This window comes from Calliphora vicina, chromosome 5 (genome assembly GCF_958450345.1).
Source record: "Calliphora vicina chromosome 5, idCalVici1.1, whole genome shotgun sequence".
NCBI lineage: Eukaryota > Metazoa > Arthropoda > Insecta > Diptera > Calliphoridae > Calliphora > Calliphora vicina.
The window spans coordinates 15905459-15977547 of record NC_088784.1 but is presented as its reverse complement, the minus strand read 5'-3'; the positions used below and the strand labels follow the sequence as shown (position 1 = coordinate 15977547).

Here is a 72089-nt window from a genome sequence, read left to right as displayed (position 1 = left end):
TCTCGTCTCATCTGTAGTCTCGTTCATAGAATCATCTTTAGTTCGTCTCTGGTCTTGTCTTTAGTCTCGTCTCTAGTCTAGTATCTGGTCTTTTCTATAATCTCGTCTCTAGTCTCGCCTCGCCTCTAGTCTCGTCTCTAGTATCGTCTCTAGTCTCGTCTCTAGTATCGTCTCTAGTCTCGTGTCAAGTCTCGTCTCTAGCCTCGTCTCTAGTCTGGACTCTCGTATCTTGTCTCGTCTCTAGTCTTGTCTTTAGTCTCTTCTCTAGTCTAGTATCCGGTCTCTTCTACAATCTCGTCTCTAGTCTCGTCTGTAGTCTCATCTGTAGTATCGTCTTTAGTCTCGTCTCTAGGCTCGTCTCTAGTCTCGTCTCTAGTCTCGTCTCTAGTCTCGTCTCTAGTCTCGTCTCTAGTCTCGTCTCTAGTCTCGTCTCTAGTCTCGTCTCTGGTCTCGTCTCTAGTCTCGTCTCTAGTCTCGTCTCTAGTCACATTTTTGGTCACGTCTCTGGTCACGTCTCTAGTCTCGTCTCTAGTCACGTCTCTAGTCTCGTCTCTAGTCTCGTCTCTAGTCTCGTCTCTAGTCTCGTCTCCAGTCTCGTCTCTAGTCTCGTCTCTAATCTCATCTCTAGTCTCGTCATTAGTTTCGTCTCTAGTCTCGTATCTAGTCTATTATCTGGTCTATTCTATAATCTCGTCTCTGGTCTCATCTATAATCTCGTCTCTAGTCTAGTCTCTAGTCTAGTCTCGTCTCGTCTCTAGTTTCGTCTCTAGTATCGTCTCTAGTCTCTCCGCTTGTCTCGTCTCTAGTTTCGTCTGTACTCTCGTCTCTAGTCTATTATCTGGTCTCTTCTATAATCTCGTCTCTGGTCTCTTCTATAATCTCGTTTCTAGTCTCTTCTCTAGTCTCTCTCTAGTCTCTCTCTAGCCTCGTCTATAGTCTCGTCTCTAGTCTATTATCTAGTCTCTTCTATAGTCTGGTCTCTTCTACAATATCGCCTCTAGTCTAGTCTCGTCTCTAGTCTCGTCCATATTCCTGTAGCATCTAAGGTCTTCCCTTTAGTCTTGTCTATAGTCTCATTTATTCTCTAGTCTCGTCTATAGTCTCATCTATATTTAAGTCTCTTTTATAGCTTCGTATATAGTCTCATATCTATTTCGTGCACTTTAAAAGTTATTTTTCTGTTGTTGTTATTTTTCTATAATTAGGATAAAATCAAGAACAAAAGTATTTACACAATATATCATGTTTTTATACAAAATCAAGCAAGTAGAAATTTTTGTTCTATATTTTGTTATTGTTTCGAGCTTATTATAATAAAACACGCTTTTGTAGCAGCAACATGTATCACATGTTGTATGTTTTTTTGTTTCCATTATTATACCCTTCAGCTTCGTGAGAAGGGTATATATAAGTTTGTCATTCCGTTTGTAATTTCTACATTTTTCATTTCCGACCCTATAAAGTATATATATTCTGGATCCTTATAGATAGCGGAGTCGATTAAGCCATGTCCGTCTGTCTGTCTGTCTGTCTGTCTGTCTGTCTGTCTGTCTGTCTGTCTGTCTGTCTGTCTGTCTGTCTGTCTGTCTGTCTGTCTGTCTGTCTGTCTGTCTGTCTGTCTGTCTGTCTGTCTGTCTGTCTGTCTGTCTGTCTGTCTGTCTGTCTGTCTGTCTGTCTGTCTGTCTGTCTGTCTGTCTGTCTGTCTGTCTGTCTGTCTGTCTGTCTGTCTGTCTGTCTGTCTGTCTGTCTGTCTGTCTGTCTGTCTGTCTGTCTGTCTGTCTGTCTGTCTGTCTGTCTGTCTGTCTGTCTGTCTGTCTGTCTGTCTGTCTGTCTGTCTGTCTGTCTGTCTGTCTGTCTGTCTGTCTGTCTGTCTGTCTGTCTGTCTGTCTGTCTGTCTGTCTGTCTGTCTGTCTGTCTGTCTGTCTGTCTGTCTGTCTGTCTGTCCGTCTGTCTGTCTGTCTGTCTGTTGAAATCAGTTTTCTGAAGACCCCAGATATCTTCGGGATCCAAATCTTCAATAATTCGGTCAGACATGCTTTCGAGAATTTTGCTATTTAAAATCAGCAAAATCGGTCCACAAATGGCTGAGATATGAGGAAAAAACCAAGACAACCTCTATTTTTGACCTATTTTTTACCTATATCTGGATTACTAAGACATTAATATAGACAATATGGATATCTAATGATAGATATTTCAAAGACATTTGCAACGACGTATATAAGAATATAGTAAGTTGGACCTACAATGGGTCAAAATCGGGAAAAAAAATTTTGAACCCGAATTTTTTTTTTTTAAAAAAAAAAAATTAAAAAACAAAAAAAAAATTTTTAAAATTTAAAAAAAAAAAAATTTTTAAATTTAAAAAAAAAAAAATTTTAAATTTAAAAAAAAAAAAATAATTAAATTTAAAATAACAATCGAAAAATTTTTTTTTTCAAATAATTAAAAAAACAACTGGAAAAAAAAATTAAATTTTGTTTACCTAAAAATATTTAAAATTTTGAAGTATAATTTGGTGAAGGGTATATAAGATTCGGCACAGCCGAATATAGCACTCTTACTTGTTTTTATTCATCTTTCTATTTTATTTAAAGAGGCAACATGTGTTTTGAAAATGACTGTGATAATAATATGGTTGAGGGAAAGGGGATGAAATATAAAAAAATAGAGAGGGTTATTCCTGTTTTTACATTCATGATATTTGTATACCACAAATTTTAATAATAATGTAATTTTCTTTTGAGACAATGCTGTTGATTTATGTTTTTATTGAGACTATTAATATTTGTTTTATTTTTTGGAATAATATTTAAAGGAATTTTAAATTAAAGGCCATTTGCTAGAAAGCTTTTACCTTTAATATCCAATTTTTTTAGTTTCATATTTGTTTTTATAATTGTCACTCCATTAACTTCCTAGATTGGCAACAGCTCGTTTTAATTTTGTAATAGCCAGCAAACTAAAGTTAAATTATATTAACACCTGGTGTCTATTAGAGTTATTTTATTTTGCACTCCTTTGCTCTCTCTCTTTGTGTACATTTTCCGCTTCCTTTACTATAACTGAAACAAAAATAAATTTATATTTTATTGAACTTGCTGCTGTTCAATAAAATATAAATTTATTCACATTCTAATGATTGCTATAAATGATTTCCCGTTGCTGTTGCTAATAATATTGATTGTTGTTTTCACAACAATATTTTAAATACATATTTGTGTTAGAGAAATTTTGGCACCACTTCTTTTTACTTTAGCTAAACAGCAGGATATCAAAATTTCCTTTCCGTTTTGCTACTTTCTCTTTAGCTACAACTCCTTGCGAGCAAAAACTTTCCACTTGTTAGAAAATGAAAAACAACACTTTTTGTTGACATTTGTATACAAAAAATGTTTATTATTAATAATAAATTCCTAAAGTAATAAGGAAAATAAAGTTTTTCTTTCATTGAAATTCAAAATATGAGGGGAAAAATAGCAGGAATTCAAGAAAGTAGAGAAAAGGTTAAATATTGCTGCCAGGAATATTATAAACAAATTAAATTTATAAGGTTAAACAGAGAAAAAAGAAAAAATTTCTCCTGTTGCTTGTGGAATTTTATGGTCGACAAGACAAATTCATAAAAAAATTAATTTAATATTAAAAACTGGGGTAAGTCAACGGAAAAAATATAAAAGAAGCAACAACAATTTATTTAATAAACTTCAATATAGAAATTCCAATATTAAATTGTTAAAGATTTTTGGTAAATTAGCCACAAAATCGATTGAAGAAACTCCTTTATTTGAATATAAAACATTTATTAAGCAATTTGGCTGTGATTTCTTTTTAACTTTAAGCCACTAAAAATAAATCACATTTCAAGTGCCTCAATTTATTAAGAAATTTCTAAATAAATTTTCTTTTAAGGAAATTAATCACACAGGATATAACAAGATTTTTATTATCACAAGGAACCAAAAATAAAAAAACAAAAAGGCATAGAAAACTTGTAATCTTTTTGAACAACACCAAGATTCTAAGGGATTTGTTATTCACAATTTTTTCAAATTCGATTAAATTTGTTTAAATTTTTGTTTCCTTTTGACCTTTTTCCTTAAAAAAAATGCAAAAAAAAATATAAGAAAAAAAAAACGATTCGTCATCAACTTGACTTTTACTTGTGTTCCTTGAGCTTAATACTTACAAACTTTATGTTTTTATGCGGCCTACGCTAAAAAAAACATTTGTCTAAACCACAACTTGTTAAGGGAAAAATTTACTTTTAAACTTTAAGATTTTTGTATTATCAAAATTTTAAAGAAGTTTAACAAATATTTTTCTTTAAATGAATGATGTAGAGCTGGGTTGATAAGACTTTTTATAACAGAGGATTTGTAAAAGTATTTTAAAATACATTCGAAAAAAGGCTAGACTACTACTTATTCACTAGTTTATAAACTAGACTATTCGGATCATTAAGGGGTGGCTGAAAAATTCAGTTTTAAAACTAACAGACCACAAAATCGAAGTAGTACTCATCAGCATTTGAAGAAAGAAGGAATCAATTATTATCAACTAGTAGCATTTACTAATATTAGTTCTTCAAGTTTCTCCAACCCACATACACCTGCCGGTTCTTATTTATTTGCAAATAAAATATCTAAATTTGTAATGCATATTTTAGGGAGCTTTTTTATTACAGTAGACCGGACTCAAATAAAAAAAATCCGAGTTTTAACCGGAATTTTTGAATTTTTTTTCTTTACAAACCATCTCTGAAAATTTCGAATCGAATAAAAAAAAATCAGCCAACTAGCTTAAGCTGTTCTCACGTGATGCCATCACATAAATGGACCATTTCATTTATATATATATAGATGTAGCAGATATTAATTATACCCTTCACCTTCGTGAGAAGGGTATATATAAGTTTGTCATTCCGTTTGTAATTTCTACAATTTTCATTTCCGACCCTATAAAGTATATATATTCTGGATCCTTATAGATAGCGAGGTCGATTAAGCCATGTCCGTCTGTCTGTCTGTCCGTCTGTCTGTTGAAATCAGTTTTCTGAAGACCCCAGATATCTTCGGGATCCAAATCTTCAATAATTCTGTCAGACATGCTTTCGAGAATTTTTCTATTTAAAATCAGCAAAATTGGTCCACAAATGGCTGAGATATGAGGAAAAAACCAAGACAACCTCGATTTTTGACCTATTTTTTACCTATATTTGGATTACTAAGACATTAATATAGACAATATGGATATCTAATGATAGATATTTCGAAGAGATTTGCAACGACGTAAATAAGACCATAGTAAGTTGGACCTACAATGGGTCAAAATCGGGAAAAAAAATTTTACCCGAATTTTTTTTTCAAAAAAAAAAATTTAAAAATTTAAAAAAAAATTTTATTTTTTTAAAATTTAAAAAAAAAAAATTTAAATTTAAAAAAAAAAAATTAAAAAAAACAATCGAAAATTTTTTTTTCCAAAAAATTAAAAAAACAACTGGAAAAAAAATTAAATTTCTTACTTGTTTTTTTTAAATTTTTCTCCAAATCATTTTTAATTTTTTTTAAAAAAGTTTTTTCCAAAAAAATTTATATTTTTTTTAAATTCTTTTTCCAAAATTTTTTTTATTTTTTTTTTAATTTTAAATTTTACAAATTAATTTAAAAAAAAAAAATTTTGGATGTTTAAACTAGCAGACTACAAAACCGAAGAAGCACTCATCAGCACACAGTGGGGCAGAATCGATATTTTTGGAAATAAATCTGGCATTTCTAAATTTTAATTGGGCGTAGCCAAGGAGTATTCAAGTTTAAGTTATTAAAATGGGCCCTACAAATGCTCCAGGGGCGGCGCTATGGGGGCTCAAAGTAGGGTACCTTCGACATGTATAATTTTTAAACACGTGCCATTTTTTTGTTTCCCATCCGATTTCAAAGCGCTCGGCTCGCTCTTGAAAAAACATGCTTGCGTGTGCTATTTATCTCTTATAATTTCCTAGTTATAGGCATTTCAAAATTGAAATTTTAAAATTTTGCCATACCATGGTCCGCTTTTTTTAAAATATAGGGCGTACTTTTGGACCGAATGGACTCGATTTTTTTTTGTTAGTTAGACAACTAAATTAGCAACAATATACAAAAGATTTCAGAGCAATATCAATTACGAAAATTCAAAAAATAGTATATTTTTTCTGTTTTTCTATAAATTTTCTTTGCGGAGAATATTTTCGTATAAAAAACATGTCCTAATTTTCGAATATATTGGTTTTACGTTCTTCGGAAATTGACCTATTTTTTATAAAAATTTCAACTTTGGGCCACATGTTCTAAAATCCCAAAGCTGGGATCAGAAAACGGAAAGCAGCTTTGGAAACCCTCGTGTGTTCCCTATTTATTCCTAAAGTATTTTCCCAGCCCCGAAGGAAATGTGAACGCTATAGGCAAAGTTGTAAAAAATACCATTTTTGGGATTTTTGCTCAAATTTTTAGGAATTGCGGGATTCCCTTTGACCTTTTGACAAGTTCTTATACACCTTGTTATTTAGACTGACAAACTTAAAAAACGCTAAAAATTTCATTGAGTTTCGCTAATAAATAAAGATTTTATTATATATTACATATTCAATGAGTTTCAAAAACTAAAATTTATATCAAAATTTTAATAGGCTTGCAAATATTAGGAACAATTTGATCCACATTTATTCCGAGCTATATTGTTTTGTTTAGATAAGTTAACTTTTGGTCTTACAAAAAAAATTTCAAGTCAATATCTCAATTAGATTCAAAAATATGCCACTTTGAAACTCCGTCCTTCAAAAATATTGCATTTATTCAAAATCTAGCAGAGCGTTTTCCAAAAATATAAAATTCTTTGAAATTGGATGAGAACCAAAAAATGGCACTTGTTTAAAAATTTTACATGTCAAAGGTATCCCACTTTGAGCCCCCATAGCGCCGCCCCTGTTGCATTTGTAGGGCCCATTTTAATAACTTAAACTCGAATACTCCTGGGCTACGCCCAATTCAAATTTTATCCCGATCGGACCAGCCGTTTAGAAATGCCAGATTTATTTCCAAAAAATTTAGATTCTGCCCCACTGTGCAGCATTTGAAGAAAGAAGGAATCAATTATTATCAATGTAGCAGATATTATTTTTTTAAATTGTTTTTAATTTTTTTTCCAAATCTTTCTTAATTTTTTTTAAAATAGTTTTTTCTAATTTAAAAAAAAAAAAATTTTTGGAAAAATAATTTACAAAAAAATATAAATTTTTTTTTCCAAATCTTTTATAATCTTTTTTTAAAAAAGTTTTTTCCTAATTTTTTTTTTAATTTTTAAAAAAAAATTTTTTGGAAAAAGAAATTAAAAAAAATTTTTTTTGATGAAAAAAAAATTCGGTTTAAAAAATATTTTTTTTTTTTTAAAAAATAATTAGGAAAAAACTTTTTTAAAAAAAGATTATAAAAGATTTGGAAAAAAAAAAATTTTGGAAAAATAATTTAAATAAAATATAAATTTTTTTTTAAATTGTTTTTAAATTTTTTTTCCAAATCTTTTTTAATTGTTTTTAAAAAAGTTTTTTTCCTAATTTTTTTTTTAATTTTTAAAAAAAAAATTTTTCGAAAAAGAAATTAAGAAAAAAAATGTTTGATGAAAAAAAAATCGGTTTAAAAAATATTTTTCCTGATTTTGATCCATTGTAGGTCCAACTTACTATACATCGTTGCAATGGACTTTGAAATATCTATCATCAGATATCCATATTGTCTATATTAATGACTTAGTAATCCAGATATAGATAAAAAATAGGGCAAAACTCGAGGTTGTCCCGATAGTTCAAAAATCGAGGTTGTCCTGGTTTTTTCCTTATATCTCAACCATTTGTGGGCCGATTATGTCGATTTTAAATAGCAAGAAGAATTCCCGATATATTGATGTATGGGAATCATGTATGTAAGTTATTTGGGAGCAACGGAAAGTTGATTTCAACATACAGACGGATTCCGGCTCTGGGATATAAGGAAAAAACTAGGACAATCTCGATTTTTATACCCTTTACCTTCGTGAGAAGGGTAAATCCGTTTTTCCACAATATAATTTTCCGACCCTATAAAGTATATACTTTATTCTGGATCCTTATAGATAGCGGAGTCGATTAAGCCATGTCTGTTGAAATCAACTTTTCGAAGCCCCCAAATAGCTTATATACACGATTCGCACATCAGTATCTCCAGAATTCTTCCGGCTCAGTTGCTATTTAAAATCGAGAAAATGGTTCACAAATGGCTGAGATATAAAGAAAAAACCAGGACAACCTCGATTTTTTATCTCTTTTTGACTTATATCTGAATTACTAAGTCATTAATATAGACAATATGGATATCTAATGATAGATATTTCAAAGACCTTTGCAACGATGTATATAAATAAGACCATAGTAATGGGTCAAAATCGGAAAAAAAATATTTTTTAATCCGAATTTTTATTTCATCAAAAAAATATTTGTTTGTCTTAAATTCTTTTTCAAAGTTTTTTTTTACTTTAATCAAGTAAAAAAAAGGTAGTACAGCAAGTTGAACCTGCAATGGATCAATATCGGAAAAATTATTTTTTATCCCGAATTTTTTTCATCAAAAAAAATTTTTTTTTTGTCTTAAATTCCTTTTCAAAAAAAATTTTTTGTTAAAAATTAAAAAAAAAATTGTAAAAAACTTTTTAAAAAATTAAAAAATATTTGGAAAAAAAAAATTTTAAATAAAAATGTTTAATTTTCGCATTTTTACTTTAATCAAGGTTAGTTTATTATAAAAAGTAAGAAAAAATAAATTAAAACATAAAAAACCTCAACACGTCGCTGTCGTATTAATATCGAATAGTAAGTTGGACCTACAATGGGTCAAAATCGGAAAAAAATATGTTTTAACCCGAATTTTTTTTTTCACCAAAAGTTTTTTTCGCTAAATATAAAAAAAAAAAATTTAAAATTTTAAAATTTAAAAAAAACAATTGGAAATTTTCTTTTTCAAAAAATTAAAAAAAACATCTTTGGAAAAAAAAATCAATTTTTTTTACCTAAAAAAAATTTAAAATTTTTATTTTGAAGTATAATTTCGTGAATGGTATAATAGCCCTCTTAATTGTTTTGCCTTTTTGTTAAAGTTAAATTTTTCATGGTTTAATAAGTTTCAGTGAGTAAAGCAATGAACGCTAAAGGTTTTTAATTTCAATATTACTATGAAAACAAAACTTTGGTAAAATGTAAACAACATAATACTAACTGAAAAGGCTACAATTTCACTTGCTGTTTATTATTTATTGTGTTCAATTAACATATTTTTTTTCTAAGGACTAAGTCATTTTAAAGTATGAACTTAATTTTGTGTTGATAGTCTGCTATTTTTTAATTGCTAATGGCTTTAGAGAAATAACAGCATTTTAAATAACAATTTCAATTAATTTTTATTAAGCTATTTAATCAATTACTTAAGTAAATTGTTTAAGACACTTTAAGGGGGGCAGGCTTTTTCAGTAATTGTCATTTTAATTTTAATTATAAGGGTTACACATATTTAAAATTAAAGACACTGTAATATTTAAGGCATAAAGAAGATATTTTCATATAATAAATATCAATCATACGCCTACGTATATTTAATCAATATTAATCATACGCCTTATTGTAAAGAATTTAATTTTTCTTTATAAATTTGTACATGCTTTGGTTATAAGTGTTATAAAATAACAAATGAGAAGATAGAAAATGCTGGTGTATAAAAAAAGTAATATTGGGTTTCTATAGACAAAACTGTTACCTTTCTAATGATATAACTATCTATTTTAAATTCATGTGTTTAATGTTTGAATATCTGAAATCTTCTTTATTTGCCCAAGGTATTTGTTATAAACAAAATTTAAAATTTCTTTAGAAAAACCCAATTGAAGAAAACTCATTTAAAAATCAATCTATTTTAAATTTATTGCAATTTTTATATTCATTTATTCTAAAATTTAATACATTTCTCCTAAAATAATGACAAAAAAAATCTTCATTTAAGCTGGAAAAACCTAAAATTAAATATTAAAGACAGAATATATTTATTTGTGATTTATTAAAAAAAAAAACATTTTCTTTATATTTATAAGGCTAACCTGCCACCATTACTTTTTTACTTAATAAATAGCTGATTATATGACGTTTTTTGTTTTGCCCTAGAGATGAAAAATTAAGAAAAAATAAAACAGCAACACAACTGAAAACAATAAAAATCCATCTAAATGTTTAAACCAAACCTACATAGTCAGTCGTACAATGTTTGAAGATTTATCTACATTCGCTCAAATGTAAAAATGTTGTTCATTAAGCTTAAGTAAAAGTGTGATAATCTATTATACACCCACATACATAAATACAAACATTAGGATGGCTCATATTATGTAATTTCCTGAATTTTCGATGCTTCCAAGGTCCAAAAAACTGAATGCTAAAAATTTTAGCTAAATCGCCTAACGTATAGACCTTGGCAGAAGCGAAAATCGTAAATATGCCAAACAAATGCCACCCTAATGTTTGTATTTATATACTATGCATGTTTGTATACTTTACTTCCACACACACGCATTTCATTTAATGTTTTTACACACATCTGGGAGTTATTTTTAACACACTGAAACGTAAACAAACACCAGCCGAGGAAACTTTTACCCACACACTTACAAATAGTTAAACACACACTTATGCCAAAACTCACATATACACAAACATGACAACCATCTTAAAATAATAATCTTGCATAGTTATTATTTGCTAAGTAGTAAAAGAAAATAAGAACAACACATCAGATCTTAACATTCGTCTTCGCCTTAAGGGAGCAATATTTAAAGGTGGTCAATGCAGGTGTTTATGGAAAACTGCCACCTAAGCAGAAAAAGACACTTTGAAATATTTCTGCAAATAAATTTTTTGTTGATGTTGCCCACAAAGTTTGAATTAGGAATGTTTTAATTAAATAAACGATTTCAAACAAGTAAGAGAGCTATATTCGGCTGTGCCGAATCTTATATACCCTTCACCAAATTATACTTTAAAATAATTTTTTTTTAAATATTATTAGGTAAACAAAATTTAATTGTTTTTCAAAAAAATTTTTTTCGAAATTGTTTTTTAATTTTTTTAAAATTTTTTTTTTTGGAAAAAAAATTTATGAGAAAAAAAATTTTTTGATGAAAAAAAAATTCGGGTCAAAAAATATTTTTCCCGATTTTGACCCATGTAGGTCCAACTTACTATAGCCTTATCTACATCGTTGCAATGTAAGAGCTATAAACAAGTAAGAAAGCTATATTCGACTGTGCCGAATCTTATTTATTTTTTTAAATATTATTAGGTAAACAAAATTAATTTTTTTTTTAAATTATTTTTCAAAATTTTTTTTTTTCGAAATAGTTTTTTAAATTTTTTTTAAAAAAAATTTTTTTAATTTTTTTTAAAAAAAGTTTTTTTAATTTTTTTTAAAAAAAGTTTTTTTAATTTTTTTTAAAAAAAGTTTTTTCAAATTTTTTAAAAAATTTTTTTTTTAAATTTTTTTTTTTGGAAAAAAAATTTATGAGAAAAAAAATTTTTTTATGGAAAAAAAATTCGGGTCAAAAAATATTTTTCCCGATTTTGAGCCATTTTGACCCAACTTACTATATATAGCCTTATCTACATCGTTGTAATGGACTTTGAAATATCTATCATTAGATATCCATATTGTCTATATTAATGACTTAGTAATCCATATATAAATCAAAAATAAGTCAAAAATCGAGGTTGTCCCGGTTTTTTGCTCATATCTCCGTTATTTATGGACGGATTTTGCTGATTTTAAATAGCAAACTTCTCGAAAGCATGTCTGACAGAATTATTGAAGATTTGGATCCCGAAGATATCTGGGGTCTTCAGAAAATTGATTTCAACTAACAGACGGACAGACAGACAGACGGACATGGCTTAATCGACTCCGCTATCTATAAGGATCCAGAATATATATACTTAATAGGGTCGGAAATGAAAAATGTAGAAATTACAAACGGAATGTCAAACTTATATGTATATACCCTCACGAAGGTGAAGGGTAAATAACAAAAATTAAATTCTTTACAATAAAGCGCACAGAGGGATGGCTTCGTACATTTGTTTGCAAAAATTATAAGGAGTGGTCGTAAAGCGCTGAAATTTGGCACCGAATATTATATGGACCACAATAAGAAAAAAATTTAATTTTATCAAAAGCGACCACTGCCTATACAATCCAAATAGATTTTTTCGCATAAAATTTTTCCTATCTAAGTAAAAGTCTAGAAATTTAGTACATATACTTTCAGAAACAAAAGAAGAACGTATGCTGAGTTTTATTAAAATCGGCCATGCCCACCGCATACCGCCTAGCAATCCAAATGCAATACATTTTTGTGCAAAAATTATAAGAGAGGAGAATATTATATGGACTTAATTAAGAAAAAAAATTAAATTTTATCAAAATCGACACGCCCACTGCCCATACAATCCAAATTGATTTTTTCGCATAAAATTGTTTACATCCAAGCAAATTTCTTACATACATTTATTGAAACAAAAAAGGAACGAGTTGCAAAGATAAAAATTTTTCAAATTGAAATTAAATTTTTATTTATGAATATTTTTTTATGAAATTATACAGTTCTATAGATTTTTCTATTGAAAATGAAAAACTAAAAATAAGTTTTTAAATTTATAATCAAGAATCCCGTAATTATTATGGCGTATACTTAATACGAAATTGATAAACATGTTAAATATTAAGTATACGTCACCTGAACACAATTTTATCTGTTAAATAAATATTAATTATACATACTGATGCACAGTGTTTTGAGAATAAAAAAAGAGGGAAATAAATCTGTAACTTCTAAACCCTTACGCCGATTTGAATGAAATTTCACATGCGCAAAGAGGAAGTGTAGTCGAGTTTAAGTTTTGAATTTGGACCTCATGACCCCACCAGGAGCGGGACCAGAGGTTCCTCGGTTATGTTCAATTTTTAAAATGATCCTATTTCTTTGTTTGTGTTCCGATTTTAAAAAATTACACATACAGAATCTCCTCGTTGTAGCTATCAATTATCTCTTATAGCTTAGCAGATATTCGCATTTGAAAATTTAATTTTCAACATTTTTACCCACCCTACACCAGTATTTTGGTGACCGCGGTTCCAAATATTCTCCGATTTTATCCAGCGAGTTGTTTAGTTTTCCCTAATTTATTTGACATGTAAAAAACATAAGGTAGACATGTTATATATCAATGGATAGAGGATTTTGTCTACTTTTCAAAAATGTATATAACTTTTGACAATTAAAAAATTCATGGAATATTTGTTTGAAAAATATGACAAAAAAATGCTTTTCATTGAGTTTTTCAAAGATACAAATTTTTCAAATTGAAATAACATTTTTATTTAGGAATCTTTTTTAATGAAATTATACAGTTCTATAGATTTTTCTATTGAAAATGAAAAAATAAAAATAAGTTTTTAAATTTATAATCAAGAATCCCTCAATTCCCAAATGGGATATTTTAGTTTTTTGGCTATAATATTCATACCAGGGGCTGGGTTATCAGAAACCTTTGCAAAATAATTAAGAACATATTGGGCCATCAATAATGGGTTACTATTTTTTGATATCGACTATGCGATGTGAAAATTTGAGACCTAAAATTGAATTTTATATAAAAAATAGACCTTTTTTGGATGCATCTGGTCCTCTCGGTATCAAAAATTTTAAAATTTGTATTCTTTTAAAATATTTTATGTAAAGTTAGCTTTTCAGAAGTTAGCTTTCGCTTATACATCATTATAAAAATTTTTTAGATAACTTGAAAAGAATAAAAGTACTTTGAATTAACTAATTTGAACTAACAATTGTTGTTAGTTCAATAAAACAATAATGAAGAAAATCGAGAAATATTTGGAACCACTATTATCAAAAAAACTGGAGTAGTTTGGGTAAAAATTATGAAAATTTAATTTTAAAATGCGAATATCTCCTAAACTGATAAGAGATAATTGATAGCTACTACGAAATCCGAACCAAAACGAAGGAATATGATCGTTTTAAAAATGTAACATACCCGAGATGTCTTACTTTGGGGACCCCTGGGCGCCTGGTAGCGCCTGGTAGGCCCATGAGGTTCAAACAGTTGCTCTATACGCGTGTCAAATTTCATTGAAAATGGACTAAGCATTTAGAAGTTAAAGATTTATTTCCCTCTATTTATGCCCTAAACCTAGTGGGGAGGGTATTATGCGTTTGTGCAGATGTTTGTAACGTCCAAAAATATTAAAGTATACCGATCGACTTAGAATCACTTCTTGAGTCGATTAAACGATGTCCGTCCGTCCGTCTGGTTGGCTGGCTGGCTGGCTGGCTGGCTGTCCATGTAAACCTTGTGCGCAGAGTACAAATTTGGTAAATATTATTTTTTCGGCCCAACGACCAAGCCTATTGAAACTGGCTGAAATCGGTCCATTATTTCACCTAGCCCCCATACAAATGTCCTTCCGAAATTGGACTTTATCGGTCATAAATGTTTAATTTATATATGTATCTCCACAAATTCCACTCAAAATAAGTTTTATATATACAAAATTCATGTCACCAAATTTTGTTACGATAGGTCCATAATTAGTCATAGCTCCCATATAGATTCGCTTCCGAAAATCACAAACAAATTTTCATATAGACGTAAATCACACGACCTAATTTCAAGGTGATCGGTCCATAATTGGTCATAGCACCCATATAAGGTCCACTTCCGAAAATCGCTCAAAAATATAAATTATTGAAATTTTAAAAGAAAAATGTTTTTGTTCTTTTTTTATTTAGTGTAGGGTATTATATGGTCGGGCTTGACCGACCATACTTTCTTACTTGTTTTTTTTAAATGGAGGAGGTTGCAAAACAAATATTCTCGTAACTCAAAATCTTTGTAGTTTATTGAATAAACTGAAAAAACCGAAATTCCGCAATAAAATGACCTTTAAGTATGGCTAACATCTTTTTAATTTCAATTGTTTTAGAAATATTTCCAATTTCTTTCCACATTTTCCAATTTTTTATGCCGTTTTACTAAAAAATAATTTTTTTTGTTGCCAAAAAATATTTATATTTCTAAAACGACTGGGAAGATTAAAAAAAATAAGCACTGCTTAAAGGTAATTTTATTGCAGAATTTCGATTTTATCAGTTTATTCATTAAACTCAACCGTTTTTGAGTTATATATTGTGCAACCTCCTGCATTTTGGAAATAACGGTATATCTCGAAAACAAGAGCAAACCAAAAAAAAATGGTTAGCACCACTGAAATCAGTGTACTCGAATTAGTTTAACCCACTGGGTGCCCCGCTTGACAGTTTTTTCAACTATCACAGTATTATTGTTCAAAAATATTTCAATTTAAAAAATGTTATTCAATCGAATAAAACTAATTTGTTTTCCTCGATTTCTTATGCGAGTGTTAATCTAATTCTAGAACCCAGAATTAATATACATCTATATATTTTGAATCCTTATGAAATTTAAAGAAGATCTAGCGATGAAAAACGCTTTGTCTCGTTGCTTAAATTAAAAATATTTTTTTAATTTTTTTTTGTAACCAAATTTTTTATTACCAAAAAATTACTTTGAACTTTAAGTTTAGCTTTGCCAGTTTTTTGAGCATTTTTTTCTTGTTCATATTTTTTATTTTTTGCCTATGTAAATTTGCATTAAATTTTAAACTATTTTTCAGCCCATCGTCCTAAAAACACTTTGCTCTTACATATCTTAGTAAAGTAATACAACAAAACAATAACAAACACTCTTTCCCACGAAGTAATACGATACAGTGACTCGTTTATTCGTATTAAAAACAAAACAAATCAAAAAAAAAAAAAAACAAGCAACAATTGTATTTACAGTTTATTTAAACCAAATAACAAAAACAATAAATACACCAAATGTAAACAAAACAACTTTGTGTTGCTCTCACTCTTTCTTTCTCTCTCTCTCGAACTCATTATTCGTACATCCCCGTTATTTTGGCTCTCTGTGTCTTAGCAATTCAACTTTAACTTCACTTGAACTTTACAACTCTCAACAAGTTAAACGAAGGACTTTATAAAGAAGTTTGAGTTTAAAGGGAGTTTTTCAATGATGATGAATAACATTGAAAGGGGTAAAACTCTAGACAAATATTGAAAGAAAGCTTTATTACCTTGTATGTTTTAACAGCAGCTACAGTACAAATGGAAATTGAAATATTAAGGCAAAAGCTTTCTCAGTTTATGTTTGGTTGATACAGAGTTCTTTGGGAAAAGTTCCTGGCAAAAAAAATATACAACTTTGGCTAAAGTAAGCCACAATATTTATTACTTTTAATATGTCAGGGAATTTAAGAGTAATTTTTTTTTTGTTGGTTAGAAGTTTTTTTCAAACAGCTTTAACTGTTTAGAAAAACTTTAAAAGTAACAGGGGTTATCAGAGTTTAAAATACATTTCATTTTAGGGGTAATAATTTACAATATTACAATATATCTAACACCTGTGGGTCATTCAAAAATTTCATTTATGATATTTATTATATATTTTTGCAAAAAAAAATATTTTTATTTTTTCGAATTTTAAAATAATTTTTTTATGGAAAATTCAAATATTTATTTACGTTATTAAAGGTTTAGAAACAGACGAATATGAGGTCTATATTTTAGTTAATTTTTTTGAACTTTTCCAAAATTTATAAGTCACTACAACCTGTGATTATCCTGTAGGTTTTTATCTACTAAAATGTATTTTCTTTAAATTTCTTTGAAATAACTTTAACATACTTTAAGGGTTGTGTTCTAGTGTACGGTCTTTTAGTTTTTTTTTACGGATTTACTGTATTTTTAAACATAATAAATTTCCAGGAATTTCCTAGAAATAAACCCAGCAAATTATGTTGTAAATTTCTGTGCTGTATTTCAAAAGGGAGTTAGTAATTTAAAATGTTAAAGACACTCAGTTTGGCTGACAAAAGAAGAATTTTAGTTTAAAACAAGTAAGAGAGCTATATTCGGCTGTGCCGAATCTTATATACCCTTCACCAAATTATACTTCAAAATAAAAAATTTAAATATTTTTAGGTGAAAAAAATTTTTTTTTCAGTTATTTTCATTTTTTGGAAAAAAAAAATTTCAATTGTTTTTTTTTAATTTTTTTAAATGAACAATTTTTTTAAATTTTAAAAAAAATTTTTTTGTTTTTTAAATTTTTTTTTTTTGGTGAAAAAAAAATTCGTTTTAAAAAATATTTTTTCCGATTTTGACCCATTGTATGTCCAACTTACTATGGTCTTATATACGTCGTTGCAAAGGTCTTTGAAATATCTATCACTAGCTGACCCGGTGCGCTTCGACACCCCAATTAGAAGAAAGAAATAGTACTATTAAGTCTCCCGCACACTCGGGTCCATATAATCTTTATTTCATGTTTCTAAATTCATTGGTGAAGAAATTACTAAAAGTACCATTCGAATAAAGAAATAGTACCAAAAAGTCTACCCCTAGAATCCTAACTCACTTAAGACCACATATGCTTAATTTCATGATTCTAAGTCCATTGTTATAGAAATTTCAAAAAAGTACCATTAGAATATAGAAAAAGTACCAGAAAGTCCACACTTGTGGTTTCCCACTCACTCGGTTCCATATAAGCTTTATTTCATGTTTCTAGGTTTATTGGTGAAGAAATTACAAAAAGTACCATTCGAATAAAGAAAAAGTACCAAAATGTCTTCCCCTAGAATTCTCACTCACTTAGGACCATATATGCTTAATTTCATGTTTCTAAGTCCATTGTAATAGAAAATTCAAAAAGTACCATTAGATGAAAAAAAGTACCTATAGTTCAGTTCTCACATTTTGGTACCTAAATATTATCCCCTATTCCTAACACTAACTTCACTCAGATACATATCAGCTAACTTTAATGTCGATAAGTGAAATAATTTAAAATATTAAAAAGGTACCTTTAGGAGAAAAGTACCAATTTCCCTTTTCCTCCTTGAACACCCCTCAAGTTTGAAATTTAAAAATATTCCATTTTGCATTTTGTTAATGCTACAGACATGTCTCAATCGATTAAAATCTGTGTTAATGTGCCCAAGAATAAATATGTTTTAAAAAAAGTACCAAACTGTTTACCCGGATTTGGCCTAAAATATACCATGGCACTCGAGTTCCAAATAACAACCTGTTAGTTAATATTTGTATGAATCCAGGAACCAATGTTAAAAAAATTATCAAAATCGGCTTAATAATTTGCAATAAAATGTATTTTCCCGATTTTATCCCCTTTTTGGTACCTTTTTTATCCCCATTGCGGCGTTAAAATATTATTAAAATAATTTTCTGTATCGTGGTGGGTGTAAAATTATAGAAAAACATATTTTATGAAAAAGTACCAAAAATAAGCACAATTTTTATCCCTTAAGGGTTCGTATTTCCAAAAAGTACCAAACTTGTATTTTTTATTTTTTGATAAGTAAAGAATACGATTTAAATTTTGTTTCTATCTTTATTGGTTTAAGAGATACATAGGGTGCCAAAAAAGTACCAAAATACAGTTTTTACCCGTTTACTCCCCTAAAAGGTTCGAATTTCGAAAAAGTACGAAACACCTGTCAGCTTATTTTTTAAATGGAGTAACATGCAATTTCAAGTTTTTTTGTATCTTTATTGGTTTTGAAGATATAAGGTTACCGGATTTACCCTTTTTACCCCCTAAACGTTCGAATTTCCAAAAATCCCTTCTTAGTGGATCGTTTTGGGGAGGGAGGATCACACAGTTAAAATTTCATGATTCTAGCTTCAGTCGTTTGGGCTGTGGGATGATGAATCAGTCAGTCATTCATTCAGTCAGTCAGTCAGTCAGTAACGTTACTCTTTTATATATATATAGATTAGATATCCATATTGTCTATATTAATGACTTAGTAATCCAGATATAGGTCAAAAATAGGTAAAAAATCGAGGTTGTCCGAGGTTTTTTCCTCATATCTCAGCCATTTGTGGACCGATTTTGCTGATTTTAAATAACAAACTTCTCGAAAGCATGTCTGACAGAATTATTGAAGTTTTGGATACCGAAGATATCAGGGGTCTTCAGAAAATTGATTTCAACAGACAGACAGACGGACATGGCTTAATCGAATCCGCTATCTATGCGGATCCAGAATATATATACTTTATAGGGTCGGAAATGAAAAATGTAGAAATCACAAACGGAATGACAAACTTATATATACCCTTCTCACGAAGGTGAAGGGTATAAAAATATTTTTTTTTTCGAATTGCGTGAGTTATTTTGGCTTCCAAGTCATGTGGCATTGCTGGCTTATCAACAAAGATTATTGACTTCAAATAACCCCAAAGAAAAAATATTAAGAGGAGGCTGGTAGACAGGTGCGGATAATGTTTGCAATAATGGGCTCTGTAGGTCGATGATGCCAAACATATGTTGCTAGAAATCTACGAAAAACATAAAAAACACTGATGATCGCAATACAGCTGAAGTATTTTGAAACGTTATTACCGTATGAATCTTTCCCTAAAGAACAGTCAAACAATACTGAAATACTGAAAAGACAGTATGACACCAATTACTCGTAAACTGTGAAAAAAGACAGCTAAATATATAACTCATCTCAACAAAAATCTCAATAACTCTGTTAACTAGCCTGTGTTCTTCAAAAATGTTCACTATTACGGTTAGCAAGGCTTTACAAGCCATAATTAATAAAAATTAAACATAAAATGTCATCATTACGTATAATTAATATTAATTTAACAGACAAAACTGTCTCTAGGTGGCGTATAATGAACATTTAACCTTTTTCAATTCCATATTAAGTATACGACTTCATAATCTGCTATGAAATATAGGAAACTTTGTAACACAATTTTTTGTGGACAATTTTAAGATTAATGTTAAAAAAGAAATGTCAAAAGGTTTTTTTTTTTTGGGTGATCCAGAAAAATTCCCTTAGTGATTTGCTTACACTTTAAAACACCTTTATTATGTGAATAGAGGCAAACAAAAAAAAACAAGGAATAAACAAATAAGTAACAAAAACCCAAAATGTAATACACTTTTACACCTTCTACTTTTGTTGAGCAGAAAGAAGACTATGTTGAAAGCAGGAAAACTAAAATACTTGGAAAGAAATCCTTAAAGTTAAAAAGGGTTAAATTAATCCTTTAGATAACAGCCCCAAATACACTGACTTGACTTCAATGTCTGTAAACATATAAAAAGAAATCTAAACAAATTTGCATTTTTGCACATTGGGACAAAATTTCTTAAAACCTAAAGTTAGATAAATAACAAGATTTTTTTTTTGGTAGAGAATTTTCTGTACATTATAAATATATTAAACCTTGACATCCTGTTTAATAAATTTATGAAAAAATTTTGGATTTGCAATGAAGAGGTTGGGAAGATTTGCCTCAACCACTTCATAGTCCTGCGTACACCGTCCTAATAATATTTGTTTCGATCAATGCAGAATGATCCCTCTATGATATGCTTTACTTTGGAACAGAGTATCCGATATTGGCTTGATTCATGGCCTCAAAATCCATATGTTGCCAGAATAAATTTATATTGTACAAATTTTTTAAAATGAAAGCTAAACATTTTAAAAACTTTCTCATTTTTAAGTCATACACCCAATAACTCTTTTATTTAAGGGTTTAAAATTTTTGAATTTTCGCCAATCTTTTGCCACTTTAACATAATCTTGTAAAAATCTCAATAAATCTCTCAAATCTTCTCAGAAAATGTCCACTTTAATGATTACCAAGGCCTAAAAGTCATAATTAATTAGAAAATAAACTTAAAATGACATCAGTACGTATAATTAATTTTAATTTAACAGACAAAATTGTATTCAGGTGACGTATACTTAATATTTAACATATTTATCAATTCCATATTAAGTATACGTCATAATAATCTCCAATGACCCAAATCATTTTAAACGCTTTTTTAAATTTTTGGATTTTTGCCAATCTTTTAAAAATAGCTTACCCAATGTGCATTGTTATAATAGTAGAGGTAAATATTATTATTACTGTAACACAAAACTGAATGTAAAGGTACAAGACAAATAGACAAAAGGATTTTAACCGTTAAGTATTATACGAATTGTCTCATTCATTTTTTTAACCAAATTTCTGTACAAACAATTCGAGTTTTTTTATTTCTATACTATATTTATTTCTATTTGTTAAGCAATAGCATTTGAATCTAGAAAACCATAAATTTGTATTACTAGCTCAGCAAAAGATTTTTAGAAAATTTCCCGACAAAATAATTGTTTAAATTTCCTTAACAATTGCCTTATTATTTGGAAGGCAAAAGATAAAAATAAAAACACAGACACACACACACATACACAGAGCGAAAAAGCAAAAGTATTTAAAATTAGTCTTTGACTTGTATCAAGTTGCTGGTGTATGTTTGTTATCAAGATGATAATAATTTATAAAAAGAAAAGCGTGCGAAATAAAAACGCGTTAAAGCAAATTCTTTCACAAGTCATAAACACAAACATAAACCTTTACAACACGCATATAAAGCAACACTTACACACAATTACATATAAGGCACACTCTTTACGAAATTTTAGTACATATACATATTAGGGTGGGCCTTGGTTTTCACTATTTGGATTATCAAAGCCATCAAGCACTAATATAGTTATCAGTCATAAAACGTTTGAAATTTTATCAAAATCATTTAAGTCTTACCTATAGACTCTTCTCTTGTCTCGTCTTTTGTCTCGTCTATTGTCTCATCTCTTGTCTTGTGTCGTCTCTTGCCTTGTCTTGTCGCTTGTCTCTTCTCTTGTCAAGTCTTTTGTCTCGTCTCTTGTCTAGTCTCCTGTCTCATCTCCAGTCTCACCTATAGTCTCGCGTATAGCCTCGTCTATAGTCTCGTCTAAATTCTCGTCTAAAGTTTCGTCAAAAGTCTCGTCTATAGTCTCGTCTTTAGTCCCGTTTATAGTCTTGTCTATAGCCATTCTGAATTCTCGTCCAAAGTATCGTCTATAGTATCGTCTATAGTCTCGTCTCTTCCAGTGTCGTCTCCAGTCTCGTCTAAATGCTCATGTAGTCTCGTCCCTAGTCTCGCCTCTAGTCTCACCTATAGTCTCGCTTATAGTGTCGTCTAAAGTCTCGTCAATAGTCTCATTAAAATTCTCGTCTATAATCTCACCTACAGTCTTGCTTATAGTATTGTATATAGTCCCGCCTATAGTTTCGTCTTTAATATCATCGACAGTCTCGTCTCTAGTCTCATCTGTAGTCCCGTCTCTAGTCTCGTCTCTAGTCTCGTCTCTAGTCTCGTCTCTAGTCTCGTCTCTAGTCTCGTCTGTAGTCTCGTTTCTAGTCTCGTTTCTAGTCTCGTTTCTAGTCTCGTCTCTAGTCTCGTCTCTAGTCTCGTCTCTAGTCTCGTCTCTAGTCTCGTCTCTAGTCTCGTCTCTAGTCTCGTCTCTAGTCTCGTCTCTAGTCTCGTCTCTAGTCTCGTCTCTAGTCTCGTCTCTAGTCTCGTCTCTAGTCTCGTCTCTAGTCTCGTCTCTAGTCTCGTCTCTAGTCTCGTCTCTAGTCTCGTCTCTAGTCTCGTCTCTAGTCTCGTCTCTAGTCTCGTCTCTAGTCTCGTCTCCAGTCTCGTCTCTAGTCTCGTCTCTAGTCTCGTCTCTAGTCTCGTCTCTAGTCTCGTCTCTAGGCTCGTCCCTAGGCTCGTCTCTAGTCTCGTCTCTAGTCTCGTCTCTAGTCTCGTCTCTAGTCTCGTTTCTAGTCTCGTTTCTAGTCTCGTTTCTAGTCTCGTCTCTAGTCTCGTCTCTAGTCTCGTCTCTAGTCTCGTCTCTAGTCTCGTCTCTAGTCTCGTCTCTAGTCTCGTCTCTAGTCTCGTCTCTAGTCTCGTCTCTAGTCTCGTCTCTAGTCTCGTCTCTAGTCTCGTCTCTAGACTTGTTTCTAGTCTCGTCTCTAGTCTCGTCTCTAGTCTCGTCTCTAGTCTCGTCTCTAGTCTCGTCTCTAGTCTCGTCTCTAGTCTCGTCTCTAGTCTCGTATCTAGTCTCGTCTCTAGTCTCGTCTCTAGTCTCGTCTCTAGTCTCGTCACTAGTCTCGTCTCTAGTCTCGTCTCTAGTCTCGTCTCTAGTCTCGTCTCTAGTCTCGTCTCTAGTCTCGTCTCTAGTCTCGTCTCTAGTCTCGTCTCTAGTCTCGTCTCTAGTCTCGTCTCTAGTCTCGTCTCTAGTCTCGTCTCTAGTCTCGTCTCTAGTCTCGTCTCTAGTCTCGTCTCTAGTCTCGTCTCTAGTCCCGTCTCTAGTCTCGTCTCTAGTCTCGTCTCTAGTCTCGTCTCTAGTCTCGTCTCTAGTCTCGTCTCTAGTCTCGTCTCTAGTCTCGTCTCTAGTCTCGTCTCTAGTCTCGTCTCTAGTCTCGTCTCTAGTCTCGTCTCTAGTCTCGTCTCTAGTCTCGTCTCTAGTCTCGTCTCTAGTCTCGTCTCTAGTCTCGTCTCTAGTCTCGTCTCTAGTCTCGTCTCTAGTCTCGTCTCTAGTCTCGTCTCTAGTCTCGTCTCTAGTCTCGTCTCTAGTCTCGTCTCTAGTCTCGTCTCTAGTATCGTCTCTAGTCTCGTCTCTAGTCTCGTCTCTAGTCTCGTCTCTAGTCTCGTCTCTAGTCTCGTCTCTAGTCTCGTCTCTAGTCTCGCTTCTAGTCTCGGTACTGAAATTCGAAAAACTCCAATATGAAGGCCACCCTAATTCAGAAGCATATAAACATATACTCACACTATTCCATGTGTTTTCATATATGAATATCGAAAAACCCATACGAGTACATTCAAACACAAGCAGTCAATTTTTAAGTAACAACCAAAAAAAAAAGAGAACTGAAAAAGAAGATTAGAACTCAAATCTGCCAACACAGTCATGCGTTTTAAAAAAACAGAAAACATAGCGGTTGGCAATGCTAATGATAGCAGAACAATCTAAACTTCACGCCATAGCACACAAACAGTCAAACTAACCGATTCAAATAACTCAAGCGTATTGAAAATGAAAGTAAATTTTTATACTTTTAGGATGGTGGGTTTAGAATTTAAGGATTTTCTAATTGATTTACAACAAGTGGTGGTTCGATTTTAGTATCTTTGAAAGACCCTTAAAACGAATAAAAAATGTGAATAATATCTCACACACTTTTCGCGATAAAATGTTTGGCAATTAGTTAACTGAAAATCATATTTAGGAATTCGTTGGTCTGCTTTACATTAGAAAAGTTAGATAAAGAGCATAGAGACGAGACTAGTGACGAGACCAGAAACGAGACCTGAAACGAGACTAGAGACGAGACTAAAACGAGACTAGATATATTGAAATTTTGATATAAGAAATGCCTTACATAAATCGTCAAAGACAATGTCTTCTAAGACGATTTGGCCAACTGGAATTTAACAAGCAGACACATACTTATGTAGGTAATTGTGATCAATATTGTGTGCCAAATATGTGTGTATTCCCAAAAGGAAAAACCTATCTGTATGTGTCAACTTACACCATCATAAGTACCTAGAACATGAAATTTCTTCAGCAAACAAAAAGTGATACCAAAAAAAAACACGATAAAATATTAAAGAAAATCCACTGAAAAATAAATAATTTTATCAGTTTAAGTGTAAATTATTAAAAGTGTCAGACATTCCATTAAAAAACGAGGCAGATAAGTAGAGAGTAAATGAACTTTTTGGTACATATTTTTAATGGAAAATAAAATGCTGTAGTTGATATAGACCACAATACTGAGTTGTCAACTGAGGCCATCAGCGCAAAAGTGGTGTAACCCACATTTCTTTTTGTTGCTGTTCTGTTGTCAAAAACAGTTCTTACATTACAAACCATCAATTCAAAAGTGGGATAAGTGAACAGATGGAACTGAAAAAGTCGTCGTAGATGAACTGAGTGATCAGTATAAAGACATTTTCCTGCCTATAAGCCTATTCAAAACTCCTTCATCTACCTAAAACTACTATCTTTCTAACGTAGCCCACTGTCAACGCTAAAAATAAATTAATTTTTTACCACTCATAAATTTAATGATTTCCAAATAAATTCATCTTTGAATTCATAATCATTTTGTACAATATATCATCATCTCTCATCTTTACTTTCATTTCAGCAGTTTCAGACTGACTACATTACTTTAATATGAGTATTTTGTTTTACACTTGTTTTACATTTATATGGATTTTTTTTATGAATTTTATTTTCATGAAATTTCTTCACGTCCCCACATGGTTTTATATCGAGGAGCAGAAATGAAAGTATGTAAGAGATAAATAATCTGTAGTATATGTCGGTGTCAGTGTTGTTGCTTGGAAAGAAAATTGTATTGAAACAAACTGCCTGGATTATGTTACACATACACTTATTTACGAGTATGTATACGGGAATTAAAGTTTTTTTTTCTTTTTGTATCGTAGTTGCAACATTAACAAAAAACGAATGCATTTCATATATACGAGTTTAAAAACTGGCATAAAGAAAATATTTTATAAATGATTTTACTACACTGTTGCTAAGAGAAATTTTTGGACTGCAGACGAAACTTGAGTTGAGACGAGACAATAGGTGAGACTAAAAACGAGACTAGAGACGAGAGTAGAGACGAGACTAGAGACGAGACTAGAGACGAGAGTAGAGACGAGACTGGAGACGAGACTGGAGACGAGACTAGAGACTAGATTAGAGACGAGATAGAGACGAGATAGAGACTAGATTAGAGACGAGATTAGAGACGAGACTGGAGACGAGATTAGAGACGAGACTAGAGACGAGACTAGAGACGAGACTAGAGACGAGACTGGAGACGAGACTAGAGACGAGACTAGCAAGAGACGAGACTAGAGACGAGACTAGAGACGAGACTAGAGACGAGATTAGAGACGATATTAGAGACGAGACTGGAGACGAGACTAGAGACGAGAGTAAAGACGATACTAGAGACGATACTAGAGACGAGACTAGAGACTAGACTAGAGACGAGAATAGAGACGAGACTAGAGACGAGACTAGAGACGAGATTAGAGACGAGACTGGAGACGAGACTAGAGATGAGACTAGCAACGAGACGAGAGTAAAGACGATACTAGAGACGAGATTAGAGACCAGACTAGAGACGAGACAAGAGACGAGACTAGAGACGAGATTAGAGACGAGACTATAGACGAGATTAGAGACGAGACTGGAGACGAGGTTAGAGACCAGACTATAATTGAGACTAAAGACGGGACTAGAAAGAGACTAGAAACGAGGCTAGAAATGAGGCTAGGAATGAAAGTAGAAACGATACTGGAAACGAAACTAGAGACGAGACTAGAGACGGGACTAGAAACGAAACTAGAGACGAGACTAGAGAAGAAACTAGAAACGAGACTAGCAACGAGAAGAGAGTAAAGACGGGACTAGAAACGAAACTAGAGACGAGACTAGACTAGAGAAGAAACTAGAAACGAGACTAGCAACGAGACGAGACTGGAGACGAGACTAGCAACGAGACGAGATTACAGACGAGACTGGAGACGAGACTAGCAACGAGACGAGAGTAAAGACGATACTAGAGACGAGACTAGAGACGAGACTAGAGACGAGACTAGAGACGAGACTAGAGACTAGAGACGAGACTAGAGACGAGACTAGAGACGAGACTAGAGACGAGACTAGAGACTAGAGACGAGACTAGAGACGAGACTAGAGACGAGACTAGAGACGAGACTAGAGACGAGACTAGAGACGAGACTAGAGACGAGACTAAAGACGAGACTAGAGACGAGACTAGAGACGAGACTAGAGACGAGACTAGAGACGAGACTAGAGACGAGACTAGAGAAGAGAGTAGAGAAGAGACAAGAGACGAGACTAGACTAGAGACGGGACTAAGGACGAGACTAGAGACGATACTACAGATGAAACTGGAGATAAGACTTGATACTAGAAACGATACTGGAGATGAGACTAGAGACCAGATTATACTAGAGTCCAAACTAGAGACGATACTGTAGAGACGAAGAAATATAGAGATAATACTGTAGAGACCAGACTACTGAAACGAGACGACAGATACGAAATTATAGAGACGAGACTATAGAAACGAGTTTATAGAGACGAGACTGTAGATACTATAGATCTGAGGCTATAGATATGAAACTGTAGATATAAGATTGTAGAGATGAGACTATAGAGAATAGACTACAGAAACGAGACTATAGAGACGATATTATAGAGACTATTCTACACAGAGAAGACTGTAGAGACCAGACTATAGAAACGATTTTATAGAGACGAAAATATAGAAACGATACTATAGAGGCAAGACTATAGAAACGAGACTGTAGAAACTATACTATAGAGGCAGACTATATAAGCCAGACTATAGGGACGAAACTATAGAGAAGAGACTGTAGAGACGTAGCTGTAGAGATAAGACTGTAGGGACGAGACTATATAAACCAGACTACAGAGGCGAGACCATATAGACGAGAGTACTGAAACAAGACTATAGAGACCTATTGTAGAGACTATTCTACACAGACAAGATAGTAGAGACGACACTATAGAGACGGGACTACAGAGGCGAGACGACTATAGAGAAAATATTATATAAACCAGACTATAAAGACGAGACTATAGGAACGAGTTTATAGAGACAAAACTGTACAGACGAAACTATAGAGCTAAGATTATAGCGACTATAGGGGCAAGATGGAAGAGACAATACTGTAGAGAGGAGGCAATCGAGATAATACTATAGATGCGAGATTACAGAGGTGAGATAGGCGAGACTAGTTAGACGAGACTATAGAAACGTGTTCATAGAGACGAAACTATTGAAACAAGACTATAGAGACAGAACTATATAAACCAGACTATAGAAACTAGACTATAGAGATAATAGAAACGAAACTATAGAGACGAGATTATTGAGACACTAGTGACTATAGATATGAAATTTTATAGAAGAGACTATAGAAATATATTTATTATTGAGTACAATTTTTTAACAATTTACATATCAGCCCATATTTCTCTTTAATAACTTTCCAACTATACACTGGAAACACTGTGCTATAACAAAGTGTCACTTTGTTTAAGTTATTAAGTTTAATACAACAGGCATAATTGTTGCTACACAAAATGTCACAACTAGTCTTAAACAGAAAAATGTTGCAAATAGTAAAGAAAAAATAGTCTTAAAAACTTGATAGAAATGAAATAATAAAAAAAATACAACTGAAAAGGAATCTGCTAAATTGAAATTGTCATTGTATGGCGTATGAGTGATAATGAAATTAATTATACGCCCCAGTGCTTAACAAAGCCTGTGCATTAATAGATTTTCTTTTTATTCAAGGAAACTTTGTGCAAACAGACTTATTTCTTTAATGCTTTATTCTAAAAAGAAAAATACTAAAGTTTGTCAAATGTAATTTTTTTTTTAATCAACAAGTTGAGTTGCTGTTTTAGCTGCAATTTGCATTCTCATTTTAATTGAAGTTTTTTTTAATGACTGTGTTGCACAAAAATTTCCATTAAGTTTCTATGGCAACTTTTTTTTTAGGGGTAAAAAAACAGAAAAATGTATTTTATTTAAAGTAGATAAATTTAGTTAAAACAAAGCTACAACCATGTTAGGCAAACAAAAATATATATTTGCAACAGTTAAAGACTTTAAACAAATTGTATGAAGCTGCTTTAATTTTAAGTTATTAAAGAAATTTAAAAATTATTAGTTGACCACTTTTAAAAGTCAATTTGTTTTTAAAAAAAAACAAACCAGTATAGCGATTTCCCTTAGTCTATATTAACTGCATTTAATTTCCTTAATTATTATTTTATTTCCTTGTGCATTTCTTTTTCACCTCCAAAGTCATTTTTGAGGTCACTGAAGTGCACTTGTGTTGTTTTTTGTTATTTTTTTTTCATTGCATTTATGCAATTCACTTTAAGCTCGCTCTCATGCACATTCTCATATTACGAAAAGAACACGAACACAATTCTAGGAATAACTTGGATAATGAAACAATAAAAATTGTATGCACGGAAACGGAAGTGTCAGTTAGAATGTAAAGAAAATCCCCTTAGAGGACAGACAGATTTACACAAACAAGGTTTTTTTATTTTTTGTGTACAGTAATGCTTCACAAAGGAAGCAAAAAATGTCAAAATTTGTTACAGTTTTTTGAACACAACACAATTTCTGTTGTTATTTAATTTTCTCTAAGTAAATCGTGATTAAGCAGCTAACAGGCGAATCTTTATAGAATATTAGAAGAAGATTAATATTTTATAAAGATTTAAAGCTAATCAAATAAATTTAAAGATAAAATATTTAGCAATAATACATTTCAACAGGAAAAAAAATGTCAATTATATGAAGAGATTTTTTTTAAGTAAAATTATGTATAAATTTTGTTAGGCGTTTCTCCATATGACCAACGATAAATTGAAAAGGGTTAGTCCTATATTATTAAAATAAACTTAAGAAAATTTAAATTTACATAACTTTTAATTCGCCTATATATTGTGTTTCCATCGGCTCAGTAGTTTCGGAGTTATAGTAACAAAATGAAGAAAAAAATTGATTTTTTACGTGAAAATAAAAAAAAAAAATTTGTTTTCAAAAAACCATGAAAAATATAAAGCGGCAGAAATTGACCAGATTTATTATTATATCGCAAAGACACATGTAATAGGAACAAAATGAGATATTTATTGTATAAATTTATGGATTTTTTTTGAATTTATTCACAATTAAGTGAATTCGCTCCATTTCACAAAATTTTTGTTTTTTGTTTGATATACATAAAATTAAGTAGTTAGTGTTCTTCTTTCGATTGTTTAAATTTTGAAAACATTTTCCCCATGCTTCGTATAAATTTTCACATATATATTGCGTTTCAATCGGCTCAGTAGTTTCGGAGTTATAGTAGCAAAATTAAGAAAAAAATATATTTTTTATGTGAAAATAAAAAATTTTTTTTTTTTATAAAAAATCATGAAAAATATAAAACGGCTTAAATTGTTCAGATTTATTGCTTTATCGCATAGCCACATGTAGTAAGAACAAAATAAGATGGCGATCATAAAAATCGACGAATTTTTTTTTCGAATTTATTCACAATTAAATGAATTCGCTCATTTTCACAAAATTTTAGTTTTTTGTTTGATATACATAAAATTAAGTAGTTAATGTTTCTCTTTCGATTTATTAAATTTTGAAACCATTTTCCCCATGCTATGTACAAATTTTCATATAAATAATCCGTTTCAATCGGGTCAGTAGTTTCGGAGTTATAGTAACAAAATTAAGAAAAAAATATATTTTTTATTTGAAAATAAAAAAAATTTTTGGTTTTCAAAAAATCATTGAAAATATAAAACGGCAGTAATTGATCAGATTTATTACTTTATCGCAAAACCACATGTAATACGAACAAAGTGAATTCGCTCATTTTCACAAAATTTTAGTTTTTTGTTTGATATACATAAAATTGAGCAGTTAATGTTCTTCTTTCGATTGATTAAATTTTAAAAAGATTTTCCCCATGCTATGTAGAAATATTCACATAAATAAACCGTTTCAATTGGCTCAGTAGTTTCGGAGTTATAATAACAATTTGAAACAAAAAATATATTTTTTTATGTGAAAATAAAAAAAAACTTTGTTTTATAAAAATCATGAAAAATATAAAACGGCTGTAATTGTTCAGGTTTATTACTTTATCTCAAAGCCACATGTAATGCGAACACAATATGATACCGATTATTAAAATCGATGGATTATTTTCGCATTTATTCACAATTAAGTGAATTCGCTCATTTTTTTAAAATTTTTATTTTTTGTTTGATATACATAAAATTAAGTAGTTAATGTTCTTCTTTCGATTGATTAAATTTAAAAAACATTTTCCCCATGCTATGTACAAATTTTCACATATATATTGCGTTTCAATTGGGTCAGTAGTTTCGGAGTTATAATAACAAATTGAAGAAAAAAAATTATTTTTTATGTGAAAATAAAAATTTTTTTGTTTTAAAAAAATCATGAAAAATATAAAACGGCATAAATTGTTCAGATTTATTGCTTTATATCAAAGCCACATGTAGTAGGAACAAAATGAGATATTGATCGTACAAATTTATGGATTATTTTCGAATCTATTCACAATTAAGTGAATTCGCTCATTTTCACAAAATTTTAGTTTTTTGTTTGATATACATAAAATTAAGTAGTTAATGTTCTTCTTTCGATTGATTGAGTTCTGAAAACATTTTCACCATTCTAATTACAAATTTTCATATATATATTGCGTTTCAATCGGCTCACTAGTTTCGGAGTTATAATAATAAATTTAAACAAAAACTATATTTTTTATGTGAAAATAAAAAAAAATTTTGTTTCCAAAAAATCATGAAAAATATAAAACGGCAGAAATTGATCAGATTTATTACTTTATCTCAAAGCCACATGTAGTACGAACAAAATATCGTACCGATCATTAAAATCGATGGATTCTTTTCGAATTTATTCACAATTAAGTGAATTCGCTCCTTTTCACAAAAATTTAGTTTTTTGTTTGATATATATAAAATTGAGCAGTTAATGTTCTTCTTTCGATTGATTAAATTTTGAAAACATTTTCCCCATGCTATGTGTAAATTTTCACATAAATAATCTGTTTCAATCGGCTCAGTAGTTTCGGAGTTATAATATCAATTTGAAACAAAAAATATATTTTTTTATGTGAAAATAAAAAAAAACTTTGTTTTATAAAAATCATGAAAAATATAAAACGTCTGTAATTGTTCAGGTTTATTACTTTATCTCAAAACCACATGTAATACAAACAAAATATGATACCGATCATTAAAATCGATGGATTATTTTCGAATTTATTCACAATTAAGTGAATTCGCTCATATTCACAAAAGTTTAGTTTTTTGTTTGATATACATAAAATTGAGTAGTTAATGTTTTTCTTTCGATTGTTTAAATTTTGAAAACATTTTCCCCATGCTTCGTATAAATTTTCACATATATATTGCGTTTCAATCGGCTCAGTAGTTTCGGAGTTATAGTAACAAAATTAAGAAAAAAATATATTTTTTACGTGAAAATAGAAAAAATTTTTGTTTTTAAAAAATCATGAAAAATATATAACGGCAGAAATTGATCAGATTTATTACTTTATCGCAAAGCCACATGTAATAGGAACAAAATGAGATATTGATCATATAAATATATGGATTCTCTTCGAATTTATTCACAATTAAGTGAATTCGCTCATATTCACAAAAGTTTAGTTTTTTTGTTTGAAATACATAAAATTGAGTAGTTAATGTTTCTCTTTCGATTGAATGAGTATTGAAAATATTTTCCCCATGCTATGTATAAATTTTCGCGTATATATTGGGTTTTAATCCGTTCAGTAGTTTCGGAGTTATTATCACAAATTTAAGCAAAAAAAATATGTTTTTCATGAAAATAATTTATTTTTTTGTTTTAAAAAAATCATGAAAAATATAAAACGGCTGAAATTGTTCAGATTTATTGCTTTATCGCAAAGCCACATGTAATAGCAATAAAATGAGATATCGATGATAAAAATCTATGGATTTTTTTCGATTTTATTCACAAATAAGTGAATTCGCTCATTATTACAAAATTTTTGTTTTTTGTTTGATATACATAAAATGGTCTCGGCCGGCCACTATATATTTTTCTCTATAATATATTATTCATTCCAGTCTCTGTCTTAGTCTATAGTCTAGTCTTTAGCCAATTCTATAAAGTATTTTTTCGCCTAAATTCTTAATTTAAATATCTAATTTTTTTTGCTTTTGCCTTTTGGCGTCTACTTTATCCCATTTGATGTCAATAATCTTTTGGTATTTAAATCATTCAATTGCCTGGCTCAGCTTTAACAACATTTCTCAGTATTTCTCAACTCAAATATGACCTTTTTACTCTGACCCCCAGCATTTCTTTAGAAAATCTTTGGCTTTGTTATTGATTTTAATATCAGCCACACGCAATAGACAGCAACATTAAAGTCTAGACTTTTGGCGGTGTAAAAAATTGTGCGTTTTGTGGTTATTTTTTTTAAATACTCGAAGACATAAAAATTATTTAACAAGATGAATAAAAATCTATTAAAATATCTAAATGAGTATAAAGCCGCAAAACGACTCCATTGGATTGCCAATTATGGTGGCTTGCAGCACAAATATTTTTTGTTAATTTAAAAAAAATACAAAATTTCTGGTGGGTTTTTTAGATTTTAATATTTCATTTGCAGCCATTTTGTCCAGCACAGCACAACACGTTCGAGATATTGACTTTATTTTACAGAAAATTTACTGTCATCATAAAAGTAAATTTATGGGCTAAATTTTCATTTGAACGTGTGTGTTTCCTTTATGTTTTTTTCAGTTTCTTTTTCTGGGGAATACGATACGATACTTGTGTCATACATAAATTTTACATATGATTTGTTACGTGTACAGAAAGGTTTTACATTCTTTGAATGTTAATAGGGCGTTTCATTGGCGAAATTGATTTATTTGAGTTTTTCATTTGAAATTTAAACAAAGAAATTGTTGATTTTAAACTTTTGGAATTTTAAATTTATTGAATTTAGCTGGGATTTGTTTCAGTTTAAGATTTTTGCGCTAAACGAAGTTTTATTTAGTTTTCAGTTTGTTGCGTTTAACTATGAGATTTGCTGGTTAAACTTTGTTTTATTTTGATCAAAGTTTAGCAAATCTCTCTTCTTTATACACCCTGTTTGATATTTGTTAACAAAATATTTCTTGGAAGTTGAAGTCTTTTTTTTAAACTTAAACACAAGCTGCATGATAAATTTGTAAATATTGAAACCTTATACAAGGAATAAACAGGCATATAATTGAAAAGAATACTTACAAAATATTCCCGGAATTGGATAAAATGCAAGCTAAATGAAAATCCATGAATAATTGGGTTTTATGGGGAACAAAGTTTACAAAAAATTATTAAAAACTGTTGCAAAATGTATGATTCAATTTTAAATAATTTCAAGTTACAAGCTTCCTACCTTTAAAATTTCTCAGCTATTTATGCAAATTGTTAATGTCAAATAAACCACAAATTGGAATAAATTGAAAATTCCTTAAACAGTTTTTTTCCTAAAGACCCACTTATGTTTTCCTTTGCCTTATTTACAATAAAATGAATTGTTTTTATGGTAGTAAGAGTAAGAGTACGTGTACTTATTTTGCCATAATTTAGGTAAAAAAAAGGCAAAAATGCAAAAAAGGAATGTAATTTACACACCTGAAATAACTGTCATAAATTTCAGGCAGTCGATAAGTATGTTGAGAGATCATAAAAAGAAAAGCAGTAGCAGGAGAGATTTAGACAAGTAGAATTACTATGAACACTACAGAAGGGTTTGTAATACAGTATGTCTATAGTTGAGACTGTATATAGTAGAGTTTTTCTTTGGCCCAGTTTTTCTGTAGTCTGTCTATACTTTATTCGGTCTATAGTCTAGTCTGTCCACATTCAAGTCTGTTTAAAGTGCAGTCCCTCTATAACCAAGTCTTTTTATAGTCGAGTCTGTCTGTATTCGAGTCTGTCTGTGGTAGAGTCTCTCTATATTCAATTCTATATAAGTCTATCTATAGCATAGTCTGTCTATAGTCGAGTCTGTCTATAGTCGAGTTTGTCTATAGTCGAGTCTTTTCATAGAGTTGACTGCACATTGTCTAGTCGTTTACAGTTTATTCAGTCTATATTCCAGTCAATCTATTGTCCAGACTCTTTCTAGTCGAGGCTCTCTATAGACAGTTCTCTATATAGTCGAGCCTGTCTATAGTCGAGTCTCTCTATAGTCGAGTCTCTCTATTGGCGAGTCTCTCTATAGTCGAGTCTCTCTATAGTTGAGTCTCTCTATAGTTGAGTCTCTCTATAGTTGAGTCTCTCTAAAGTCGAGTCTCTCTATAGTCGAGTCTCTCTATAGTCGAGTCTCTCTATAGTTGAGTCTCTCTATAGTCGAGTCTCTCTATAGTTGAGTCTCTTTATAGTCTAGTCTCTCTAAAGTCGAGTCTCTCTATAGTCGAGTCTCTCTATAGTCGAGGCTCTCTATAGTCGAGGCTCTCTATAGTCGAGTCTCTCTATAGTTGACTCTCTATAGTCGAGTCTCTCTAAAGTCGAGTCTCTCTATAGTCGAGTCTCTCTATAGTCGTGTCTCTCTATAGTCGAATCTATCTATAGTCGAATCTCTCTATAGTCGAGTCTCTCTATAGTTGAGTCTCTTTATAGTTGTGTCTCTCTATAGTCGAGTCTCTCTATAGTTGAGTCTTTCTATAGTCGAGTCTCTCTATAGTTGAGTCTCTCTATAGTCGGGTCTCACTAAAGTCAAGTCTGTCTATAGTGGAGTGTCTATATAGTCGTGTCTCTCTAAAGTCGTGTCTTTCTATAGTCGAATCTCTCTATAGTCGAGTCTCTCTATATTTGAGTCTCTTTATAGTTGTGTCTCTCTATAGTCTAGTCTCTCTATAGTCGGGTCTCACTAAAGTCAAGTCTGTCTATAGCGGAGTGTCTCTATAGTCGTGTATCTCTATAGTCGAGTCTCTCTATAGTTGAGTCTTTTTATAGTTGAGTCTCTCTATAGTCGAGTCTCTCTATAGTCGAGTCTCTCTATAGTCGAGTCTCTCTATAGTCGGGTCTCACTAAAATCAAGTCTGTCTATAGTGGAGTGTCTCTATAGTCGTGTCTCTCTAAAGTCGAGGCTTTCTATAGTCGAATCTCTCTATAGTCGAGCCTCTCTATAGTTGAGTCTCTTTATAGTTGTGTCTCTCTATAGTCGAGTCTCTCTATAGTCGAGTCTCTCTATAGTCGAATCTCTCTATAGTCGAGTCTCTTTATAGTTGAGTCTCTCTATAGTCGAATCTCTGTATAGTCGAGTCTTTCTATAGTCGAGTCTATCTATAGTCGAGTCTCTCTATAGTCGAATCTCTCTATAGTCGAATCTATCTATAGTCGAGTCTCTCTATAATCGAGTCTGTCTATAGTCGAGTCTCTCTATAGTTGAGTCTCTTTATAGTTGAGTCTCTCTATAGTTGAGTCTCTTTATAGTTGAGTCTCTCTATAGTCGAATCTCTCTATAGTCGAGTCTCTCTATAGTTGAGTCTCTTTATAGTTGAGTCTCTCTATAGTCGAATCTCTGTATAGTCGAGTCTTTCTATAGTCGAGTCTCTCTATAGTCGAGTCTCTCTATAGTCGAGTCTCTCTATAGTCGAATCTCTCCATAGTCGAATCTATCTATAGTCGAGTCTCTCTATAATCGAGTCTGTCTATAGTCGAGTCTCTCTATAGTTGAGTCTGTTTATAGTTGAGTCTCTATATATTCGAATCTCTATATAGTCGAATATCTCTATAGTTGAGTCTCTCTATAGTTGAGTCTCTTTATAGTTGAGTCTCTCTATAGTCGAATCTCTCTATAGTCGAGTCTTTCTATAGTCGAGTCTCTCTATAGTCGAATCTCTCTATAGTCGAACCTATCTATAGTCGAGTCTCTCTATAATCGAGTCTCTCTATAATCGAGTGTCTCTATAGTCGAGTCTCTCTATAGTCGAATCTCTATATAGTCGAATCTCTCTATAGTCGAGTCTCTCTATAGTCGAGTCCTTCTATAGTCGAGTCTCTCTATAGTCGAGTGTCTCTATAATCGAGACTCTCTATAATCGAGTCTCTCTATAGTCGAATCTCTCTATATTCGATGCTGTCTATAGTTGAGTCTATCTGTATCCGAGTCTGACTAAAATCGAGTCTCTCTATAGTTGACTCTTTTCCTAGCCGACTCTGTCTTAAGTCGAGTCTGTTTATAGTTGAGTCAGTTTATAATTGAGTCTATCTATAGTCGAGGTCTACAGTCGAGCATGCCTATAGTTTAACCTCTGTATAGAGTAGTCGTCTGCCTATGGTCTAGTATGTCTAGTCTATCTGTTGTCGAGTCTGTCTATAGTCAAGTCTGTCTACAGTTCAGTCTGTCCATATTCTATTCTGTCGATAGTTTTGACTATAGTCAAATCTTTTTTTTACAAAATTATGTCTTTATTTTAGGCTGTCTTTAGCCAGTCTATAGTTTAATCTGTTTATAGTCGACTTTGTCTGTAGTTGACCGAATCTAATTTTGTATTTGTTCTATTATCCAAATTTGTATGGTTTGTGGGAAGTATTTAATTTGTAGTTATTTATTCAATATAGAAAATTCAATTCAAATTTACTCCGCCTTACCAACTAATTATGCCATTTTCTTACTGTAGTTCCCATGTAAACCAAAACCCATATTCAAACTTCACAATATTAAAGACACAAGTAAATCTATTGTTTGCAAGTACATGAAAAAAATTCCAATATACATATTTCAAATTTGCACAAGATAACAAAAAAAAAAACTGAAAAGATATACAGCTAAAACAAAACCATAAATAAGACGTGTTACGCATTTATAAATTTTGAGCAAAGGAAAGGAATAACTTGCAATAGAAAGTCTTAAATAAATTTAAATTATTTTCAAAATAAAATTAAAAGGAAATTGTAGCTAGAAATCCTTTTACTTCTGGGAAAATTTGTTAAACAAAATGTGTAAAAAATCTGTGTTTAAATGTTATTTAATACAAGGCAAATCTGTTTACCCATCCTTTTTAAATGTAATCTTATAACCTTTTGTTTCTATTTAAAATACAAATTGAAATGTTTTTATTATATTTAATACTTAAGTATAATACTTTTTCTAGATTTTCAACTCATGTTTCCTGGAATTGTGACTGTTTGGAAAAAAGACACCTTCACACTTATTTTATATATTTTATTTGTAATTTAATGAGTTCTTTGTTAAAATGTATCATGATATCTTATTTAATATCATGTATAATTATATTAATTGAATAATTAATGTCGTATGATAATTAATGTCAAAAATCGAGGTTGTCCTGGTTTTTTCTTTATATCTCCGCCATTTGTGGGCCGATTTTCTAGATACAAATTTTTCAAATTGAAATAACATTTTTATTTATGAATATTCTTTAATGGTATTTTACACTTATATAGATTTTTTTATTGAAAATGGCAAAATAAAAACAAATTTTGAAATTTGTAATCACCAGGGAAACCAAAATATGCAAATGCATGTTTTTTCTGATGAGTCTAATGGGCACATGGATAAGATATTTACACGTTTCAGAACTATTTAAGAATTTTAGCATCGATTTGTTAGTGCATATTTTTGCATATTTTACCCTTTAATGCATATTTTTGCATATATTTGTTTTAAGAGCATATTCATGTCATATTTTTGCGTTTTTAGAGCATATTTTACTGTTTAATAGCATATTTTTTGACTTTATCAAAAACAAATTTTGTCTTATATTATATTTCGCTGTTGTGTTGCAGGTTTTTACTTCCTTTGTTTAAAATTCAAAATTGAAAAATATATGGCTGTTTTTATACCCTTCACCTTCATGAGAAGGGTATAGATAAGTTTGTCATTCCGTTTGTAATTTCTAATTTTTTTCATTTCTGACCCTATAAAGTATATATATTCTGGATCTTTATAGATAGCGGAGTCGATTAAGCCATGTCCGTCTGTCTGTCTGTCTGTCTGTCTGTCTGTCTGTCTGTCTGTCTGTCTGTCTGTCTGTCTGTCTGTCTGTCTGTCTGTCTGTCTGTCTGTCTGTCTGTCTGTCTGTCTGTCTGTCTGTCTGTCTGTCTGTCTGTCTGTCTGTCTGTCTGTCTGTCTGTCTGTCTGTCTGTCTGTCTGTCTGTCTGTCTGTCTGTCTGTCTGTCTGTCTGTCTGTCTGTCTGTCTGTCTGTCTGTCTGTCTGTCTGTCTGTCTGTCTGTCTGTCTGTCCGTCTGTTGAAATCAAATTCCTGAAGACCCCAGATATCTTCGGGATCCAAATCTTCAACAATTCTGTCAGACATGCTTTCGAGAAGTTTGCTATTTAAAATCAGCAAAATCGGTCCACAAATGGCTGAGATTTGAGGAAAAAACCTGGACAGCCTCGAATTAAAAAAAAATTCAAAAATTTCAACAAAAAAAATTTTAAATAACTATTCAAAAAACATTTTTAACAAAAACTGAAAAAAAAAACAACTTTGAAAAAAAAATTTTTGTTTACATAAAAATATTTAAAATTTGTATTTTGAAATATAATTTGGTGAGGGGTATATAAGATTTGGCACAGCCGTATATAGCTCTTTTACTTAACCGTTCTTTAATATTAAGAGAATGTACAATAGCACAATATATAAAATATAATATGAGAAACAAATACAGCAATATTCACATTAAAATTATAACTTCCATTGTGAATATTGTGTTCAATGTGTCAATGTAATTTGATAAATTTAATATGTGAAATTTTGACTGTTTACTGCCAAAGTTAGTACGAAAAAAATATCAGTATATGGTTAAGGCAGGTAAAGCTATTATGGTTTTTTAAAAGAAATGTATCCTGCTCTAGAACTGCCACCAGAGCCTGTTGTTACTCGCTGGGGAATATGGCTTTCAGCTGTTAATTCTCACGCCAACAATTTTGAATAAAATTGCTTAATTTTATAACATAAAATTATGGATTTATTGAATAATAACCTTAATTTATTGCAATAATAAGCTTAATTGAAGAAGTGACTTTATATTTATATAAAATATCATCAAAAAATACCTCTCGAGGCCTTACCATAACTTAAGTTCGTATTGTTTTCATGTTGTATTTATTTTTTGTAATACTTGTATTAGTTCCTGTTATTTTTGTGTATTTTATGTTACTTTGCCTTTTTAGAAATGAATTATATTGATTTTTTTAAATAAAAGAATATTTTTTGGTTAAAAATTATGTAAAAGTTGGTTTTTTTAAGAGCATGTTTTTTAAATTTTAAGAGCATATTTTAAAGTTTTTACTGCATATTTAAAACGCTTAAAACTTTTTTTCAGAGCATATTTCCGGTTTCCCTGGTAATCACGAATCCCGCAATTCCAAAAAAAGTATTGAAAAATTCCAAAAATGGGATATTTTCGTTTTTTGGCTATAATATCCACACCAGGGGCGGGGTTATCGGAACCCTTTACAAAATAATTAAGAACTTATTGGGCCATCTAAAATAGGTTACTATATTTTGATATCGAGTATGCGATTTGAGAATTTTTGCCCTAAATTTGAATTTTATTTAAAAAATAGACATTTTTTGAATGGACCTGATCCCGTCGGTATCAAAAATTATAAATATTTTTTTCATTTAAAATATTTGGCGTAAAGTTAGCTTTTCAAAAGGTATAAATTCATTATACATCCTCTTAGAAAATTTTTAGATAACTTAAGAAGAATAAAAGTACTTTTTTCCCAAAAAAAATTGCGAAAAATCGCCTTTTTTTAATTTTTTTATATTCAAATGCATGTAACTTTGGACTCAGTCATGATTTTTAAACACTTCTTTCTTTGTTTGATATATAGATCTATTGTTAATCCTATAAAAGAGATAAAATTTACAGATTTATTTCCCTTTTTTTTATTCTCATACCACTGTGCGGTGTGTAAAGACTGGATCTCCAGGTTACGCCATGTACGCGACGGCCACATTCCCTAAATCATATTTAAACATTAATGTCTTAAAATTATCTAATTGGTTAGATTTGCATTAAAAACGTTTTCTCTGTACTACTTGAATTCGCCGCCTCTATAAAAAATACACCCTTTACATGACATAGCTTAAGTGTCTAAGATTATTTCTAATTTATAAAGTCCCAGATTAATATTTGTAAAGGTTACACAAGAAACTAATGTAATTTGAAATGGCAATACTCTTTAGTTTTCAACATACAGGGTGTCATTTTATAAAAAAAACGTTTGTGAGGACAAAATTGTTCTCGTTATCATGCAAGAATACAAACTACTTTTTTGTAGACACTTTAGCAATAAAGCTCGAGGAATAACAAAATATGTAAGTCTCCCAATATAAAGCTAAAAAGATGTGTGTCCTTGCCATTAAACGAAAAGCTTTCAAATGTCCAGGCCAAAACACTTTAAGCTTTTACATAAGGCTGTTTTTGTATATAAAGAAAACTTTTTTCTATATTAATTTATTGATTAACTTAATTGAGCTTTTGAGACGGTTGACTTTGCTAAAAGCTCTGTATTGAAACAAACCACACAGTTGCAAAGAAACAGTATTCAGTTTTTATTTAGAAGAGAAAGCTAAAAAGACTCTCTGCTATAATTAAAAATGAAGCTCAATTTGTTTAAACTTTTGAATACTTTATTTTAGTAAATACTTTCATAATAGGAATTGTAACAACAACTGCAACAACATTAATTTTTTATATATAAGTAAATAGTTTATAATTATTTTGATATTATAATTTTTGTTTTGTTTTTTTTTAATCTTGAAATTCTACTTTACATGATCTGCTTTTAAACTTAAATTGTTAAAATAGTTCATATCATGGTAATAAATTCCGGATTCATGTAAGAAAATCCAATGAAATCATTTTGATCCAAATTCATCATGAATAGCTTATCGGTAGGAGTTAAATCGGTTTTCTCCTTGGTGAAATTTTGATCAAAATTGCAAATATCCTTGCGATGTTTCTAAAGTAATTATGTTAATAAAAGATACCTATAATTTAAAGCTAAACTACTCACAATATGTGGCACAATGGGTGGATCTATCCAATCTACAGCTTCAGCCGCCTCCCAGTCAACACCCTGATAAAAGGGATGAGTTTGTATTTCAGTGCGGGCATACCTGCCAGCACCCAAACGGTTGTTGGGCTTTTTGGCCAAGAACTAAAAGAAATTTTTAGAAAAAGTTGTACTCTAAAACAGTTGATTCAAATACACTTACACTAGTTATAATATCCATTGACTCTTGGGTAAAATGTTTGGGAAAAACAGCCTTCTTTTCTTTGGTATTCTTGAAAATGGTACTATCATCATCGCCCTCAAATGGTTGTTGGCCAGCCATCATTTCATATAAAAACACACCATAGGCCCACCAATCTACGGTGTGGTTATAAGGCTCACACATAATAATCTTTAAAAAGAATTCTAAATAAGTAAAATTAAAATTGATTAAATTTGTGTCACACTTACCTCCGGTGCCATATAAGAACTGGTGCCACAGAAAGTTTTGGTGGTATCACCTTCAGCCACATTATCCTTGGACAAACCAAAATCGGTCAGCTTAACATGACCCTCCACATCCAATAAAATATTATCCAATTTCAAATCACGATAAATAATTCTACGTTCATGTAAAAAGAATAAAGCCAAAGCCACCTCAACGGCATAAAATCTGCAAAATAAACAAATCAAAATATCAAACAAAAGAAACTCATAATTGAAAAAAACACCTACATGGCCACTGATTCTTTAAATCTGCCATATTGTTGCATGTGATACAACAAATCTCCACCCTTGCAATACTCCATAACAAAGAATAAACGATCCTGTTAACAAAAAATAATTAAAATACCGTCTCAATCTTGTATTATTATTCCTCACCATAGTCTGAAAGCATGAATGCAAGGATACCAAAAATGGTGATTTACCCGGCAATGCCAATATACTCTTCTCTATCATGGGCAATTCCATGTCATCTGTCTGTATAATAACATCTTTCCTTAAGACCTTCACGGCATACAGTTCGTCAGTACCACGTCGCTCGGCCAATAGTATTTTGCCATACGAACCCTTGCCCAAGACTTTAATGAAATTAAAATCAGCTGCCCTGATCATATCGCGTTTGCTCATGTTGTGTGGCATGTCCTTATTGTCCATGCGACGTCTGTTGGAGGGTTTTTCGCGCTGCAAAACAATTAATATTATTTCAAATTCTGAACAACTTTTTACTAAAAAAGTTGACAAGACTCTGAGCAACTTTTTACTACAAAAGTTGTTCAGTGTTTGAACCACTTTTTACTATAAAAGTTGTTCAGACTCTGAGCAACTTTTTACTAGAAATGTTGTTCAGTGCCTGAGCAACTTTTTACTAGAAAAGTTGTTCAGACTCAATTGCTCAAACAATTTTTTACTAGAAAAGTTGATCAGTAACTGAGGAAATGTTGTTCTGTGTCTGAGCAACTTTTTACTAGAAAAATTGTTCGGTGCCTGAGCAACTTTTTACTAGAAAAATTGCTCGGTGTCTGAGTAACATTTTACTAGAAAAATTGTTCGGTGTCTGAGCAACTTTTTACTAGAAAAATTGTTCGGTGTCTGAGCAACTTTTTACTAGAAAAGTCGTTCGGTGTCTGAGCAACTTTTTACTAGAAAAGTTGTTCAGACTCTGAGCAACTTTTTACTAGAAAAGTTGTTCAGACTCTGAGCAACTTTTTACTAGAAAAGTTGTTCAGACTCTGAGCAACTTTTTACTAGAAAAGTTGTTCAGACTCTGAGCAACTTTTTACTAGAAAAGTTGTTCAGACTCTGAGCAACTTTTTACTAGAAAAGTTGTTCAGACTCTGAGCAACTTTTTACTAGAAAATTCGTACAGAATCTGAGCAACTTTTTACTAGAAAAGTCGTTCAGACTCTGAGCAACTTTTTACTAGAAAAGTCGTTCAGAATCTGAGCAACTTTTTACTAGAAAAGTCTTTCAGACTCTGAGCAACTTTTTACTAGAAAAGTCTTTCAGACTCTGAGCAACTTTTTACTAGAAAAATTGTTCGGTGTCTGAGCAACTTTTTACTAGAAAAAACTTTTTACTAGAAAAGTTGTTCAGACTCTGAGCAACTTTTTACTAGAAAAATTGTTCGGTGTCTGAGCAACTTTTTACTAGAAAAAACTTTTTACTAGAAAAGTTGTTCAGACTCTGAGCAACTTTTTACTAGAAAAGTTGTTCAGACTCTGAGCAACTTTTTACTAGAAAAGTTGTTCAGACTCTGAGCTAGAATAGTCATTTAGTCTATGAGCAACTGTTTACTAGAATATTTTTTCAGACTCTGTGCATTTTTAGCTAAAATATTTGCTTCTACTTACACGAACTTCATCCCTCAAACGTGCAATATCATTAACTGGATCACTGCAGGGTATATTGTAATGTTCACCCTCAACCTGAGACAAAAACTTATACCAACCATCAATGGCTTCCTGCAAATACAAAATAAGTTTTTCCAAAATGTTTCAATAAAAATCAAATAATAAGTTACCTTTTGAATCTCATCCAGACTGAATGAAAATGAGCCCATAAAATCGTTACGTGAAGTACGATCCCAATCCCAAACTTCTACCAGTAAACGTTTCTCACGATCAGGTGGAGTTATATCGCTGGAAAAGTTACAACATATTTAAAGTTCTATTAACGAGATCTAATTATTCCTCTTACAATGTAAATGTTTCATTGAAAACTGGATTTAAATTCTTTTGAATGGTTTTGGTCTTCTTTTTAGTTTTGCCACTGCGATCGGGATGTAGTTGTACGGCTACATAGGGATCGCTAAGACCATTAGTATCCATGGGTATTAAATTGGCAGCCTCCTTGACTGTGAAATAAATAGAAAACAGTAATGTTTATCGTATTTAAATAGATTTTCCATTCTTTTTAAATAAATACTTACTTTCTACCTTTAAGGAATTGCCTTTCATTTCCACATACAGTAATAGTTTGCCTCTTATTTCACTAATATCCGAACCACAAAGTGGTGGTACTTTATCCTTGCAGCCATGATGCACATTAAGATTGCAGTCTAGTAGAGGTTAAATAGCCGGGTATTAAAAAATCATTTTAACAAATTTTTAAAATACTTACTGTCACACTTGACACCCTGATGAGCAACACCATGCAATAATAGGCCACAATCATCACAAAATGTGGCAGACGAGTAGGTGGTTGAAATCCAGGAATGCTTAACTTTGGCACAATCAGCATCGATGTCCGTCTCAGTGCCGGGACACTTGAATACCACAAAACTCACACATTTTTGATGGATATTAAAACGACAATCTGAGCAATAAGACAACCAGTTTAAAAATAGAAATTATATACTTTTTTTCACTTAAATATACCTTCACATTGAAAACCCTGCTTGCCAAAACCCCTGTTGTTGAAACGTTGGAAAATTTAATTTAATTAGTTGAGGGTTATATAAATAAATTTTCTTCTTTCTTACCATATAAAGTCCTTACAATGACCACAATAAGTTGGCTGTTTAAAAAATCTTACCACAAACTTATGGCCATTAACCACTTGCATGCCTTTGCGTTTCATGCCTCCGCGTCTCAAACGATTCTTCATATAATTGGTGATATTGGCTTCACCTGCAATTTCCACTATATTTTTGGGTCCACCCGTTGCTACTGCAGCCGGTGCTGCTGCTGCAGCTGCTGGTGCTGCCGCTGCCATTATTATTTTAAATCCTGATTTCTAGTCTAACGATTATTTTACTCTACTTTCTAGTCCTGTTTGCTTTCTTTAAGGTTCCTTTTTTTCGCTTTTAAGTCTTAACACTTCGAAGTGTTCTCGATGACTATTGTTGCTGAAACTATTGCATTTCAAATTTCAGTTTTTCTAGAAACCTTAAAGGTGCATGTTGTTAGCAATAATGCATGGAAATTTACCCTCAACTAAGTTTAAGGTGTTTCTTTTTCTTTTGGTCTGTTTGACAATAAATAGAGGTTAAATTAATTGGTTTAACTGGGGTCATCGTTTTTAGTCAGAGTAAAAATAAATGAAAGTACAAGTGTTTTTAGAAAGAGGGACTAATTAAAAACCAAAACTACCTCTTCATAGTTTATTAAAAAATCTAAGAAATCTCTAAACAAGCAAACAAAAAACCACAACTCAAATTCAAATAATTCTTGTTAGTCTCCCCATATTTATAAAACACCTTAAACATGTGTTTAATAAATATGAGGAGACTAAAATGTTTTCTAGCTATTTGGTTTGCTATAAATGCTATAATATAGTTGGTTTCGAAAATAAAAGGCAATGACTCATGACTGAAATAACATTGCTAAGACAACTTGTTGTCAGATCTTAATTGAGGGTTCATAATGTCTTGGTATGCAAACAGTTTTGGCCAGAAATAGGTTTCCTTAAAAATAAGCAAAGTATTTTCAAATTAAAAGTGTTTTCTATTTAACTATGACTCTTTTGAAGCTATACATCAAAGTTAGTCACACTCTGAGCAACTTTAGGATTAGGAAAGTTGTTCCCAATCTGAGCAACTTTTCTAGTAAAAAGTTGTTCAGTTACTGATCAGAGCTCAGAGTCTGAACAACTTTTCTTGAAAAAATTTGATCAGAGTGTGAACAACTTTTCTAGAAAAAAGTAGCTCAGAGTCTGAACAACTTTTTTAGAAAAAAGTTGCTCAGAGTCTGAACAACTTTTCTAGAAAAAAGTTGCTCAGAGTCTGAACAACTTTTCTAGAAAAAAGTTGCTCAGAGTCTGAACAACTTCTCTAGAAAAAAGTTGCTCAGAGTCTGAACAACTTTTCTAGAAAAAAGTTGCTCAGAGTCTGAACAACTTTTCTAGAAAAAAGTTGCTCAGAGTCTGAACAACTTTTCTAGAAAAAAGTTGCTCAGAGTCTGAACAACTTTTCTAGAAAAAAGTTGCTCAGAGTCTGAACAACTTTTCTAGAAAAAAGTTGCTCAGAGTCTGAACAACTTTTCTAGAAAAAAGTTGCTCAGAGTCTGAACAACTTTTCTAGAAAAAAGTTGCTCAGAGTCTGAACAACTTTTCTAGAAAAAAGTTGCTCAGAGTCTGAACAACTTTTCTAGAAAAAAGTTGCTCAGAGTCTGAACAACTTTTCTAGAAAAAAGTTGCTCAGAGTCTGAACAACTTTTCTAGAAAAAAGTTGCTCAGAGTCTGAACAACTTTTCTAGAAAAAAGTTGCTCAGAGTCTGAACAACTTTTCTAGTAAAAAGATGCTCAGACACTGAACAACTTTTCTAGTAAAAAGATGCTCAGACACTGAACAACTTTTCTAGTAAAAAGATGCTCAGACACTGAACAACTTTTCTAGTAAAAAGATGCTCAGACACTGAACAACTTTTCTAGTAAAAAGATGCTCAGACACTGAACAACTTTTCTAGTAAAAAGATGCTCAGACACTGAACAACTTTTCTAGTAAAAAGATGCTCAGACACTGAACAACTTTTCTAGTAAAAAGATGCTCAGACACTGAACAACTTTTCTAGTAAAAAGATGCTCAGACACTGAACAACTCTTCTAGTAAAAAGTTGATCAGACTCTGAACAAATTTTCTATAAAAAAGATGCTCAGAGTCTGAACAACTTTTCTAGAAAAAAGTTGCTCAGAGTCTGAACAACTTTTCTAGAAAAAAGTTGCTCAGAGTCTGAACAACTTTTCTAGAAAAAAGTTGCTCAGAGTCTGAACAACTTTTCTAGAAAAAAGTTGCTCAGAGTCTGAACAACTTTTCTAGAAAAAAGTTGCTCAGAGTCTGAACAACTTTTCTAGAAAAAAGTTGCTCAGAGTCTGAACAACTTTTCTATAAAAAAGTTGCTCAGAGTCTGAACAACTTTTCTAGTAAAAAGATGCTCAGATTAGGAAAGTTGTTCCCAATCTGAGCAACTTTTCTAGTAAAAAGTTGTTCAGTTACTGATCAGAGCTCAGAGTCTGAACAACTTTTCTTGAAAAAATTTGATCAGAGTGTGAACAACTTTTCTAGAAAAAAGTAGCTCAGAGTCTGAACAACTTTTTTAGAAAAAAGTTGCTCAGAGTCTGAACAACTTTTCTAGAAAAAAGTTGCTCAGAGTCTGAACAACTTTTCTAGAAAAAAGTTGCTCAGAGTCTGAACAACTTTTCGAGTAAAAAGTTGTTCAGCGTCTGAACAACTTTTCTAGTAAAAAGTTGCTCAGCGTCTGAACAACTTTTCTAGTAAAAAGTTGTTCAGAGTCTGAACAACTTTTCTAGTAAAAAGTTGTTCAGAGTCTGAACAACTTTTCTAGTAAAAAGTTGTTCAGAGTCTGAACAACTTTTCTAGTAAAAAGTTGCTCAGAGTCTGAACAACTTTTCTAGTAAAAAGTTGCTCAGAGTCTGAACAACTTTTCTAGTAAAAAGTTGCTCAGAGTCTGAACAACTTTTCTAGTAAAAAGTTGCTCAGAGTCTGAACAACTTTTCTAGTAAAAAGTTGCTCAGAGTCAATCAGTTACTGATCAACTTTTCTAGAAAAAAGTCGCTCAGTTACTGAACAACTTTTCTAATAAAAAGTTGCCGAGTGTCTGATCAACTCTTCTAGTAAAAAGTTGCTCAGATACTGATCAACTTTTTTAGTAAAAAGTTGCTCAGAGTCTGAACAACTTTTCTAGTAAAAAGTTGCTCAGAGTCTGAACAACTTTTCTAGTAAAAAGTTGCTCAGAGTCTGAACAACTTTTCTAGTAAAAAGTTGCTCAGAGTCTGAACAACTTTTCTAGTAAAAAGTTGCTCAGAGTCTGAACAACTTTTCTAGTAAAAAGTTGCTCAGAGTCTGAACAACTTTTCTAGTAAAAAGTTACTCAGAGTCTGAACAACTTTTCTAGTAAAAAGTTACTCAGAGTCTGAACAACTTTTCTAGTAAAAAGTTACTCAGAGTCTGAACAACTTTTCTAGTAAAAAGTTACTCAGAGTCTGATCAACTTTTCCAGAAAAATTTTGCTCAGAGTCTCAACAACTTTTCTAGAAATATTGATCAGTAAGTGAGTAACTTTTCATAGGATAGATTGATCAGTAACTGAGCAACTAAAAAAGTTGTTCAGAATCAGAAAAGTTGATCAAATTCTGAGCAACTTTTTTCAAGAAAAGTTGATCAAATTCAGACCAACTTTTTTTAAGAATAGTTGATCAGACTTTGCACAACTTTTTACTAGAAAAGTTGTTCAGCCTTCGACCAATTTTTTTTGGATCAAACTCAAACTCTTGACAAATTAAATTAATGCTAAAACAGTTTAGTTTTGCGGAGTTAATTGTAATAAGTTATATTTTTCCTTCATAATTCACTATATATCACTTTTCACTTTTAAGTTTTTATCTGGTTGTTTTATATTTTCCTGCTTATTATATCATCGTAATAAATTCCGGATTCATGTAAGAAAATCCGATAAAATCATTTTGATCCAAATTCATCATGAATAGCTTATCGGTAGGAGTTAATTCAGTTGTCTCCTTGGTGAAGTTTTGATCGAAATGGCAAATATCTTTGCGATGTTTCTGTTTCATATAAAAAAAATTATTTAAAATATAGTTTTAATATAGCTAACACAGCATACTCACTATATGGGGCACAATGGGAGGATCTATCCAATCCTTGTTTTCGGCTCCCTCCCAATCAACACCCTTGAAAAAGGGATGAGATTGTATCTCCGAACGGGCATATCGGCCAGCTCCCAAACGATTGTTAGGTTTTTTGGCCAAGAACTTTAAGAAATATTTAGATATAATTGTACTTTAAAATTATTGAATTGTATTTACACTTACACTAGTTATAACGTCCATTGACTCTTGGGTAAAATGTTTAGGGAATAAGGCCTTCTTCTCTTTGGCATTCTTGTAGATGGCATTATCATCTTCACCCTCAAATGGCTGTTGACCGGCCATCATTTCATATAAGAGAACTCCATAGGCCCACCAGTCGACAGGATGACCATAAGGTTCATAATTTAAAATCTAAGAATTTTGAAAAGTAATGAAAAAATTAGAATTCTACTAATTAAAAAGGCAGTATAAAATTTTTCTAACAAATTTACCTCAGGTGCAATATAAGAACAGGTGCCGCAAAAAGTATTAGTTGTATCGGTCTCTGTCACATTATCCTTGGACAAACCAAAATCGGTCAGCTTAATATGACCCTCTAAATCCAACAAAATATTGTCCAATTTCAAATCACGATAAATAATTCTACGTTCATGTAAAAAGAATAAAGCCAAAGCCACCTCAACGGCATAAAATCTAGAAAATAAAGAAATTAATTTAAGAAAACCAAAACGCTGCTTAATTGCACAAAAACCTACATAGCCACCGATTCCTTGAATCTACCATATTTTTGCATATGAAATAATAAATCACCTCCCCGGCAATACTCCATAACGAAGAATAAACGATCCTGGGAATAGCAAACAATTAAAATACGAATACAGTTTTCACTTTTAACTCCTCACCATAGTCTGAAAGCATGAATGCAGAGATACCAGAAATGGTGATTTACCCGGCAATGCCAAAACACTCTTCTCTATCATAGGCAATTCCATGTCATCTGTCTGTATGATGACATCTTTCCTTAATACTTTGACAGCATACAGTTCGTCAGTACCACGCCGCTCGGCCAATAGTATTTTGCCATACGAACCCTTGCCCAAGACTTTGATGAAATTGAAATCAGCCGCCCTAATCATATCACGTTTGCTCATGTTGTGTGGCATGTCCTTGTTATCCATGCGACGAGTATTGGTGGGTTTTTCGCGCTGTGACGAAAATAAATCTTATTAACAAACATTTACAGTGGAAAAACATAAAAATTATTATGGATTTCAGATATTTTTATGACAATTTTTTCAGATTCTGAGCAACTTTTTACTAGAAAAGTTGTTCAGATTCTGAGCAACTTTTTACTAGAAAAGTTGTTCAGATTCTGAGCAACTTTTTACTAGAAAAGTTGTTCAGAGTCTGAGCAACTTTTTACTAGAAAATTTTACTAGAAAAGTTGTTCAGACTTTTTACTAGGAAAGTTGTTCAGAGTCTGAGCAACTTTTTACTAGGAAAGTTGTTCAGAGTCTGAGCAACTTCTTACTAGAAAAGTGGTTTAGACTCTGAGTAACTTTTCACTAGAGAAGTGGTTCAGACTCTGAGTAACTTTTCACTACAAAAGTGGTTCAGACTCTGAGTAACTTTTCACTACAAAAGTGGTTCAGACTCTGAGTAACTTTTCACTAGAAAAGTGGTTCAGACTCTGAGTAACTTTTCACTAGAAAAGTGGTTCAGACTCTGAGTAACTTTTCACTAGAAAAGTGGTTCAGACTCTGAGTAACTTTTCACTAGAAAAGTGGTTCAGACTCTGAGCAACTTTTTACTAGAAAAGTTGTTCAGACTCTGAGCAACTTTTTACTAGAAAAGTTGTTCAGACTCTGAGCAACTTTTTACTAGAAAAGTTGTTCAGACTCTGAGCAACTTTTTACTAGAAAAGTTGTTCAGACTCTGAGCAACTTTTTACTAGAAAAGTTGTTCAGACTCTGAGCAACCTTTTACTAGAAAAGTTGTTCAGACTCTGAGCAACTTTTTACTAGAAAAGTCGGTCAGACTCTGAGCAACTTTTTACTAGAAAAGTCGGTCAGACTCTGAGCAACTTTTTACTAGAAAAGTCGGTCAGACTCTGAGCAACTTTTTACTAGAAAAGTCGGTCAGACTCTGAGCAACTTTTTACTAGAAAAGTCGGTCAGACTCTGAGCAACTTTTTACTAGAAAAGTCGGTCAGACTCTGAGCAACTTTTTACTAGAAAAGTCGGTCAGACTCTGAGCAACTTTTTACTAGAAAAGTCGGTCAGACTCTGAGCAACTTTTTACTAGAAAAGTCGGTCAGACTCTGAGCAACTTTTTAATAGAAAAGTCGGTCAGACTCTGAGCAACTTTTTACTAGAAAAGTCGGTCAGACTCTGAGCAACTTTTTACTAGAAAAGTTGTTCAGTGTCTGAGCAACTTTTTACTAGAAAAGTTGTTCAGTGTCTGAGCAACTTTTTACTAGAAAAGTTGTTCAGTGTCTGAGCAACTTTTTACTAGAAAAGTTGTTCAGTGTCTGAGCAACTTTTTACTAGAAAAGTTGTTCAGTGTCTGAGCAACTTTTTACTAGAAAAGTTGTTCAGTGTCTGAGCAACTTTTTACTAGAAAAGTTGTTCAGTGTCTGAGCAACTTTTTACTAGAAAAGTTGTTCAGTGTCTGAGCAACTTTTTACTAGAAAAGTTGTTCAGTGTCTGAGCAACTTTTTACTAGAAAAGTTGTTCAGTGTCTGAGCAACTTTTTACTAGAAAAGTTGTTCAGTGTCTGAGCAACTTTTTACTAGAAAAGTTGTTCAGTGTCTGAGCAACTTTTTACTAGAAAAGTTGTTCAGTGTCTGAGCAACTTTTTACTAGAAAAGTTGTTCAGTGTCTGAGCAACTTTTTACTAAAAAAGTTGTTCAGTGTCTGAGCAACTTTTTACTAGAAAAGTTGTTTAGTGTCTGAGCAACTTTTTACTAGAAAAGTTGTTCAGTGTCTGAGCAACTTTTTACTAGAAAAGTTGTTCAGTGTCTGAGCAACTTTTTACTAGAAAAGTTGTTCAGTGTCTGAGCAACTTTTTACTAGAAAAGTTGTTCAGTGTCTGAGCAACTTTTTACTAGAAAAGTTGTTCAGTGTCTGAGCAACTTTTTACTAGAAAAGTTGTTCAGTGTCTGAGCAACTTTTTACTAGAAAAGTTGTTCAGTGTCTGAGCAACTTTTTACTAGAAAAGTTGTTCAGTGTCTGAGCAACTTTTTACTAGAAAAGTTGTTCAGTGTCTGAGCAACTTTTTACTAGAAAAGTTGTTCAGTGTCTGAGCAACTTTTTACTAGAAAAGTTGTTCAGTGTCTGAGCAACTTTTTACTAGAAAAGTTGTTCAGTGTCTGAGCAACTTTTTACTAGAAAAGTTGCTTTTTACTAGAAAAGTTGTTCAGACTCTTAGCTAGAATCTGAGCAACTTCTTACTAGAAAAGTTGTTCAGACTCTTCATAATATTCATTCAGTCTCTGACCAACTGCTTACTAGAATATTTGCTCAAACTCTGGGCAATTTTTGCTAAAATATTTGTTTCTACTTACACGAACTTCATCCCTTAAACGAGCAATATCATTGACTGGATCAGTGCAGGGTATATTGTAATGTTCACCCTCAACCTGAGACAAAAATTTATACCAACCATCAATGGGTTCCTACAAAATGGAAACATTAAGCGGAAAATTCAGTTATTTTCTAATTTATGTAACAACCTTTTGCAGCTCTTCCATGCTGAAAGAAAATGAGCCCATAAAATCGTTACGTGAGGTACGATCCCAATCCCAAACTTCTATTAGCAAACGTTTCTCACGATCAGGTGGTGTTAGATCACTAGAGAAAATACAAAATATTTAGGTTTTTTATTAACGAGAACATTAGATTTCTCTTACAAAGTAAATGTTTCATTGAAAACTGGATTTAAATTCTTCTGTATGGTTTTGGTCTTCTTTTTAGTTTTGCCACTGCGATCGGGATGTAGTTGTACGGCTACATAGGGATCACTAAGACCATTAGTATCCATGGGTATTAAATTGGCGGCCTCCTTGACTAATTTTCAAAAAGCCAAGACATTTACATATATAGAATTTCTAATTCTTAATAGAAATACTTACTTTCCACCTTTATAGTACTGCCCTTGAGTTCTACATATAGCAATAATTTTCCTCTTATTTCGCTAATATCTGAACCGCAAAATGGTGGAATTTTATCCTTGCAGCCATGATGAATATTCAAATTGCAGTCTAGCAAAAGGTTTAATAAATTAAATCAAAGAAGCTTAAACTTATTTTAGAAATACTTACTGTCACACTTGACACCCTGATGAGCCACACCATGCAACAATAGGCCACAATCATCACAAAAGGTGGCAGACGAGTAGGTGGTTGAAACCCATACATGCTTAACTTTGGCACAATCAGCATCGATGTCCGTCTCAGTGCCGGGACATCTAAATACCACAAAATTCACACACTTTTGATGGATATTAAAACGACAGTCTAGACAATAACGAAAAAAAAAAATTACAAAACTCCCTTTCTTATTTCAGCTGGACCTACCTTCACATTGGAAACCCTGTTTGCCAAAGCCCCTGGAGTTAAAATTTTAATTTTATTTATATTCCAGCCTTAAGTGGAATAAAACTTACCATATAAAATCCTTACAATGACCACAATAAGTTGGCTGTTTGAAAAATCTTATAAGAAACTTATGGCCATTAACCACTTGCATGCCTTTGCGTTTCATGCCACCACGTCTCAAACGATTCTTCATGTAATTGGTAAAGTTGCCTTCATCCGCAATTTGCACTAGATTTTTGGGCACACCCGTTGCTGCTCCAGCAGCCGGTGCTGCTGCAGGTGCTGATGCGGCTGGGGCTGCTGCTGCCATTAGTTTAAAATCTTAAAAAAATTCCTGTCAGTCTCTTGCCAGCTTTCCAGCCTTAACACTTTGATGTGCTGTCGAAGACTGTTTGTTGGTGCAACTTTGGCATTTAAAATGTCTGTTCTTCAAGAAACCTTAAAATAGCGTTTTTGTCTATAGTTTCGGAGTGATACATACGCAGACATCTATGAGTTTGGTCTATCCAGCAGACATTCAAATAAATTAATTAGTTTAGTGTTTGGGCAACAAAAAAGAAATTCAAAATACAATTGTTTTCTCAGCGAGGGTATGTAGGCAAATTTAGTTAAAATAAGTTTTCAATATGACTAGTATGAACACATATTGTTACGAAGTTGTATTATGAATTTTAATTTAATTATTTCCATCAGCAGAAACTTCTACTTGTAAACACGCTGTTATTAACATTGTTTATAAGCATTACAACAGTAACTGTTAAAGCTGCTAACATTAACATTAAAACTGCTCTAGAAATAGAAGATTCTAGTTTTATCCGTTAGATAATTCATGAAACTACTTGAAGATGGCACTGCGTATATAAATAATAACAGCAAGTTGCCGAGTTAGTCAGTATATTGTTGGGGGAACTGAAAAAAAGTGGAAATAAATCTGTAACTTCTAAATGAATAGCCCTATAAAATTTCCCATGGCTATGAGGAGGTGTTGATAATTTTAAAGTTTGATGCACCTCGGCTATATCAAAAATTTAAAAATTATGCCAAATTGTTGCTTGTTTTCTCAAAGCAAAAAAAAAACATTTTATTGCTACCCTCGTATAAACTAAACAAATGTGTTAAGCAAATAGCATTTAAATGTACAAAATTCTTGTGTCAGCTAAATCCTCTGGGTTTATTTAATAAACTAAAAACTAAATCACGCAGACAGCTAGTGCTAGCTAGACGTTAAATAAAAATATTTAAAATACAAAATTTTTTTTTAATGAAAAAAACCTATTTGTCTGATTTATTAAAAAACAAACAAAGAAAATTATTAAACATATCATTACTTCAGCAAAAAAGCTAAATTTTCATCATCTCATACACAGCCAAAGCCTTAGGACCTTTGGCTAAATTCACCACGGCCTTACCATCGTCACCCACCACAAGCTTCCCACCACTGCAGTTATTATTCTGTTTAACACCCGTCAAAATATCACAATAGACTCCCTGAGGTAAACCTGTTTGCACGGTGGCCTGCAATTCCTTATCCTTTTCCATATTAAACACCACAAACCCCTTTTGACCTCTAGCAAAAGCTATTTGATTTTCGCCATTTTCCCACCAGTGCTGCAGAGGTTGGCCGGCCACATGATTGCGGAACTTAACCATTTGTTGTATTTCCCACCATCTATGCTCACACACCCAACCCGAATTGGCGGTGTCACAAAGATTATTCTTGAGAAATGAGGGTGGCTTAATGTGACCCTTATTGTCCATAGGAGGTCCCTGATCGGTGTTGGTAAAAGCATAGGAACTCATAATTCTGGTTACTTTGGCATAGGGATGGGCCAACATGAAAATGACAGCCATTTTATAGAGTTCAGGTTCTTTAAAGGTTAAAATGTCTGCACCGCCAGCACCATGACCTCTCTGGTTGTCATGATTGTCTACAAAGACTAAAGCATCGTTTGAGGGCAACATATCCCATTCGGGACCCCAGTTCTTAAGGTATTTTAGGGAGTTTTTGCCGCGAAAAATTTTACCTATTTCGGTGGAGTATTTGAATTCGGTAACGGCAGCCAAAGGAGAGTAATCGGTTCTAAAATAAAATAACAAATTTTTTAAAGAATTTAATCGAATTTTTTCAATATAGAAAATTATTCGAATAAAAGTCTCTATAAAAAATTATTCGGATAAATTTTTCTTATAGAAAATTATTCAAATAACAAAATTTTTAAAGAATTTTATTCGAATTTTTTTCAATATTGAAAATTTTTCGGATAAAAATCTGTTTTTTTAGAAAATTATTCAAATAACAAATTTTTTAAAGAATTTTATTCGAATTTTTTTCAATATAGAAAATTATTCGGATAAAAATCTGTTTTTTTAGAAAATTATTCAAATAACAAATTTTTTAAAGAATTTTATTCGATTTATTTTCAATATAGAAAATTATTCGGATAAAAATCTGTATAAAAAATTATTCGGATGAATTTTGTTTTATAGAAAATTTTTCAAATAACAAATTTTTTAAAGAATTTTATTCGAATTTTTTTCAATATTGAAAATGATTCGGATAAAAATTTTTTTTTGTAGAAAATTATTCAAATAACAAATTTTTTAAAGAATTTTATTCGATTTTTTTTTCAATATAGAAAATTATGGGGATAAAAATCTGTATAAAAAATTATTCGGATAAAATTTTTTCTTAGAAAATTATTCAATAACCTATTTTTTAAAGAATTTTATTCGATTTTTTTCAATATAGAAAATTATTCGGATAAAATTCTGTATAAAAAATTATTCGGATAACATTTTTTTTATAGAAAATTATTCAAACAAATTTTTTAAAGAATTTTATACGAATTTTTTTCAATATAGAAAATTATTCGGATAAAAATCTGTATAAAAAATTATTCGGATAAAATTTTTTTTTATAGAAAATTTCAAATAACAAATTTTTTAAAGAATTTTATTCGATTTTTTTTCAATATAGAAAATTATTCGGATAAAAATCTGTATAAAAAATTATTCGGATAAAAATCTGTATAAAAAATTATTCGGATAACATTTTTTTTTATAGAAAATTTAAAATAACAAATTTTTTAAAGAATTTTATTCGAATTTTTTTTCAATATAGAAAATTATTCGGATAAAAATCTGTATAAAAAATTATTCGGATAAAATTTTTTTTATAAAAAATTATTCAAACAACAAATTTTTTATAGAATTTTATTCGAATTTTTTTCAATATAGAAAATTATTCGGATAAAAATCTGTATAAAAAATGATTCGGATAAAATTTTTATTTATAGAAAATTATTCAAATAACAAATTTTTTAAAGTATTTTATTAAATTTTTTTCAATATAGAAAATTATTCGGATAAAAATCTGTATAAAAAATTATCTGTATAGAAATTTATTCGTATTTCTTTGTATAAAAAATTATTCAAATAACAAATTTTTTGAAGAATTTTATTCGAATTTTTTTCAATATAAAAATTTATTCGGTAAAAATCTGTATAAAAAATTATTCGGATAAAATTTTTTGTATAGAAAATTATTCGTATTAAATTGTTTATAGAAAATAACTCGAATAAAATTTTCTTTATGAAAATTATTCGAATAAAATTTATTTTAAAACAATTCAGATATATTTATTTAATTAAACAAATTATTCTGTATAAAAAATTATTCGGATAAAAAGAGATTTCAAATTAACTGCACACTTGTGCCTATAATTACTCACTTCTTTATACTCTCACCACCCAGATCTATAACCTCTTGATAAATATAGGGCCAGCTGTTTTTTGGAAAACCAAACTTTTCATTCAACGGCTTTAATCTGCCATAAATGATCTGTAAATCAGCTGGCCACATATGCTTGGCAGCATCTATACGAAAACCAGCCACTCCCAAATCCACCAATTTATTCATATAATTTACAATCATTCCCCGCACATGAGGCATAGTTTGATTTAAATCCAATAAAGTATTTAACTGGCAATTTCTTACTTCAACAGGGTTTTGATAATTTGTTATATTGCAGGCAGAATGAAAATCATTCGGTCCATAGGGCACAGCGGGATAAGTACGTTTGTTATAATTACAGCGTGAGCCGGCGGTTCCAATAGAATCGCCCTCTGCATAGGCAGTCATATGATTGACCACTATGTCTACATAAATGCGTACTCCCACTTTGTGGCATCTTTCTATCATGTTGGCCAAATCAGCTTGATTGCCCGAGCGAGATATGAGAATGTAGGAGAGAGGCTGATAACGAGCCCACCAGGGTTTACCCTCTATTTCACGAACCTCATTGGGAGGTGAAATCTGTAAACAGGGAGAGCTAGAGAGAGTAAGAGAACTAACAAATTATGATTAATAACAAAGACTTGCCTGCACTCCACCATAACCTTGAGGCCCCAGAAAATCTTCACATTCTTTGGCTATATCAGGCCAAGTCCACTCGAATAGATGCACTATACTAGAGCGATTTGCTTGAAAATGCGGCTCCTTTTGGCTGTTAACCCAACAACTACGGGAAACACTTATAAATAGTACAAATATTTGAAATATTTTATACATATTTTACAATACAAAGAGCTGTGAGTACTTCAAGCTCAAGTGCTAACGAACGACTAATTAATCATTTTGAAATTATGAAATGTGAAATTTATTTCAACTTAAACAAACCCAATAATTGATAAGAAACTTATTCAATTAATTAAAATAAAAACAAATACAAAATAAACAAACCAACATCTAAAAGTGTTTACACTAGCATGATTTATTTTAATTAGCACTACAATCCATTTAAAATACTTTACAATTTAAACCAATTTAGAACCTTCATAAATGGCCACAGCCAAAGGTCCCTGAGCCAAATTAATGTCGGCCACACCATCTTCATTCACTTCAATCTTCAAACCCGAACAATCATTATCTTCTTTCAAGCCCGACAAAACATCACAATAAACTCCCTGAGCTAAACCAGTCTGCAATGAAGCTTTTAGCTCTGTATCTGGTTCCATATTAAACACCACAAATCCCTTAGAGCCACGTGAGAAGGCAATTTGATTCTCACCATTTTCCCACCAATTCTCCAAAGGCTCCGCACCCACTAAATTACGGAATTGAACCATTTGTCTGATTTCCGGCCAGCGATGTTCACACACCCAACCCACATTGTCAGTGTCACATAAAGTATTTTCCAAAAACTCGGGAGCTTTAATATGACCCTCTTCCGTTAGTGGTGGTCCTTGATCGGTATTGGTGAAATCATAAGAACTCATTACTCGGGTTACACCGCCATAAGGATGAGCCAACATAAAGGCCACCGCCAGTTTATAGAGATCAGCTTGTTTGTAGGTTAAAATATCCTCACCGCCGGCACCATGGCCTCTTTGGTTGTCATGATTGTCGACAAAGACTATGGCATCTTCGGAGGGCAACATGTACCATTCGGGTCCCCAGTTTCGTACATATTTCAGGGAATTTTTATTGCGGAATAGACGGCCAATTTCGGTGGAGAATTTGAATTCGGTAACAGCGCCCATGTGGTTGTATTCGGTTCTGAAAAATAAGTTTTTATACAGAATAATTTTCTTAATTAATTAAATGTATCCGAATAATTTTCATTAAAATAAATTTTATTCGAATAAATTTCATAAAGAAAATTTTAACCGAATAATTTTTCAAAAAGATTCCATAAAGAAAATTGTATTCGAGTAATTTTCTATTAACAATTTTATCCGAATACTTTTCTAAATTTTATCCGAATAATTTTTTATACAGATAATATTTTTATTTCGGATTTTTATCCGAATAATTTTCTATATTGAAAAAATGATATTCGAATAATTTTACTTTCTACAGACATTTCTATACAGAAAATTTTATCCGAATAATTTTTTATACAGAATAATTTTCTAAATTAAATAAGTTTTATTCGAATAATTGTCATAAAGAAAATTTTATTCGAATAATTTTTCAAAAATTATCCGTAAAAAAATTTTATTCGAGTAATTTTCTATAAAAAATTTATCCGAATAATTTTCTATACAAAAAATTCGACAATTTTTTATACAGACAATATTTATATTTCAGATTTTTATCCGAATAATTTTGTATATTGAATACAAATATATTCGAATAATATTCTTTAAAAAATATGCTATTTTATTTTTTTTAAAGATATTTTTATTTCAGATTTTTATATGAATAATTTTCTATAATGAAAATGTGTATGAATAATTTTCTTTAAAAAATATTTTATTCGATTAATTTGCCATAAAGAAAATTTTATATAAAGTTTTTTAAAGAAAGCTACCAAATTTTTTTTTTTTTTAAGTAAAATTTTATCGGAATCATTTTCCATAATGTAAATTTTATACGAATAAATTTTGCTTGCATTACGCATTTTCATAACAATTTTATTCGAATAATTATCTATACAGAAAATATTATCCGAATAGTTTTTTATACGGATATTTTTATTTAAATAATTTTTATTTTTATCCGAATAATTTAAATAAAAAAAATTTAACCGAATAATTTTCTTTAAAATATATTTTATTCGAATAATTTTCAGTAAAGAAAATTTTTTACAAATTTTAGTTTGGAATAACTTTCTATAGAAAATGTTATTCTAATTATTTTCTCTAGAGAAAATGTTATCCGAATAAATTTCTCCAAAGAATATTTCAACCGAATAATTTTTTATTAAGAAAATTTTATCGGAATAATATTTTTTGTAGATTTTTTTTTACTTTAAAATATTATCCGTATAATTTTTTATAATGAAAAAAATTTATACGAACAATGTTCTTCAAAAAATATTTTATTCGAATAATTTTTCATAAGGAAATTTTTTTTTTTCAAAATAATTATATTAAAAACACTTTATCCAAATTTAAACAAAGAATGATTTACCGAAAATTTTTTCCAAAAAAAAAATTTTATCCGAATATTTTTCTATTTAAAAAAATGTTATTCTAATATACAAATAACTGCTATAACGATAATTTACTTGTAGGTGAATAATTTCTTATAATGAAAAGATTATCCAAATAATTTTCTATGTGTGCGAATTATTTTCATAAATCTAATTTTTGTTCGAATAAAAATGCCATCCGAATAATTTTCTATACAGATAATTTTTTCCGAATAAATTTCTCAAACAAATATTTTAACCAAAAATTTTTTTAGTAAGTTTACTGAATAATTTTTTATGCAGACAATATTTTTATTTTAAACTCTTATTCGAATAATGTTCTAAAATTAAAAAAAAAGTTATCCGAAAAATTTTCTATAAAAAATATTTTATTCGAATAATTTTCCATAAATAAAATTTTTCGGAAATTTACGCAAATTTTTTTAAAGAAATCTTAGCCGAATATTTTTCAAAAAAGAATATTTTATCCGAATTTTCGACAATTTATGATGAACAAAATTATATTCGAATAATTTTCTTTAAAAAAAACTTTATCCGAATATTCAGCTAGAAAGGAAATTTACTCGAATAATTTTGTATACAAAAAATTATACTCGAATATTTTCCACAAAAACCAAAATTTTATCCGAGTATTTTTTTAAATTTTTTTTTTTAAAAAAATTTATGTAAATTATTTTCTAAAAATAAAATTATCCGAATATTCTGCTATAAAGAAAATTTACTCAAATAATTTAGTATAAAAAAAGTTTTACTCGAATAATTTTCTACAAAACCCAAATTTTATCTGAATATTTTTCTATAATGAAAACTTTATTCGAATAATTTTCTAAAGAGAAAAGGTTATTCCAATAATTGTTTATAAAAGTTTATCCGATTTATCTTTTCTTTAAAACATCCTGATTATCCGAGTATTTTTTTAAATTTTTTTTTGGAAAAAAATTTATGTAAATTATTTTCTAAAAATAAAATTATCCGAATATTCAGCTATTTTACCCGAATAATTTAGTATAAAAAAGTTTTACTCGAATAATTTTCTACAAAACCCAAATTTTATCTGAATAATTTTCTATAATGAAAACTTTATCCGAATAATTTTCTATAGAGAAAAGGTTATTCCAATAATTTTTTATAAAAATTTATCCGATTTATCTTTTCTTTAAAACATATTTTATTCGAATAATTTTCAATAAAGAAATTTTTGTTTGAATAATTTTTTTTTATAGATAATTTTATCAGAATAATTTTTCACCAAAAATTTTGTATTAAGAAAATTTTATCCGAATAACTTTCTACACAAACAATTTTTATTATTTCAAATTGTTATTCGAATAATTTTCTTTAAAAATTATATCAAAAAAAGCTTGACCCAATATTTTTCAAAATAGAAAATTTTATTCGAATAATTTTGTATAAAAAATATTTTATTCGAATAAATTTTTAAAACCAAAATTTTATTCGAATAATTTTGTATAAAAAATATTCTGCTATAATTAAAATTTACTCGAATAAATTTGTAAAAAAAAATTTTGGTCGAAGAATTTTCTACAAATACCAAAATTTTATCCGAATAATTTTCTATAGAGAAAATGTTATTCAAAAAATTTTCTTTAAAAAATATTTTATTCGAATAATTTTCCATTAAAAAAGATTTATTCGAATAATTTTCTTTAAAAGAAATTTCTCCGAGTTTTCATTACCGAAAATTGTGTCCGAATAAATATTTTCTATTATTTTCCTTACAGAAAATTATATCCAACTAATCTATCTATATATATAAAAGTGAATGTGTGTCTGTATGTATGTATGTTTATTATTATTAGTTTGGGATCTATAGACGGCTAAACGGCTGAACCGATTTGCTTGAAATTTTTACAGTAAATTTATGTGTGTCTGGAAGGAGCTATAGGCTACTTTTTGTTTTGAAATTTTAAGTGGGCGTGGTACCTCCCATACAAAGTTAATTTTTAAAATCAAATATTTAGGAAACTATAATAGCTATAGTCCTCAAATTTTGCATGAGCAATTCCACTGTTTGTTTAAATATTTGCGGCAAAATGGGAGTAGTAGCCACAGAGGGCGTGGCACCTCCCATATGATGATTATTTAAAAAATCTTATATATGGGATACAATAAGAGATAGAATCCATACATTTTGTACGGATATTCTACCATCAATTTTAATATTTAGGACAAGAATGGGCGAACTGAAATAGTGGGCGTGGCACTTCCCAAACAATCTAAATACTAAAATTCATATCTATCTGTATAATTGTAGTATGTAAAGCGTTCAAATTTTGTATGAACTACTTATTTAGGCCAAAAATGGGCAAAATAGCAATAGTGGGCGTGGCACCTCCCATAGATGTGATGAAAAATTATATATAGGGACAGCTATAGCAGCTATCAATATTAATATTTAGTACAGAAATGCGCGGACTACCAAAAATATTAAGTAAATGTTAAAATTTGTATGTATACATTTGAAACCCTTATCTATATATAAAAGTCAATGTGTGTTTGTTTGTTTGTATGATTGTTTGCGTATTTGTAATGACACTCGACTTACAGTAAGGCAATTAATGAACAATCTAATCGGAGCGACCTTTATAACTGGGAATTATAACTTCGGAAATGCCATTTGATTTTACTCGATTGCAGTTTCCTATTTGCTTAGTATTTGCAATGATAATTGATAAAGCTCAACGTCAGTGTTTGCAAGTTTGCGGACTAAATCTAGAAAATCCATGTTTTTCACATGAACAGAAACTAATTTTAGATAGGCTAAATATATTGTAAATCTTTACGGTACGGGTAGCGAAGCACACCGGGTTTTAGCTAGTTTATCATAAAGTTTACTTACTTTTTAATACTTTCTCCACCCAAATCAATGACCTCCTGATAGATATAAGGTCTAGCATTTTCCGGGAAATAAAATTCCTCATTCAAGTCTTTTACTGCAGCATAAATGGCCTCCAAATCTTCGGGCCACATGTGTTTAGCAGCATCTACACGAAAACCAGCCACACCCAAATCCACCAATTTGTTCATATAGCCCACAATCATTTCCCTAACATGAGGTACACTTTGATCTAAATCCACCAAAGAGTTCAATTGACAATTTCTAACTTGTACAGCATCCTGATAATCATGTATATCACAGGTAGCATGGAAATCTCCGGGGCCATAAGGAACGGCAGGATAGCTACGTTCACCATAATTGGCCACCGAACCGGCGGTACCAATAGTTTCGCCATCCTTATAGCCGGTCATATGATTTACCACAATGTCCACATAAATGCGTACACCAGCAGCGTTACAGCGAGAAATCATGTCAGCTAAATCAGCCTCATTACCCGATTTGGAAACGAGTATATAGGATAAGGGTTGGTAGCGAGCCCACCAGGGTCCACCCTCTATTTCACGCACCTCATTGGGAGGTGAGATCTTTAAGGAAAAATTAAAAAATATAACTAAAGTTAATTTTATTTATATAAAAGACTTACCTGCACTCCGCCATAACCCTGAGGTCCCAAAAACTCCTCACACTCCTTGGCTATATCGGGCCAGGTCCATTCGAACAAATGCACTATGGTGGAGCGATTATCCTTAAAATGAGGCTCTTTTTGAGCTGCTGCTAAGGCAAAAATGGCTAAACACAAAAATGAATATTTAAAAGCTGCTGTCATTTTTAAAAGTTTTTACAAACTAATATTCTCTCAATTGAAAATAAGCATTTTATAGAAAAACATTTTATTGTAATTTGAGATAAAAATCGAAGCTTTTTATTGTTTTTGTTAGCAGAGCTTTTTGATTATACAATTTAATTAAGTTAATATTAGTTTTAGTTATAGAGTTGAGGTATGTAAACATTTAATAATTTTTCAATAATTTGAAAACAAACTTTTTTAATTGTTTTTGATCAATTGCTCGCAATGTTGTTGAAATGTACTATCTATACTCTAAATAAATGATGTGTTTTTTTTATGTGTTGTTCTTTTGTTACAAAATCAAACAGTAGTTAAACAAAACAAATAATTAATTTCGTTAAAAAATATAGTTTTTCATGATGTTTTTAAATGATCAGGGGCTTTATTTATAATTGAAAATAAATAGAGGTTTTTCCTGGCGGTTGAAATCAACTTGCCGATGACTAAGAATAACTAAGAAAGATTTTTAATACATCAATATATCCGGTAGAGTTTCAATAGTTTTGCTATTGAAAATCACAAAAATCGCAATAGAATTTATGTGTGTTTAAATCATCTTTCCAATGAGCCCAAATAACAAAGACATATAAGTAATACATCATTTTACAGGTTATGCTTTTGGAAGTTTTGCTATTGAAAAACATCAAAATCCCAGCAGAAATTATTGAGTTATGAAAATTCAAAATTCCAGAGAAAAAAAATTTTCAAAAAAATTTAAATTTATTTTCATGATTTAATGTTCTCCAAAAATCTTTCCAATAAATTTATTATCAAAATTTTCTTTTCGTTAACAACTCAACATTATCGTTGTTAACCTGGTTTCAATTTCACATTAAACTAGAACTCTATTTATAAATTTACAAAAAAAGAAAACGCTATATTTAAAATCATGTTGCTTACAAAATAATACAAAATAATAATCATCATAATAATAATAAAAAAAATAACACAATCATATCAACTAAACTTTTGATATGTTTCAAACTTCCAAACAAAAAAAAATTAAAAAAAAAGCAAAAGTAAAAATTGAGTTCAATTGCTTTGAAGGGAATAATAATCGCATTTCCACATAAGAATTCTATACATAACAGGGGAAAAATAACACAAATCTATAATAAAATAAGAAAAAAAGTATGGAAAAAACAGCAAAGAACTTTAAAAGGTAAATAACCTACAAAACTAAAGTACAAACACAGAAGAATTGAAAAATAACAAACTCAAAAATCACCCTCAATAATAAATTTAGTGGTTTTTTTTTAGCAAAGAAAACACAACACCCACTTTTGCTTTACTGAACAATATTTTATAGTATTTATTGCTTATAATTTAAAAAAAATACAAGAAAATAAATCTATATAAAACGAGTAAGAGTGCTTTTTTTTGGCAGTGACGAATATTATATACCCTTCACCACTTTATTTGGAGAAAAACTAATTTTCGTAAAAAAAGAATTTTTGTTAAAAAGTATTCCAAATCAAAAATATTATACGAATAACTTTCTATTAACCGGATTTTATGCGAAAAATTGTCTGTAAAGAAATTTCTATAAAAAATTTTATTCGAATAATTTTATCCGAATAATTTTCTTCAAAAAATATTTTAACCGAATCATTTTTTATTAAGTCAATTTTATCCGAATAATTTTCTATGTAGAATTTTTTTTTTTAAATTTTTTTCAAATCATTTTTTATTAGGTCAATTTTATCCGAATAATTTTCTATATAGAATTTTTTCCAAATAATTTTCTTTGAAAAATATTTTGTGAAAAATTAAGTTTAGCTTAAAAAAAATTTCGTGAAAAATTCATGTAGTCGAAAACTTTATCCGAATGATTTTCTATAAACCGCCTGTAAGGAAATTTCTATAGAAAATTCTATTCGAATAAATTTTATTCGAATAATTTTATCCGAATAATTTTTCAAAAAATATTTTAACCGAAGAATTTTTTTCAAATAATTTTTGAAAAATATTTTGCGAAAAATTAAGTTTTTCTAAAAAAAATTTGGTGAAAAAATTCATGTAGTCGAAAATTTTATCCGAATAATTTTCTATAAGCAGTCTGTAAGGAAATTTCTATAGAAAATTTTATTCGAATAAATTTCTATAAAAAATTTTATTCGAAAAAATTTCTATAGAAAATTTTATTCGAATAAATTTCTATAAAAAATTTTATTCGAATATATTTCTATAAAAAATTTTATTCGAATAATTTTCTTCAAAAAATTTTTTAACCGAATCATTTTTATTAAGTCAATTTTATCCGAATAATTTTCTATGTAGAATTTTTTTTTTTTAAATTTTTTTCAAATAACTTTCAAAAAAAATTTACTTTGAAAAATATTCTGTGAAAAATTAAGTTTAGCTAAAAAAAAATTTGGTGAAAAAATTCATGTAGTCGAAAATTTTATCCGAATGATTTTCTATAAACCGTCTGTAAGGAAATTTCTATAGAAAATTCTATTCAAAAAATTCCATTATAATAAATTTTATTCGAATAATTTTATCCGAATAATTTTCTTCAAAAAATATTTTAACCGAATCATTTTTTATTAAGTCAATTTTATCCGAATATTTTTCTATGTGGAATTTTTTTTTAAATTTTTTTCAAATAATTTTCAATAAAAAATTTTCTTTGAAAAATATTTTGTGAAAAATTAAGTTTTGCTAAAAAAAATTTTATGAAAAAATTAATGTAGTCGAAAATTTTATCCGAATAATTTTCTATAAACCGTCTGTAAGGAAATTTCTATAGAAAATTTTATTCGAATAATTTTCTATAAAAAAATTGTATTCGAATAATTTTATATACAGAAAATTTTATCCGAATAATTTTCTATAAACATGATTTTATCCGAAAATTTGTATAGAAATAAAATTTTATACAGAAATTTTATTATCTATATAATTTAATCCGAATAATTTTCTCCAAAAAATCCGAATAATTTTCTATAATGAAAAAAATTATTGCGAAAAATTTTCATTAAAAAATATTTTATTCGAATAATTTAATAAACATTTTTTTTTCGAAATAATTTTATAAAGAAAATTTTAGTCAAATTTGTACAGTTAGCTAAAATTTTCTTTATAAAATTATTTCGAAAAAAATTATTCGAATAAAATATTTTTTAAGGAAAATTATTCGGATAAAATTTTCTGTATATAAAATTATTCGAATAAAATTTTCTATAGAAATTTCCTTACAGACGGTTTATAGAAAATTATTCGAAAAAGAAAATTTTATCCAAATAATTTTAGATAATGTATATTTTATTCGAAAATTTTATTTAAAAAAAAATTATCTGCTATAAGAAAATTTATTCGAATTATTTTGTAAAAAAAACTTTTACTCAAATAAATTTCTACAAAAACCAAAATTTTATACAAATTTTCCATAATGAAAACTATACTCGATAATCTTCTACTTAAAAAAAATGTAATATTCAGCTATAAAGAAAATTTAATCGAATAATTTTGTATAAAACCAAAAAACCAAAATTTTATCCGAATAATTTTCTATAATGAAAACTTTAACCGAATAATTTTCTTCAGAGAAAATATTATTTGAATAAGATTCTATAAAATAAAAATGTATCCGAATTATATTTTCTTTAAATAACTTTCGAATAACTTCCTATATATATAATTTTATCCGAATAATTTTCAACCAAAAAAATTTGAATCGAATAGTTTTCTATTAAGACAATTTTATTCCTATAATTGTTTATTAAAACAATTTTATTCGAATAATTTTCTATGCAGACTTTTTTAATTTTTAACTTTTATCCGAATATTTTTTTAATTAAAAAAAAATTGTAAAAAAAGGAATTTTTTCTAAAAAAAAAATTGGTGAACAAATCTAGATAGTCGAAAATTCTATCCGAATAATTATCTATAAAAATATTTTTATATAGAGAATTTTATTAAAATAATTTTCTATAAAAAGGAAATTTTATTCGAGTATAAAAAATATTTGTATAGAAAATTACTCGAATAATTGATATCCGAATATTTTTCCAAAATAATAGAAAATTATTTGAATAATTTTTCAAATTTTATTTGAATAATTTTCTATTTAAATAAAATCATCCTATAAGCTATAAAGAAAATTGATTCGAGTAATTTTCTATATTAAAAGTTGATTCGAATAATTTTCTACAAAAACTAAAATTTTATCCTATATAATTTTCTATAATAAAATCTTTATCCGAATAATTTGCTATAGAGAAAATATTATTCGAATAAATAAAAAAAAATTATTTTCCATAATGAAAACTTTACCCGAATAATTTTCCATTTAAAAAAAATAATTTTGTATAAAACCAAAACTTTATCCGAATAATTTCCTGTAATAAAAACTTTATCCAAATAATTTTTTAAAAAATATTATTTCTACAAAAAAAATTTTAACAGAATAATTTTTTATTTAAAAAAATGAATTTAAATAAAATCATCCGAATATTCAGCTATAAAGAAAATTGATTCGCATAATTTTCTATAATAAAAGTTGTATTCGAATAATTTTCTACAAAAACTAAAATTTTATCCGGTATAATAAAATAATAAAAACTTTTGTCGAATAATTTGCTATAGAGAAAATATTATTCGAATAATTTATAAAAAAAATATTTTCCATAATGAAATTTAACTCGAATAATTTTCCATTTAAAAAAAAATTATTCGAATATTGAGCTATAAAGAAAATTTACGCGAATAATTTTGTATAAAACCAAAATTTTATCCGAGTAATTTTAAAATAATAAAAAAAAAATTTTTTTTTGATTTAAAAAAAAATTTTAAAAAAAAATTTCCAAAAAATGAAAAAACTGCAAAAAAACTAAATTTTGTTTACCTGAAAATATTTAAAATTTTTATTTTGAAGTATAATTTGGTGAAGGGTATATAAGATTCGGCACAGCCGAATATAGCTCTCTTACTTGTTATATAACAATTTTATCATTTGCACGGTTTTTTGAACGCTATGACAGCCAATTTGACAGATGTAGCTCCAACTGTAAAAGTTCGAAAGTCCCTATTAGAAGACCCTTAATAAGTATTGTATAAAAATTAGTTGGCTCTTATTAATTATTTTATATAGGGTGCTTCTTTAAACACCAAAGAATAAAGAATACAAAATAAAACTTGCAAGCAAGTAAAAGAAAAATAGTGAAAAACAAATAAGTTAAATAAACATCGTTTGCTAACGTGCAGATCTCGTGCTTATTTTACGTTTTTCTAACTATGCCATCATGCACATTATTGACGTCATCAATTTGTGTGTCTGCATGCAAAAACACGTTTATTATTATTATTTGTTTTTTCCTCTTGGTTTCAGCTTTCTCCACTTTTGCTACTTCTATATGAATTGTTATTGTTGAAATGGCATTAGTCCAAAAGCGAGCAAGTGAGTGTATAGATATAGTTAGTTGTTTGCTGGTTACCTTCGGCACAGCTGAGTAGAAGTCAAACCGAGCCAGCAAACAGCCAAGCAGCCAGCCAGCCAACCAACCAACCGAACAAACAAACTTAACCATTCAAACCACCACACACAAACTCTTAGTCACACAGAGTTTTCCACAATTTCCCAGTATTTTGCCTTGACTAACTATGTATTTTGTAATATTCAAAAAAAACGTGTTTAACTATTATGGCGTATACGTAATATTATTAGAATTATTACGTATGATTTACATACGTATGTATGTCTACAATGTTTGCTTTTATAGAGCCGTTGGGTCTGAGAGTTTTTATTTATTTTTTCTTTTGACATTTTGACCTGCGCTCTCATTTTGTATTGATTTGCAACTGGATTTTTATTTGTTTATATCGCAGCAAAAATGTCATAGACGTCTTGGTGTGCTCTTAATATTGTATGATGTTTGTTTAGGGTTTCATTTAAGCGTTCATATCCCAAAAGTGCTAAAAAAAAGAAAAAAGTTTTTAAAAAGCTGCAAATTTTTATAAAATACTAGCTGTTTAAAAGTCATAAAATAAGATCAAAAACATTAAATTTCAAATATTGGGAGATTTTTACAAAAGCTTTGTTTCAGGTTTTATTCTAGCTGAAATTGGTTTCATATATAGGAAGCTTTTAGAAAAGCTCTAATACCTTAAATATTCCCTGAATTGTTGGGTATACATTTACAAAAAGCTTTTATAGAAATTTAATATTTATTTACCAGTCTACATTTTTCTTTATTCAAAAGCTTTAAAATTCATATACTTAATGATTTTAAGGTATTTTTATTATTTATTTATTTAAGATTTTTATTTGACAAATATAACATAATAACAGCTGCAATTGATTAAATAAATATTGCATTATCTTGTTTCCTAGGTTTTGTTAATTTGTCTCCATTTCAAAAGCTTTCGTACTTAAAATATGTAAAGATTTTAATAAAAGCTTTGTTACAATTCATATTGCTATTGACTTTCAAAGTATTGTCTAATGTGGTTAATTTAAAGCAGTTATTAGTCAATTTTATTAAACTTAAGCTAAAAGCTTTAGTGCTCAAAGGTTTTTTTTAATGATTTTAAGGAAAATTAAGCTTTTTGACAAGTATCTAAAATTAACATTGTCTTGTTTCTTAGCTTTTGATAATTTGTCTCTATTTAAAAGCTTTCATATTTTCAAAATATATTTTTATAACAGTTTTAAGGAAAATGTCATTATAAACAAGTAGGAGAGCTATATTCGGCTGTGCCGAATCTTATATACCCTTCACCAAATTATACTTTAAAATATTTTTTTTTAAATATTTTTAAGTTAACAAAATTCAATTTTTTTGTTGAAATTTTTTTTAATTTTTTTTTAAAAAAGTTTTTTCCAAATTTTTTAAAAAAAATTTTTGGAAAAAAATCTATGACAAAAAAAATTTTTTGATGAAAAAAAAAATAGTTTTAAAAAATATTTTTCCCGATTTTGACCCATTGTAGGTGCAACTTACTAACCTTATCTACATCGTTGCAATGGACTTTGAAATATCTATCATTAGATATCCATATTGTCTATATTAATGACTTAGTAATCCAGATATAGATCAAAAATAGGTCAAAAATCGAGGTTGTCCCGGTTTTTTGCTCATATCTCCGTTATTTATGGACCGATTTAGCTGATTTTAAATAGCAAACTTCTCGAAAGCATGTCTGACAGAATTATTGAAGATTTGGATCCCGAAGATATCTGGGGTCTTCAGAAAATTGATTTCAACAGGCGGACAGACAGACAGACGGACGGACAGACGGACATGGCTTAATCGACTCCGCTATCTATAAGGATCCAGAATGGAAATTACAAACGGAATGACAAACTTATATATACCCTTCTCAAGAATGTGAAGGGTATAAAAACCGTTTGAAAAAAACATTTATTAAATAGAATTTAAAAGCTTTTTCAAAAATCTTAAAAAATAAATAGTCTTAAATTCGTTGTTCTTCAGCCAGTATAAAAATCTTTAAAAAGAAA

General features: G+C 30.1%; 4 protein-coding genes across 4 annotated transcripts; all 4 read right to left on the bottom strand.

The window, feature by feature from the left end:
• Positions 1 to 41453: 41453 nt before the first annotated feature.
• On the bottom strand, positions 41454 to 45555 carry LOC135960445 (protein kinase C, eye isozyme-like). The gene is made up of 13 exons (XM_065511738.1): positions 45304 to 45555; positions 45200 to 45231; positions 44943 to 45137; positions 44752 to 44880; positions 44520 to 44676; positions 44344 to 44461; positions 44174 to 44284; positions 42702 to 43004; positions 42555 to 42646; positions 42291 to 42492; positions 42043 to 42231; positions 41841 to 41984; positions 41454 to 41786 (listed from the first exon to the last, which is right to left on the bottom strand). Exons 1-13 carry the CDS (start codon positions 45534 to 45536, stop codon positions 41634 to 41636), a joined length of 2058 nt encoding a protein of 685 aa, XP_065367810.1. The 5' UTR covers positions 45537 to 45555; the 3' UTR covers positions 41454 to 41633.
• A 3569-nt stretch (positions 45556 to 49124) lies between these two features.
• LOC135960446 (protein kinase C, eye isozyme-like) lies at positions 49125 to 54396 on the bottom strand. Its single transcript, XM_065511739.1, has 13 exons — positions 54051 to 54396; positions 53962 to 53993; positions 53707 to 53901; positions 53518 to 53646; positions 53296 to 53452; positions 53119 to 53236; positions 52951 to 53061; positions 50288 to 50590; positions 50141 to 50232; positions 49877 to 50078; positions 49608 to 49796; positions 49404 to 49547; positions 49125 to 49340 (listed from the first exon to the last, which is right to left on the bottom strand). The coding sequence occupies exons 1-13, from the start codon at positions 54290 to 54292 to the stop codon at positions 49188 to 49190; spliced, it is 2067 nt and encodes a 688-aa protein (XP_065367811.1). The 5' UTR covers positions 54293 to 54396; the 3' UTR covers positions 49125 to 49187.
• Positions 54397 to 55249: 853 nt separating this feature from the next.
• Positions 55250 to 58591, bottom strand: LOC135962093 (alpha-amylase 2-like). The gene is made up of 3 exons (XM_065513831.1): positions 58364 to 58591; positions 57714 to 58297; positions 55250 to 56062 (listed from the first exon to the last, which is right to left on the bottom strand). The coding sequence occupies exons 1-3, from the start codon at positions 58550 to 58552 to the stop codon at positions 55324 to 55326; spliced, it is 1512 nt and encodes a 503-aa protein (XP_065369903.1). The 5' UTR covers positions 58553 to 58591; the 3' UTR covers positions 55250 to 55323.
• Positions 58592 to 58714: 123 nt separating this feature from the next.
• Positions 58715 to 64634, bottom strand: LOC135960705 (alpha-amylase 4N-like). Its single transcript, XM_065512065.1, has 3 exons — positions 64424 to 64634; positions 63781 to 64364; positions 58715 to 59539 (listed from the first exon to the last, which is right to left on the bottom strand). The coding sequence occupies exons 1-3, from the start codon at positions 64604 to 64606 to the stop codon at positions 58798 to 58800; spliced, it is 1509 nt and encodes a 502-aa protein (XP_065368137.1). The 5' UTR covers positions 64607 to 64634; the 3' UTR covers positions 58715 to 58797.
• Between the last annotated feature and the right edge of the window lie 7455 nt (positions 64635 to 72089).

Excerpts from the sequence above, each read along its gene's own strand:
- LOC135960705 (XM_065512065.1), bottom strand. The coding sequence starts at position 64,606 with ATGACAGCAGCTTTTAAATATTCATTTTTGTGTTTAGCCATTTTTGCC. Across the intron at positions 64,365-64,423 it reads AGGGTTATGGCGGAGTGCAG|ATCTCACCTCCCAATGAGGT; the intron begins GTAAGTCTTTTA and ends TTTTCCTTAAAG. Across the intron at positions 59,540-63,780 it reads GGTGGAGAAAGTATTAAAAA|AACCGAATACAACCACATGG; the intron begins GTAAGTAAACTT and ends CTTATTTTTCAG.
- LOC135962093 (XM_065513831.1), bottom strand. The coding sequence starts at position 58,552 with ATGTATAAAATATTTCAAATATTTGTACTATTTATAAGTGTTTCCCGT. Across the intron at positions 58,298-58,363 it reads AAGGTTATGGTGGAGTGCAG|ATTTCACCTCCCAATGAGGT; the intron begins GCAAGTCTTTGT and ends CCCTGTTTACAG. Across the intron at positions 56,063-57,713 it reads GGTGGTGAGAGTATAAAGAA|AACCGATTACTCTCCTTTGG; the intron begins GTGAGTAATTAT and ends ATTTTATTTTAG.
- LOC135960445 (XM_065511738.1), bottom strand. The coding sequence starts at position 45,536 with ATGGCAGCGGCAGCACCAGCAGCTGCAGCAGCAGCACCGGCTGCAGTA. Across the intron at positions 44,677-44,751 it reads CAATTCCTTAAAGGTAGAAA|TCAAGGAGGCTGCCAATTTA; the intron begins GTAAGTATTTAT and ends TTTATTTCACAG. Across the intron at positions 42,232-42,290 it reads GTTCTTATATGGCACCGGAG|ATTATTATGTGTGAGCCTTA; the intron begins GTAAGTGTGACA and ends TTCTTTTTAAAG.
- LOC135960446 (XM_065511739.1), bottom strand. The coding sequence starts at position 54,292 with ATGGCAGCAGCAGCCCCAGCCGCATCAGCACCTGCAGCAGCACCGGCT. Across the intron at positions 50,591-52,950 it reads GTTTAAGGGATGAAGTTCGT|CGCGAAAAACCCACCAATAC; the intron begins GTAAGTAGAAAC and ends TTTTCGTCACAG. Across the intron at positions 49,341-49,403 it reads CTCCCATTGTGCCCCATATA|AAACATCGCAAAGATATTTG; the intron begins GTGAGTATGCTG and ends TATATGAAACAG.